General features: G+C 38.9%; 1 protein-coding gene across 1 annotated transcript; it reads left to right on the top strand.

Moving 5' to 3' along the window:
• The first annotated feature begins 12,383 nt into the window (after positions 1 to 12,383).
• LOC139717798 (uncharacterized) lies at positions 12,384 to 64,046 on the top strand. The gene is made up of 8 exons (XM_071629297.1): positions 12,384 to 12,784; positions 24,114 to 24,335; positions 44,516 to 44,744; positions 53,637 to 53,876; positions 57,524 to 57,709; positions 58,605 to 58,687; positions 61,509 to 61,691; positions 63,864 to 64,046. The coding sequence occupies exons 1-8, from the start codon at positions 12,776 to 12,778 to the stop codon at positions 64,044 to 64,046; spliced, it is 1,335 nt and encodes a 444-aa protein (XP_071485398.1). The 5' UTR covers positions 12,384 to 12,775.
• Positions 64,047 to 72,089: the final 8,043 nt, after the last annotated feature.

Raw genomic sequence — 72,089 nt, 5'->3', positions numbered from 1 at the left:
GGTAAAGACTAAAAAGAGGAGTTGGGATCGAGAGCAAAAGATCATGAACTGTAGAGAAAAGCTCTTAATGATTTCAAGAGAATCCTATAGTTTAGGTTGAGTCCTACCTTCAGGTTTCTAACATTTTCTGGTGAGATAATGAGAAATCTCCTTTGAAATGTAAAAGAGCATGCAATTCCAAGAGGATTTCAACGTTTATTTGATAAAGATTAGTTGTGAAATGGCTGAGATATTATCCAGAACAGAGCGATCCTGATAAAAGGTGGAACCCACCTCTATTACGATCCCTTTGTCAGGTGTTTGTTTTACTTCTTTTTTTGGATGTCTCAACCATTCCAAAACCAATTTTTATCAAATAAACTTTGAATTCCTCTTAGAATGGTATACTCTGTACTATTTCTTAATTTGTTTCTAGATATCCTCTCAAAGAGTTAAAAGCCCAATCCTTTTGATACCTCAGCCAGCACAATACCAGCCCTATAAGCATTTGTTTAGCTTCCTTTTTGTGAGATTTATAAAGGTTTTGTTTTGTTTGTTTGTTTGTTCGTTCGTTTGTTTGTTTGTTTCTTTTTGTTTCATTTAGACATTGATATAATTGGCATAAAATTGATTACTTTCAGTACCCAGGGTTAAAGAAAACCATAGCCCACACTATAGACGTTGATTGAGTGAACGAAGCAGTATTTATAGTAGAACACATCAGTGAAAGTTTGAGAAAAATCGGAAGATGGATTAAAAGATTATGGATTTATGAAATTGCAGTAAGTCATCGATAGATATAAGAGGATTACGCCATACTTCATGGTATCATTATAGACACAATGTACAAGAAGTATAAGGAGAACCCAACACTATTTCATTTTTGTTTTCACGAAAAGCACACATTCCATCGACTTGTCATACTGACTTACAGTAAGGGTAATAATATCATTCATCCCGCTTTGCGGAAGAGGTAAGTCAAATGCTCTTTCATTACGCTGGACAAGTAAAAGTATGTCGAATTTTCTTGTATCATACTTTCTTTAGATATTATTGTCAATCACGAGTACTTGGTTGAAGCCCCCCTCCCGGCTGCAGCAGTATAGTTGTGTCCCAGGACTAGGCTCTTTCACCTCACTCCTGTATAGTTTTCTGAATGGGACTTAAAAGCCGTTCCGGTCCCGTGGTTTCTTTCTTAATTTAGCCTTCATTGTTTCCTTTTCGGTCGCATAAGAAAAGGAAATCAATGCAATTGAATTCAATGCACATTTGAGGAGAAATGCATTCGACAAAACGAGACTTAAAGGGATAGTATAGTAATGGTAGAGATGAGGATAGGGCTGTTAACTTTTTGCTAGATATAAAAAAAAAAAACACTTATGAAATGATCCGAGCATTCCGTTCCAAGAGGAACATGAGGAATTCAAAGTATATTAGATGAAAATCGGTCTTGGAATGGCGGAGACATAAAAAAACAAACAAACAAACAAAGAAAAACAAAGCAGTATCCTAATAAAACATGGGTCCCACCTTTTATTAAGACTGCTCTGTTTTGAATACTCCAATGAAAACCAATTTTCATCACTCAAATAAACGTTGAATCACTTTTGGAATTACAAGCTCTTTCATTACCTCGACAAAAAATTTAGAAACCTTAAGTTAAGGGCCCGGGGTATCTCACCGGGCTTGAAACCAGTTCGCGGCTAGTTCGCGACTCCAGATTTTGCTAGTTGCAGAGACGTCCCCGCCACGTCTCCGAGACGTCTCTTGAAAATTACAGAGTCTCCGAGGAGTCGCAAGAAATTTAAACATGTTTTTTTTTTTTTTTGGAGAAATTTTCAAGTCTCAGCGGAGTCTCCGTGACGTCTCGGAGACGTCTCCATGGTTGCGGAGACGTCGCAGAGACTATAGTAACTATATGAAGAGTTCGTTCGCAAAAACCGATAAGTCCATATTTGCCAAATGGAGATATTTGCGATTAAAGGTCAGGAAAAATAAGGAGAATAATAAGAAAATTTTTGCTTCTTTTGACCATAACTTTAAAAATATATCTTTATATGTAGTGACCAATATATCATTTAAAAGGTACTATTTTGTACTATATGACAGAGATTGTACTTCAAATCTTCAAAAATGGACTTATCGGTTTCTGCAAACAAACTCTTCATATCATATCCGCGACTGCTGAGACGTCTCCGCGATGTCTCCGAGACGTCTCCGAGACGTCTCCTACTCTATTTGACGCTGTTCGACCTACTTTAGAGACCACGAGACCCATCTGCGTGTTGACATCATGCCTAGATCAAGTCAGGTGATCCTGCAACGGCTCCATCATATTTGAAACTTTTTGACACCAGCGATTACTCGCCTCAGAGACGTCTCCTAGGTGAGACCGCAAGCCATTTTTATGTTGGAGACGTCTCCGCGACTGCTGCGACTGATACGTTGGAGACGTCGCGGAGACGTCTCCGTTGGTGAGATACGGCCTTTAGGTCTCAACCAAAACCATACAATCCCTTTAAAATAAGCATAGACAGTAATATGGGTTTCGACAGAATGTCTCCAAAATCTGTGTAAAATGGATCATGCGCTCTTGAAGTTTTGATGTATCATAATTATAGCGTCAATAGCTCTGAAAAGAGATCATAAGTCTTTTTGTGTGTGATTTGTGTTTTGTTTTCCTGAATTGAGTTATAAAACAACCCAAATAGAGCCTAAAATCTTGGTCGCACATATTATTGTGTCTAAGTGGATGAGTTCAGCTGTTTTGTCATTAATTTGAGTCGTACTTGATTACAGACTTCAGCCCATACACATATCGGTTGACAGAGGGTATTGTTCGGACTCGTTCACGCATTCGTGTGCTAGTCTCTTTCTTTCCCTGTTTGTTCAGCGCAGAATGTCATCATCTGCCAACTCGGGTCGCGATCGAGGTCGAAAGTTCGAGCTTTGAGTAAATCTTTTCGGAGAAGACGGGATCCGAGAACTGTTCTTCTTTATAAAAATCATGGAAGCTTATAAGTGCCAACCAGATGACGCGATAAGAAGACGAGAAGACAAGTTAGATACCGAGAAGCCGAGTTCTTGGAACTCAGTAAGTCGACTTGTTTAGGTCAAGACGACAAGAAGCCGAGTTGCTGAGTCGATTTGTATTGGACGAGAAGACAAGATGATGAGCTGTCGAAATTCGGCAAGTCGAGTTGCTTTGGACAAAAATACAAGATGACGAGTTCTTGGAGCTCGGCAAGTCGACTTCTTTAGGTCAAGAAGACAAGAAGTCGAGTCGTTGAAACTCGGCACGTTGACTTGTTTTGGACAAGAAGACAAGATGATGAGTTGTCGAAATTCAGCAAGTCGATTTGTTAGGGACGATAAGGCAATATGACGGGTTGTTGGATCTCGGAAAGACGACTTGTTTTCGACATGAAGACAAAATGACGAGTTTTTGGAACTCGGCAAGTCGACTTTTTTGGGGACATGAAGACAGAATGATGAGTTGCCGAACCTTGGCAAGTCGACTTATTTTGGAGAAAAAGACAAGATATCGAGTTGTTGAAACTCAGCAAGCTGAGTTGTTGAAACTCAGCAAGCTGACTTGTTTTAGACAAGAAGACAAGGTGATGAGTTGTTTGAACTCGGTAAGTATTCTTATTTGAGACAAAACGACAAGATGACGAATTGTCGGAACTTGGCAAGTCAGCTTGCTTAGGAAAAGAAGACAAGAAAATGAGTTGTAGGAACGCAGCAGGTCGACTTGCTTGGAATAAGCAGTAAAACCGAAGAGTTGTTGAAACTTGGCAAGTCGACTTGTTTAAGTAAAGCAAACAAGGTGCCGAGATGTTGGAACTCGGTAAGTCGCCTTTTTTTTTTGATCAAGAAGACAAGATATGACGAGTTGTTGAATGAGTTGATTTGTTTGGGACAAGAATTTGACAAGTTGTTGGAACCCGGCAAGTCGACTTGTTTGGGACAAGGAGATAAGATGACGAATTATAGGAACTCGGCAAGTTGACTTGTTTGGGACAAGAAGACAATATTACGAGTTAATAGTACTCGAAAAAGCGACTTGTTTGGGACAAGAATTAAGACAAGTTGACTTGTTTTGGACAAGAAGACAATATTACGAGTTAATAGTACTTGAAAAAGCGACTTGTTTGGGACAAGAATTAAGACAAGTTAATGAAACTCTGTAAGTTGACTTGTTTGGGACAAGATGACGAGTTGTTGGGTTGGGACAAGATGACGAGTTGTTGGGTTGGAACTCGGAAAGTCGATTTGTACAAGTTGGTTTAGGACAGGAGGGCGCCTTGAAAAAATACCACTGGACATTTTCACCGGTTTGGTCGAAAAAACACTGTTCATAACAAAATTAATGCGATCCGTTACAGAGTTTTTATCCATTGAATAAAATTATTACCCATGCCCAATTGTTCAGCACCTCAAACATAAACTTATGTTCCACTCTTCTTGTCTAAAACAAGTCAGCTTGCTGAGTTTCAACAACTCGACATCTTGTCTTTTTGTCCAAAATAAGTCAACTTGCCAAGTTTTGGCAACTCATCATTCTGTCTTCATGTCCCAAAAAAGTCGTCTTGTCGAGTTCCAAAAACTCGTCATCTTGTCTTCATGTCGAAAACAAGTCGACTTTCCGAGATCAAACAACCCGTCATATTGCCTTATCGTCCCCAACAAATCGACTTGCTGAATTTCGACAACTCATCATCTTGTCTTCTTGTCCAAAAGTAGTCAACGTGCCGAGTTTCAACAACTCGGCTTCTTGTCTTCGATGACCTAAACAAGTCGACTTGCCAAGCTCCAAGAACTCGTCATGTATTTTTGTCCAAAGCAAGTCGACTTGCTGAGTTTCGACAGCTCATCATCTCGTCTTCTCGTCCAATACAAATCGACTGAACAACTCGGCTTCTTGTCTTCTTGACCTAAACAGGTCGACTTGCTGAGTTCCAAGAACTCGTCTTCTCGGTATTTAACTTGTCTTCTCGTCTTCTTATCGCGTCATCTGGCTGGCACTTATAAGCTTCCATATAAATTGAGAAAGCGAAAAGGCGAGATCATGCACTACACGTTCCGTCTTCTTTCCTTTTGATTCTGGTCTGAAACGAGTTGTGAAATTTCGTTTCTCGAAATATCGGAACCCGAAAAGATCGGGGTTTTTTTATTTTTATTTTTTTGGCACTTATACAAATCTCTGGGATTCAAGTGGAAGTACTTCAGCGTTATGCTCCATATAGGTGCCACCATTATCATATAATCGAATATTGACGTATTGTGCTGCCTGAATGTAAACGGAAAGAGGAGCCATTATCTTATGGTAACACAAACATCCTGTCACAGAACGAGGCAAGAATTTCCTCACAATCGATGCTCATAACTTGAGTAATGCTGGAGTTCACCGAGAGTTGAATGAAATGTCTTTGACCCTGGTTTGTCTTATGGGATATTGATAGTTCAACAGTTGTCCTCATATTATGACTGGACACCTGCCATTTCAAACCCCAGGCGCAGTATACGCGCACATGCACATGGACATAATTCATGCTCCGGTATACTAAAGGAGAGATGCTAGCAGATCCCCCAGGGGATATGTTATAGGGTGGATATGCGGGGTAATTTACCAGCGGGACAAATAATATCACTCCCGTTGGATTCCACGGGCAACGTACTACGTTTTGTTTAATTCCGGGAAACTTCACGGGGGAACTCTTTCGGAGGAGGAACATGTAGCCGGCTTTTGTTCTATTTTCACGGTGAAATGATTCGCAGTAAGCGATGCTTTGGCAATCTTAATTTACACCCGCGTGTACTGTAGGACACGGTTTACCGTAATCATCAATACGACACCTTTCGAAGCTCGTACTACAGGTAAACACAGAAAAAGGAAAGTGCATGTACTCAAAGAGATAAGGACTTAGGAATCCGAATGAAGGACCCTACTCCACACATTAATCATCGCGACTACGCACAGCCTGATAGACATTCTGAGCAACGACCATGCAGAGATGTTTTTATTATACATTGTACTCAGCAAATGTTAACCTTTGCACGACCTTTTGGCGGGTGAATGCTTTGTAACGAGATATCTACCGGTAGTAGGAGAGGCCTCCATACAAAATTCTATAGCACATAGCACACATGCGTACATACTAAATCTCCATGCGCCAAAGAGTATATCGATCGATATGCAGTTCTGTGAACCATCGCCCAGTGCGCTGACATGTCCTGCGTATAGTTTGTGGCAAATGGCGTCGCAGTATGTGTTCAGTACTGTCTTGAAAGCACATATTGATGCGATGTATAATTTATCTTTTTCCTAGAGGAAACCAGCAATTGAAATCCTGTTTCTAACAAAATCAATGCTTGTGTCGTTGAGATTCACATCAGTATACATTGTTATCAGACTTCAATATTCACCTCTCGGTCACAGGCCCTGTGCCTGGCTGTAGGAAGTGTTTGCACAATGTAGGCTCATCCGAGTTTAATCTGAAAGCAATAAACCCAGTTTTGGATCTGTTTCTTGATTTATTCTAAAAACAGGGCAATAGGCCTACCAGTGACACAGAAAGGTCACTAGGTCAAAGCCTCGAACTTTTCGTTGTGGAGGATCGTATCAAGTTTGTGGATTGTCCTTCATCATTCTAGCTTATCGGGTACAGCCATGTTCAATGTTCAAGTAGGTTCCGTTGACCTGTTTTGATTTTAATTTGTTTACTTAAATCTCAGATGAATACAATTTGCATTAGTGGCTTGGTTGTATATGCATGGAAAGGCATGCAAACATGACAAATAAATCAACAAGGCCGACGGCATACATACATCTAGTGACGTTTGTTGTGTTTGTTTGTTTTGATTTTTTTGTTGTTGTTTTGTGTTTATTGAATTGCTGCTTTACTGCTTGAGAGCAAACATAGCTATCGATCAATTTGGTTTGAAACAAAACAGATTTTTTCTACTCCAGAAATGTTGTAGACGTTGTTTGCGTTTTGTTTTTAATCAAAGTATCATAGGTATATCACTGTGTCTAAATTGTTTATCTTTTTATAAGGCTCACGCATATAATAAGCCAATTTGAAGTTTCAGTTTGTGCATGAGCAGGACAGAATCATTATTTATTTTAATGTATAATCTTTGTATATATCTGTGTTTTAGTCGCCCACTCAGATTTGTTTTAAATAAAGACCTTTTAATCAATCAATCAATCAATCAATCAATCAATCAATCAATCAATCAATCAATCATATTTGTACCAACAAGACATAATTATTTTTATGCACACGGTGGTTTTTAAATTCACTATACCATCTGTTATGCACTGATCCAATTCAATTTAATTCAATCGTTCAATTCAATTTAATTCAACAATTCAATTTAATTCAATTCACTTTAATTCAATAATTCAATTCAATTCAAACTATTGGGCACAAGAAATAAGAAGTACATATAATATGAGCACGATACAAAACAAAAGCAATGCGTGCACATCTGCATGTACAAGTATATACCATGCCAAGCAATGCCACGACCCCTTTGAAGAAACTATAGAGCTTCTTAGTGGGGACCAAAACACGATTTACGAGGGAAATGGCTGATAGATACATATATATGAATATCTATGTTATCCTTATGAATGGTGCTTGCCAGCAGCACACATTCACCTGCCGGTAGGGCTGGTATTTTAGGCAAGATTTACTGAAAAAAAAAAACCTAAACAAAGAAATGGACGCTTTTTCAAGTTGACGGACCATTCCGGTCTAAGAAAGTTCAGTCTTTGTTTGAAATTGAATTCCATAAATATTATTGTAGCATCTGGCAAGCTTATGCATAAATGTTACTTTTAAAACGAGTGCAGTGCCTATAACGAGATGGACCACATGGACATTCATCGCTCGTTAATTTAATTCGTGCACCTGTTTCTATCAGAAACGTCACAAAAACATTTTGAGCATGTTTATTCAAAGGCAGTTGAGTCAGAAAAGGCACCTCAGCTAAATAGGATCGAAATTAGGGAAAAGATTCTTTTGTCAGTGACGATGCACGATATAGTCATTGTCCAAACGTCTGAATGTACTAAATAAGGTGCACATAATCAGGTGGCGGTGGTGATGATGGGATCAAAGAAAGAACTCCGTTCATTATGTCTGTAGGTCCATGCTATAGAATAAACCGAGAAAGAGGCTACGATATATACTGCATATGCACCTAATAGTTGATGGTGCGTATGGAGGTAAACCGAATCGCAATATTCCTATAATACTTCGCAAATATAAATACAATCTGTATGTGAATAAAGGTGTTAGGGGCCTGATGAGCGTGTATGAGAGGAGAGCTTGAAATCCAGATCAGCATAAAGTATTGTGCTTTATAATAAAAACTGCAGTCCTTTTCCATCAGGCCCATGTGCACCTGAGGAACAAACCGTAACATTAACAATTTATTGTGAAAAATTATATAATTCAAACACTATAGTAAGGACTGATAAAAAGGTTGAGAAAAAACAAAATGATGAATAATTTAATTGTATAAAATATAATGATAACAGTATTATAATGATAATAATGATAACAGTAATAAAATAATAACGAAAATAATTGTTATTATTAGTAGTATTATTGTTATTATTATAATTATTATCAGTATCATCATTTCTGTTATTGTCATTATTTTTATTAGTATTATTACAGTAGTAGTTAAAGTAGTAATAGTAACACTAGCAGTAGTTGTATAATTGCTGTCTTTTTATACCAAAAAACAAAACAAAACAACGCTAGTGGTAACGATGATAAGCGATCATTCTTATTGCAGTCGCACTGATAATAATTGAAAAGGCAACTTGATAACCTTCCTAAAGAGGCCTGCTGTAATGTTATACCCTCCAGGAACCCGTACATTTTATTCCTCCCGGGTCAAGAGGCTAAATGTGGGCATCCATATGCAGACGATGGAAAAGAAACATCTTCTCCAAGTTACTGACGGATGCACTATGACATGTATGAATTATACATCCAATAACTCGACACGTTGTTGATGTTGTTTATAGCAATAATTATAATGATGATTGTCAGCGACGGTCACAATGTGCAAAAATGTAAACTGAGGCAATAATGTCTGCGTATACGGTTCGCTATATACAACTCTCCCGCTATCCCATAGTTTTGGTTTTATTAGCAGTTTACAACCAATAATCGTGACATAAAGCTAATTATGTCATCTCTCTCCTCCCCCACCCCCTCCCTCTCTCTCTATGGCTCTCTTATATACAAATTCTTAAAGTGGAAGAAAACTCAACCCGAAATTCGGAATTTGGTAATAATTTGAATATGAAGGTATAGGGTCTTATTATGTTGAATGTTATGCATAAAAGAGAATTCCAGAAGATTTCAGCTTATACAAAAGGTATAGCCTATACATCAACTTGGTGAAAGGATATATCTAGTCCAAATATTTGTTCGTCTGATGAGAAAGAGTAAAGTATTATGAGTTTAAATGTAAAAAAATTGATTGAAATTGGACGAAAAATAAAGAAGTTATGATATTTCGAAGTTTCGTTTATTTTCAGGAAACAATTCATGAACGGTCAATAAAAAATGCAAATGACAAAGTACAAATGACAAGGTGAAATGTCATTCCCTCACAATTTGTCATATAGCTTTATACATAAAATGTTGAAATTTCCAGTTTTTTATTCAAATGCAAATATGCCCGAGGCTCAAATCCTGGTAAACTGATCACTATTCTGGACATTAAAGCCATTCTCATTCTCAACAGACGAAGTTATGATGGGCCAGGAATATACATCACGTTTCACACTTCAATGACAGAAGCATTGAATTTTCGTATTTTTTTTGGAACACGATCAATGGAAAACTGTGAGGGTATATATGGCATTGTTAGCTCACTCATTTGCATATTCCTGTATACATCCACTGTACAAGAGCTATTTCCAGAATTTAGCAAAACTTCAAAATGTTGTGTTAACTTCTTTATTTTTCAACCGATTTCATGATGTTTACTGCTGTACTTGTAAGATTTTCACTCTTTTTTGCCAAACTAATAAAGGCCTATTTGGACTGCATTTTCCCTAAGGGTAAAATGATTCGATGATGACCCATTTTCAGCTGCTTTTCGACAGAGGTAGTACAACAATGCTCTTTTATATACGAAAGTGAAAATATAGTGGTGGTGGTGATGGTGTGTGTGTGTGTGTTGGGGGGGGGGGGGGGGAGGGAGTGGGGCGGGTCTCTATTTCCATATACCGGCATGAAGTCACAAAGTAGACCTTATATTAATAATTTTCTCAACTTTATTTTTGTAACCCATTTGTTTTACGGATTGTCCGATTTTGCTCCAATATTCATTGATGTGCTGTTGCTGCATTTGGCACAGACTCCACATGGGGATATGATTATACGGGTTTCATTTTCCTTAAAGGGGAAAATCCAATCCAAATTCATGTTAGTTTGATAAGAAAGAGTAAAATATTACGAGTTCAACTGTATAATTTCAATCGAAATCGGATGAAAGATAAGGAGATACGAAATTTTGAAATTTTGCTATTTTGGGGGAAACAGTAACTTGAACGGTCAATATGAATATGCAAATGGCAAACTGAGCATGTCATTCCCTCACAACTTGCCAGCCCTTACACGAAATTGTAAAATTTCCATTTTTTCATCAGTCAAACGAAATTATGCTGGAGGCCCAAATCTTCTTATATTTAACTGATCACTATTCTGATTCTCTGAAGCTATTCAATCGGAAATAACATCATGTTTCAGACTTCAATCACAGAAACATTGAATTTTCGATTTTTTTAATACTTAATACGATCAATGGAAAAGTGTTGAGGGTATGACACCGTTATCTCACTCATTTGCATATTCATATCCGCTGTACGAAACTTCAATATGTCATACTTAACTTCCTTATTTTCATCCCATTTCAGTCAAATTTTTACCCTTCAACTCTTAAGATTTTACTCTTTTTTTATCGGACAAACTTACATTTGTACTGGATTTTCTCTTTAAACGTATGAAATGATTGTCCATTTCCCCCCCCCCCCCCCCCCCCCCCCAGCTTCACTGTCACTGCATGACATGTGTTCGATCATCGGGACCCTTCTATTCCTGCATCCACCCAATGAATAGGGTTCCTCTTCTTGAATCTACAAAAGATTGAGAAGCGAAGATTTGAGTTCCATGCGAGTGGAAGGGCTTCCGACGCCATGGCATCGTGTCGCTTCTTTTCATGTGGTATTTATAGTGGAAAAAATATCATTGTTCCTATCCAGGAAACGTGCATGGGAATTCAAGATTATTCCATGCATTTCTCCGTTTCCTTTTGTTCCGAGTTTGATGCAGGGACCGCGAAATCGGGACGGGGGCTTCAGCGGCTCCACACACACACACACACACATACGCACACAAACACACTGACACACATTCACACACACACACACACACATACGCACACAAACACACTGACACACATTCACACACACACACACACACACACACACACACACACACACACATTTTTAGGGGTCACTAGAAAAAAAAAATCTGGAAAAATCACAGTACCCATAAATCATATTTCCAAGGTTCCGTCCAGATTCTTCTGCTATCATAGTCGGGCTGATACTGACCCGCAGCCCAACCCCCACCACACCTTGAAAACGTTCCGCCACCCGGGGGCGGGGCCCTGCGATGAACAGTGCATTCAGTTTTCATTGGCTTTTACTCTACTTTTTTCTTTCTTCAAGCAGAATTGAGCACCTGGCAAAGGTGCATTCATTGTTTAATCGATTTTCTGCAGTGGTCAAAACGATGATACGCAGTTTTCGAAAACCCGCGTGGCTATAATTTGCTCAACATTGTTAATGTGAGAAGAAATTACTAGTGAGTAGGCCTAACTCGTCGTTCAAGATTATAAATACATTGAAGTTTGGTTGGGGGAGCACGTCGCCATGCATTTTCTTTTTCTGTTGTCTTCTCGTTTTTTCTTGTCTGTTCTTTTTTTTCCCCTTCTTTTGATTTAGTTTGGTTTGATTTGGCTTGCTATGTACGTTGCTCTATGAAAAGACCACTCAAGAGGATGACATAACGTTGTTTTGATCGCAGCTAGAGCATTTCCATTGTATTGTTTTCTTTGCGCATGCGTATATTTGCCAGTATCATCAGCTGTTGGAGCTGAGCAGAATGGTACTGAGAATAATGTGCATGCAGAGCGCACATGATCGACCCAATAATTGATACAGCTACCAAATATCCTACACACACTACCTTCGCGGATCGTACGGCACGGCCTGACGGCGCGCGGCGGAACATGGTCGAACGACGATCGTGCGTGTGTATCGTAGTGTTTGGTGCACAAGCAAGATCTAGTTACCACCTCATCCACGTTATACTGCTTATCTTCAGTCTATGTTTCTTTGCAAATGAAGTAGAAAAGGTGCAAATCCAGTGCTTTTCAGAACGTCAGGCGTCATACGGATCTAATGACAATGTTGCAATTCAGTGGCTTTTGTAATAACTGCCCATGATAGGACCTTTATCGTGATTTCAGAGCTCCTCCGCTCCCTGCGATTGCGTAGATAGCTAGGGGCTCGAGCAAGCAGCATCTTTCGGTTCACCTTCTGCTCGATTGCCGTTTTATATGCTGAAGGATCGCACTTTGCACACGTCGCTACGGAGTTTGCACGAGGACCAGAGCTGCAAGAGCCGAGACGCTATTTCCCCCAACGCGCCGGGTGCAAGACTCGGCTCCCGTACAGTCCCTGTGCATTATGACAACGGTAAGCACTCCGCAGCTTTCTGCACGCAGAACGAAATTATGATGAAATGAAAGCGAAAAAGTGCCGTTTGGAAAAATAGTCGGATATTCTTTATTAATTTCAGGGCAAAGTCACATTCGCCATTTTGAGAAGATTTCGTTATCTTGTAAGAATTGTGTGTTTAACCTACATTCTGTAGAAGAAAATATTGAAAGTCTCGAACGATTTTACTTCGTCCTATTTGTACTGGCAGTATAACGTACTATAGCCGCTGGAAACAAACTTGTGAGATTGTATTCAGCTAGTGGACAGGGCAGGGTAAGTGCTATATACACGCCGCTATAATACGCTGCTTCATCGGCTCTCCGTCTTGCAGCGTGTGAAGAAGCCGTGTCCATGTCCAATGATGGCTGGCAAGATTATCAGAACGAACGTTTGAATAAATCGACTCACGTCCACACAACTGTTACAGTCAGTGCATTCTGATCTCCACCAGATTGCATTGCATTGCTATTCCATGTTAACTGGCAAGTTAACATGTCTGTTCATTGTTAACTGGCACTACTGGTAGTATTAATCCAGGTCTGTAACAATAGGGCCTAGGCCCTAACGTATCCAGAATTAACGTGTCGTTAGAGAGAAAGATCCGTCTGTCCAGAGGGCTCTTTTATATTTTGCCATTAACGCTGTCCTCCGTGTACGGAGGGGATCCGTGAAGCCAGACGCAGTCTCCGCGGAACATTCCCTGACGGACAGATACAGACCGATCTTTCGGTCAAGGTCAAACCCAGAATAGGCCTACTAACGTTTAGAATCTACTCGTCATCATGCATGCTTTGCTATTTTCTCTGGAAAATTTGTTCTTCTTCTTCATGTGTACTGTCCAACACCCCCGGCCCCCGGCCCCCTTCTAGTAGGGGCCAACCCAGTTCGGGAAACCCACTCACAAGGGGGGCCCCTCCTTAAAGTAACCCGTCCCCCTTATAAGTAACCCCGTCCCCCTTATAAGTAACCCCCGGGGCACCCCTTATAAGAAGTCTCCACGCTTTTTTGCAATGCAACGCGAAAATGAAAGGACTGCGGCAATTCGCTTGATTATGTCCATAAAGCTTCTCAAGTTTCCTAGTTACTCACGAAATTTGAGCAAAATCGGTTTGAGGCATCATATCTAAAATCATGGATTTAAATGCGATGTCAAACGACCCATGCGAATGCTGACATGCGAGCGATTACTGGCATGAGTGTCGCCAGGCGCGGCGGCGCGGCAATGCTTGAGTGCAGACGTGGCGACTGAGTGACGTACTCAGTCGCCACGTCTGCACTCAAGCATTGCCGCGCCGCCGCGCCTGGCGACACTCACGCCAGTAATCGCTCGCATGTCAGCATTCGCATGGGTCGTTTGACATCGCATTTAAATTCATGATTTTGGATATGATGCCTCAAACCGATTTTGCTCAAATTTCTTGAGTAACTAGGAAACTTGTGAAGCTTTATGGACATAATCAAGCGAATTGCCGCAGTCCTTTCATTTTTGCGTTGCATTGCAAAAAAGCGTGGAGACTCCTTATAAGGGGTGCCCCGGGGGTTACTTATAAGGGGGACGGGGTTACTTATAAGGGGGACGGGTTACTTATAAGGAGGGGCCCCCCTTGTGAGTGGGTTTCCCGAACTGAACCGGGCAGGGGGTGTGCTGGTGTTAAATTGCGCGGAGAGAGAAGTGTGGGGTCTAACTTGCCTTTCTCCTGGATGTATTGTAGGGTTGCTGCTTTAAAGGAGTCCTTGTTTGTGATGTTGGAAACTGTTGATGGGAGTGAGTTCCAGTCTATGACTGTTCCGGGAATAAACAAGTATTTATAGCAGTTTTTGTTTGTGGCGATTGGGATTAAGCTTGTAACATTAGTTGTCATTTAAAACCTCAGAAAACCTCAGCTTAGTCATGCAGGTATCGCTGGTCAGCTGTTTAGAATAAAATATGTTTCCCTTTAAGATAAGCACAGGCACAGGATTGTAGTATCCATCCATGAGGCACGACATGCATGATGTCATTGATGAGACAGAGGTGATTTGTAGAATCAGACAAAAACAAACTTAAATATTTAATTCAATAGACTAAATTGTTACATACATTGTAGGCCTCGGAAGTGTGCGTAGAGTTGATACTTATTACCAATTTGCCCCTCGGTGTAACTTTTAATGTTATTAAGTCCATATTTAAACGTAATGAAGCAACCTTACCCAGTGACCCACAAGGTTTTATCTAGATTTTCTGTTAGCTGTAGGCCTACAGCTGTAGTAGACATGCTGTCTCACCATTTATCATTTCAAGCAAACAGTCTCTATTAAACACTAACACAGTAACAGTAACAACATCCTTAGATCTATACGAGGCACCTCAAGTATTTATGTAACAGATTGATGATGTATAAGACATGTAGAATGTGTTTAGCAGGCCAGTCATTTGCACTGACACAATTTGGTGGATGCTTCTTGTGTTGCAAATTGTAAAAAAAAAATGTTTGTTTATTGTTGAGGACTGGTCTACGAGGGAACGTACAATGTAGACCCTACAGACCACAGCAGGATCTGAAGGGTTTTCCATTGTACTGGCTCTTAATATTATAAAGTACCACGGTAAGTTAAATTCATCTTGGGACTCTATAGGTAACCTATACGCACTTGTGTTGAATACTATTTAACCCATATCGGGCCAATGCACCTGTGTAAATTAAGTAAACAAACACCCAAGTGGCCCAGCACCGTTCGTGCACACACGCTGACAAACAGACAACTCTCCAAACGATCACTCTTCATTAGCAAGCAATGAAAAAAACATAGACAAGTTCATTTGAAAGAGGAAAACAATCTCTTTAATATGGTATGTATAACATGCTGCCATTTACTGCATAGTACAGTCATAGTACTCGGCGGAAGTGAATGACGTCGTTCATGTCATTTCATTCACTATGGGATATTCCGTATGTGGCCGTGGCCCCTGCGGCGTTTGGACGAACTATGGAATGTCCCGTAGATGGCCTGATATGGGTTAATGTTTGCGTCAACCTCTCCAGAAAAGCATGAATTTCAAACTGAGAAGTTTGTTTGAATATATACAGTGTATGCCATGATTTTCTTGACAGCAAAATCAATGATATTGAAATAAATACTTGGATAATGGCTATGCCTATAGGTTTGTCATTTAAGTTCTTTCAAAGTAGAGTATGCCTTCAACATAAATACTGTGTCAGAGTCTGTGTTGGCCTTATTCGCAGCATTTCCACCAAGTCAATGGCAGTACGAGATAAACTGCACAATGTTTACATTAAACAGTCCGACCTCTTGCGTCCAGACATGTCAGGACTAGCGCTTATGCGGATAAAGCCCCCGTTCCACTATCACGATTTGGACCCCGATCTGTCCCGATCTAGCAGATCGGAAGAGAGCGGCAAAAGCGTACGGGGATCGGAAGCATCGTAGCAGCAGCGTGTGGAGGTCGGGGTTGGAGCGGGCAGTTTTTCAGATCGGGAAGAAATTTTGAACCGGTTCAAAATTTCTTCCCGATCTCCCCGATCAAAATTGACATATTTTTAATCGTATGGCAAGCGGGGAGAGCGTAGTGACAGCGTAAACGCAGCGGGGAGAGCGTAATGACGGCGTAAACGCAGCGGGATGAGCGTAACAAGGTCTTTCTGAGCGTAGTAACATCGGCACAAGAACGGGAAGTAATTTTAGCTTTAATTTTCGAAGAAGAAGAAGAGATGAAGAAAAAGAAGAGAAGAAAGCAGCGAAGCAGCTACCGAAAAGGCGAAGAAAGAGAGACTGCACGTGATGCTGAAAGAGGAGGAAGAGGACATAGCAGAATTTTGAAGAATATGAAATCATCTACAACTGGAGGAAGGCGGACTATAAAAGCAAGGACATCAAGAAAAATCCTTTGAAAAATCAGCACGTCTTTGTTTATACAATGCATTGCTGCAAAAGAACCGTGAGTTGAGGAGGCTCTTCAAGTTCAAGTTCAAGTTGATTTATTTCACTTCCAACAAACAAATAATAAGAAATACAAAGAAATGCTCATATACACAGACGTCATGAAATCAGTACCACAATGCAATGAACAGAATAACATTGTAAAAGAGATACAGGCAAATTATCAACAGAGATACAAATAACAGTTACGTCACTGTGGTAAATGCATACAAAATATTGCTGGAAATGGAGGGGTCTGCTAAAAAGCAGAGCTTGTAGTATTAGAATGCAGTCCCCTCATAGAGAAAAATATATAATTGCAAAAAAACAACAACAACAAATTTCCCTAAGCGGCAGCAAAAAAAAAAAAAAAAGGACAGACAGAGTTATACACACATACATGCACACATACGGACGCACATTAACAAACACATGGCGGCTCTCTTGTAAGGAAAAAATTGATTAGAGGATAGAAAGATATACAGTAGTAGTGAAGAAGGTAGTAAGTCCGAGGTGGACAAGGGGGGGGGGGGGGGAGGGGAGAGGAGAGGGAAATGGTGGGTCATAACCAGGGCACTGGAGGCACAGAAGCACGGGCTCGCTGATGAAGAAAGAGTAGTGAGAATAACGAAGCAACAACAACTTTGAAAATCAAAAGTAAAAAAAGAAGAATGAATCTTCGAGGTCCACAGTATATTTCTTCGGTTCTGCATGCTAATAAGTTGACTGACTGCTGACCCACAGTCGAATCGGGGTACATCGGGGCACATCGGGCACTTTTCAGCTCTCTGAACCGGGTAACAGCGTGATAAGATCGTATAGATCGTTCAGAGCGTAGATATACAGTGTGCATTGATCGAATAACATCGGCAACATCGCACTAACAGCGTAGCTACATCGTTCTAAAGCGTACCGGCAGCGGCAGAGATCGCAATGTGTAATTCCCGATCATCGTAGTAAGAGCGTAGCAAGCACTTGGTAGTCGTAACTGCAGCGTACTTAGAGCGTTCTAACATTGTACTGTGTCCAGATCGGCTCAGGTTTTACCCGATCCTTCCCGACCTGAGAAAATTGTCAAATCGTAGCGAGAACGGCATAGTGGAACGGGGGCTTAAGGGATTTTGCTAATGTGGGAGACTCAGTTGTTCAATACAATGAACGTGGACACAGTAGGCCTACGTACAAATGTAGAGGATCTGCCTACTCAATGAATGATCGCCTGTACTGCCATGCCCTGATTTAATGAAAAGTTGGGGGTAGTGAATGTCTGAATGCATACATGTATTTAGGTGAAAATTTGTTGTGAATGTATGTTAAAAATTTACAGATCAGCCGTTGCGATCTTAACAAATTTTAATTTGTAGAGGGAGACAAAATGAAGAAACTCGCATCTGAACCTTCAGCCCTCTGAATAAGATCTTTCATATTTTGATGATGTTGGGGATGAATATTATGTGAGTTTGTGTAGGAATTTTGTGTGAGTTTGAAATCCCCCTTTTCCCTGTAAGTATTAGATTAAAAAAAAAAAAGGCAATAGAGTGTCCAGATAAAGAGAGATCTGGATAAAGGATGGCCGGATAAGAGAGGTTACACTGTATGACTTTTGCCCCTTTGCTTTACCAAATTTTTCGTCGCTGCTTTAACTTTTGCTCTAACCATATCAAGGAGATAGTTTTCATGTACGTCCACCTCCCTGATCATCATATTTCTGTGAGCACCAGTGTATGATGTATTGATCAATAGGTGAGGTATCGAACGAAAGTACAATGTTTAGCATCCCCCTGCTTATCCTTTTTAGGTCTCCTGCTTCTTTCTTCTCATTTTAGGAGGCATTGGGAACTCTAAAAAAAAAGATAATCTCTTTCCAAAGATTATGTTGCTGTTTTTTGTTTTTTTTTTAGCAAAAGATGGCATTTCATAATATTTGGAAAGATCGCGTTTTGTATCCTTTAACTCATTCATTTTTCCATTTCTTGAACCCATTTTAGTATTAAAAAAAAAGAAAAAGAAGAAGAGCTGGGGGCCATCTTTAAATTATACACGTGGGCCTACATTATGTAGTTTGACTGGCTGTTTATAAAAAAAATGTCAGTTTTTGTTAAAGTTTGTATTTTTTTTTTCTTTTCTTGCCTTTTAATAGCAGTGTTTACATTGTACAAAACGTAGTTATCTCTTGTTTGTGCAAAAATGATAACCCTGGTGCCATATTGTTAACGAGTTGGATTAGAAATAGAATGTGATGCACTGCGCCGTTTCAAGTGTTATATGCTCTGCGATGTTATCACTATGAGGAGCACGGGGCCAGGAAGTGTAGATGGCGTGAATTTGCTGATGGCTGCCCAACCAAGTGAGGATGCCCCATCAGACCCAGCACAGAACATGGAATTTTTATATTATGTACAGAATTGCCCACTGCAAAACTTAATTTATCATTGTAAAAGTCTGTGTTTATCCTCTAAAGGAAAGGTCAGTGGCCTTATCAAACATTTTTATTGATCTACCAAATATTGTCAGTAAACTGGCCTTTTACCAGTGGCAGTCTGTCCTCTGCTGGAAGTACATACAGAAGAACTCAGAATATGTACTCAAAGGTATTCCATCTAAGAATTCAAGAAATGCTCAAACATTACTTTGGATCAAAACGAAAAAATCCCTCTAGTAGAAAGTTATATCCGTGAAAACATAACTGAAGAAGGTGAATTTGTTTATGATTTCATTAAATACGTCGAAGTGACATGGATTGTTCGTTTGTTTGTTGTTGTTTTTTTGTCAATCTGTTACTCTTGCAGGACTTTTCATATAAATTCTGTGTGGTCCACATAACATGTGTTACACTCTAGATATCTAAAGAGAGAATTTTGACCCTCTGCCCTTAACGTAATTCGCATCAGAAGAGAAAAAATATTGTTCGCCATCCAGCTGGTATCGGATATTTGCATTCTGTGAATGTATGTTGGCTACAATGACTGGTATGTACAGTATCATACACGTAAGTGTTGCTCATTGTACATGCTCATACATAGAAGTATGATGTCTTCGAGATTCATCCACTTACTTGTAGATTTATTTCCCGCCTGTGTTTTACAGATTCATATACAGCTGCAGTATGATGAGATCAATTTCTGTGTGGTCCACACAACATATGGTATACAGTACTTTATTGACCCTGCTTTTGCCATCGAAAAAAAGAAATAAATAAATTGCTGATTCCTATTTGCCATCTGGTATCAATTTTTTGTTAATATTTAGCCTACTTCTATCATGGTGCATTGAATGTACCTATTCCTTCCATTTATCCCAGATTAGTGAAATCTGGTAGACTCAGGTGAGTTTTTATACAGTAGACATGTACAGTGTGTCTTCTTGTCAGTAGACTGGCCTTGAGCATTTTGTGAGTAAACCAGACATTTTTTTTTTTTTTTTTTTAAAGGACAAGTTCACCTTCATAAACATAAGGATTGAGAGAATGTAGCAATATTAGTAGAACACATCAGTGAAAGTTTGAGGAAAATCAGACAATCCGTTCAAAAGTTATGAATTTTTGAAGTTTTTGTGCAGTAACCCCTGGATGAGAAGACTACTGCAGTGTATGTATAACTTAGATGTCACATGCGTACAACAATATAAGGAAAATATAAAGAGAATTTCACAAAATTCCATCTTTTGAAAAAAGTACACATTCCCCTGACTCGTTACCAACAAATGTTATTGGTAATATTATTCCCCCCGCCTTTAAAAAGAGGCAAGTCAAGTGCTCTTTTATTATGCGAAAAAAGTAAAAATATGTTGAATTTTCTTTTACATTTTCTTTATACTGTTGTACGCAGGTATGACTCACAAGCTGTAGTAGTCTCCTCATCCAGCGGTTCCAACACAAAAATTTTAAAAATTCATAACTTTTGCATCGATTGTCGAATTTTCCTCAAACTTTCACTGATGTGTTCTACTGTTATTGTTGCATTCTCTCAACCCTTATGTTTATGAAGGTGAACTTGTCCTTTAAAGATGAGGAAGAGGGGGAGATCCTCTAAAGCATACTGGACTACTGACACACTGGATGAGACTGTCTCAAGGACTTGAGATCCAGACCAAAGCTCAGGAGGACTTTGGACTTGTTTAACAGTCCAATTTGTGATACACTGTACTAGCTCTGTAGCTTCATTAAATCTGCTTTTATTACCATGTCTAGATTTATCTGTTTTAGATAACTATCTTTACATTTGCAGTTGGCATCTTAATTAGGACTTGAGACAATGTATCATTAAAACGAGGGCATTAATGGTGGAAGATTTTAAGAAGAGTTGGGTAACCAGGGCAACAAATGAAGATTAAAGACCTGGTAGCATGTGGATTTATGGGTGGCCTGGTTCGTTCACTGTCTGCCAGCGTACATTCAAGAATCTGTAGCACTGGTCAGCGAATATAAAGTGCATTACAGGTAAGTGCACCCTTGTCGGGAATGGACGATTCCAGAACTTTGAGATTCTTGGCAATGTGTACTTTAGAGGTCAGTATTAAACAAAACCGTAGACAATTCATCGCAGGGGTCCTGGAATGCACACAGTGTGCATTGTACAAAGTACACTTTTAGGCCTATTACATCTGAGCTGGACCAGTCTTCCAGTCCATGAATCCCACACTACCAGGGCTTGGGGAGATGGTGCAATTTTGGTTGAAGTTGGATTCATATTCTAACTTTTTTATGAGATAATCAAGAAACTACAAATGAAGTATTAAAGGGCATGATATACAATTCTAGGAGGAATTAAAAGTTTATTTGATGAAAATCAGTTTTGAAATGGCTGAGATATATCCCAAAGCAGAGTAAAACAAAGCAATCCTAATAAAAGATGGGTCCCACATTTTGTCAGGACCACTGTGTTTTTTGATACCTCAGCCATTTGAAACCAATTTTCATCAAATAAACTCTGTTGTAAAATTCCTCTTAGAATTGTATGCTCTTTCACATTTCAAGAGGTTTCTCATTACATTTGTATCTCACAAAGAGTTGGTTAAAACTATGCAATCCCTTTAAATTGAGCTACAAGTTCAGGTTATCTGTGGCAGGTACTTGGTAAATCATGAGTGGGGGTATTCCTGGCAAGAATTATGTGACAGCAATAGAAAAAATATTTTTTCGAGTGATTTACATGCAGTGTGTGATGGGTAGGGCCTATAAAGCTCATAGTGGAAAGCCATACACATGTATCTTGAAAACAGGCTGTGCATACTTTTGTGATTTATTCACGAAATGACAGATTTTTGGGGGAAACAGTCCCTCACCCTTTTGATTTTATTACCCACCTTTATGGCTCTATCAGCTCTATTTAAGATCTCGATGAAATTTTGGCGAACTGTCCCTCGAGGTACAATGTGGTTCACTCCCAGGTACACTGATGAGAAAGGGGAAGAAATCCCTGCAGAGAAATGTATCGTACATTGTACACTTGTTGTGCATCACAGATTCCAGTGGTAAATCAGTCACCATTTTTAAATTACTGCGCACAGGGCTTGAAGTACACTTTGAGGCCAATGGCCATGCTGCCCCTCCAGAATCCCAAGAGGACACAACCACTATTGGCTGTGACTATTTTCTGGTAAAAATAACTGAGAAAACCTTTGAGTTTGTACAAAAAACAGTCTGAGTCAGTTTCCTTGCCTTTTCATTTGAACTGTTTTTTTTTTTTTTGTATTTTTCTTCCGAAATGTGGTGTAAAATATTACAATGAAAATTCCCCTACTGTTTTCATCAAGTAGGGCCTAGGCCTATATGTTAAGGTTTATATCAAATATGTACAGTATCACTTCCAGTTTGTTGCCAGCCCTCCCCCCCCCCCAAAAAAAAGGGGGGGGGGGGGAGAGACCACTCATAAATATCGAGTACTTCACTTTTAGCCTTGATGCCCCCCTCCCACACACACACACACACATTTGCAACTACATGTAGCCGTAACACCCCCTCAAAAAAAAAGAGAGAAAAGATGAATAGTAATGATATGAAAACATAAACTGAGAATCAAGGCCATAGTGGCCATGATTCAAAGCAAATTAAATTGCATTTCTGCAGTGTATGAAATCTATGAAATGTGGTCCCATTTGTTGATAAAAGTATGCAAATGAATGATGGTGGACATGTACATATGTACATTGTACGTGTGTACAGGGTATAATATGATGCATTTGCTTGATGTGTATAGATTTATGGTTCATTGTTGCTTATGATAATTTGTATTCGACAGGATGTCAGTTGCCAATTCCCCTCATTCTTTGTCACGTAGTGATGCGCAGAGCCCTCTTCTGTTGAACCCATCAATTCTTGAGATGATTTTATGGTAAAACTGATCATGTGGTTATGATTAGATTGGCAACTTTGAATTTCATATTTGACTAGTATGATGATTTTATAGTTGGAATGATTAAAATAGAATTGGTTGAATTATAATGTGTACAAAATCAAATTAAAGAAAGAAAGTCACTTCTAAGAATTCCTGTAGTGATATTCATCTTTTACAAGTATAGATATCAGTTTTGTAGGTCCTAAATGAATCTTTTTACAAAATGGAAGAGGCTTTTAAAAGTATTAAAGCACATGCTGCACCACTTTTAATTGTTTGAGCAACAAGAAAATGAGAAGAGAAGTAAGCTGCTATAGTTCGACACCTTTGATGAAACGCTTTTTACGAGTATTAGAATTCAATTATAATACAAAGGTAATAATAATTGTGATTTGTAGACTGATGTATAGAAGACACAGCATCAAACACAAAACTGATTCTATCATTTTCCCCAGTTTACTCAACTCATGTAGGCCCTTAATCCATCTGCCCTCTTCCCACTTCCAATACATGTAGGGTCTACATGTAGGTGCCTCCTTCATTCCAGCCATGCTGCCACTCTTCAGCACACACAGGCACTCAATCTAACCACGCTACTTGTTTCGGGCCCTACTGTATTCCCCCGTTTGAAAAAGAAAGAGAGAGAGAAAAAAAAAGATGTACAGTGTTCTGGTATCTGGGCTGAGCGAAGCAGCGGTGCCCAGTTACTGTAGGCCTATTCAGAGTTGGACATGACTGCTATGTCTGGGGTCAAAGGCAGGTCATACCCTGGACCTTGTTTTTATCATGTGTGCAGCATGCCCTCCTCTTGTCTGGTTTCCAGACCATTTGCCAAGTTTTGTCCCGTCCTTAAAATGCACCCTTTTGTCGCTGCCCACGACCAAGTTGTCACTTTCGTCTGCAAGACCATCCATCTCCACGTGCTGTCGCTTTCGTCGTTAAAGGGCGGCGATGTTCTGGGAGGCAAATAAGTGTAGGAAGATGGTCAGGAAGCCAGACTAGCTGTCCTCTTGGTTACCACTCACTGATGTCATGCTCTATCTCCTCAACAGCATTTCTCCAAGCTGAAGAACAGGGACGGAGCCATGGCCTCCAAGAAGTCTGTGCTCTCCACAAAGAGCTGTCGGCTCATCACCATGATGGGGCTGACAGCCTCATTCTTCCTCGTGGAACTCGTCGTTGGCTACGTCACGCACTCTCTGGCCCTGGTGGCCGATTCGTTCCACATGCTTTCCGACATCATCTCCCTCATTGTGGGATTCGTCGCTGTCAGGGTAAGTGCCAACTTTGAAAGTCACACATCTGAAGTTTTGAGTGCATTACCCGAAAGGGATGAGGGACAGAAATGAAGAAGAGGGAGGGAAAAGTGAAGAAATGAGGGGGGGGGGGGGGGATGGGGGAAGGAAAGGGGTAGGGGAACATACAATAGTAGGACATTGACCATACAATGAATATACATGATACTTTTGTTGATCCTTTCTCATAAATTTAAAAAGAGAAAGAACTTTCTACAAAAAAGAAAAAAACTTTCAAGAAAAATTTCATTAATTTTGTTGAAAGCCTTTTACGGGTGAGTATAAATATTACACAAGCAATTTGTGTTGTAACAAAGTCCTTGGACTTTTCTTTGTGAAAAAAAAAATTGTTTTTCTAGCCTAACAATGAAGTATGCAAAGAGATTTTAACTAATTTTGGTACTTGAAGTTTTTTGTTGTTGTTGTAATGAGAATTTCGTCATAAAACAACCCTGTTTGTTATAATGATAGTGACTGTAGTCACTAGGTTTTTGCTTGATGGCTGCTGTACTTTGAAATCAGATGGGCTATGCATTTTCAAGTAGGTCTACATGAACATAATTGTTTTCTTATGATATAGAATTTTCATGGATTCCCCTAGTTTGCATCCAATCCTGTGTTCTTGTGCATTTGTGCAAATGCTTGCCCTGAAATACTAGTGATAAAAGGACAGCATGGATTTCATACCTGCCCGACAGGTATCCAAATGCACTTGTACACGTATGTGATTGAAATACATTTGTAGTTGTGCTCTAACTTATTACACATTCAGAATAACTGTATTAATAAGCAAAACTGAGGCTGAACTTGGTAGCAGCCGGCCAGCTGAGAAACAAGACTTGCTACTATTACACCTTACATGTAGATGTGAAAATATGTTTGCAGCATGAAAATAGAATGTTGTGGTGTGATATAGACATGCAAAAAACACAGATGTTCAGGTATGCACAAGGAGAGGGAATGATACCATTATCAAACATGTGTTTTAACCCCGATAAAAGAATCCTGGCCCTTCTTTGCCCCCTGAATTCCTAAGTAGGAAACTGTTACATCACCTATGACCTTCTTTCCTCGATAATCTATTCAGTTCTAAAGTTCATGGAGAAAAAAAAAATTTATCTTTGACAAGTCTATCAGCTACTGAAATGCCAGGATGTCTACAAGATGATAGAAGAAGTGGCTGTGAGACAAGATGAAATTCTTTCAAAGATGTCATAACCCCTCCCCCACCCCCTTCTCAGTTAATGGTATAGCATAGGATGCATACATGCCTACATAACAATACAAGCTATTAGTATGAGGGTACATGCCTGGGTATGTCTATTGTGCACCCTTTTTTTAATCCCAAGCCACGCTCAGACACATCACATCACAGTGGGCAGCAAGCAGTCAAATAGACAATAGAAATTAGAATGTGCCGAGCTGTGAATGTGAGCTGAAGAGGTTAATAAAATAGGGCCTCTGTTCGCTCTATTCTCTGGCTTGCACTCTCAACAGGAAAGGGGGCAAGGCAGGGTGGGGGTGGGGGGGCGTGAGGTAAACCTTTTGGCGGTGATCCATTGTCACTCCAGAGTTCTCGCTGTAGAAAAGTGCAGGCATAAGTAAACAGTCTAATACCAGGCCAAGTGACATGAATTTCACTCGGCGTTTGTCCATCATGGTGACATGACATTTGTTCCTGCAGCAATTGCTGGGGTCTTACAATATCTTCTCCAAGGACTGAAGGGTTAGGGTTGTGATGGGAGGATTAGGATTACGGTTGGGAGAATATTTTTGTGGACCTGTAGCTCTTGTGTCAGGGTTTAGAGTGCAGATATTTCATGGGAGCAATTGTCAAAGGAGTAAATATCATGGAACCATCCATCATATTCATGGCTTAAATACAATTGTATATCAAACCTCGGACATACAGTGTACAAATGTCCTCTACTCATTATTTGGTCTCATTTTGCAATGTTTCTGGTTTAAGATTTGTAGTATGAGTCTCCCTCAAAGGATGGCCAAAAAGCATCATCTACTGTATACGTTATCACTATTTCCGCATACAGATGTTTTCACGAATGACAAGGCCATAGGCATTTTTGCGAGATGTTGTTTTTGCGAATCGGTGCCGACGCCTATTAAAGTTAATGCACTATTAACAGGGCGCATGGAGACATTTTTGCGTGTTGTTAAATATATGCGATCCAACTGTGATTCGCGAAATTCGCGAAAATTAAACCCTCGTGAAAATAACAGCTTATACAAGTTTCATGGTACACTGTAATCATGAAAGTTGTTGAGAATAGTATTCTATGAATTCTAGAACAAAACCTACAAGTTTGCTTCAGTATAATGATTAGGCAAGCATTTTTTGATGTTCAAATTTCCTTTTGGGCAATTCCGCGGTTAGTAACGTTACATTTAAAGAAATTTAGATATTTATTTTTACTACTAAATCACCATTTATTCATTTCAAGTCAAAATCATGTTAAACCATGTTCATCCTTCCCAGGTCTATGATATAGAAAAGAATGAGCACAATCCAATGAAATATTAGAATTGCTATGGCAACTAAAAGGGCTGGTTAGTAACGTTACGAAAAAAGGACATGACAAAAAAATCAGTGTCTTGTAACAAAAAGTGTGCAAAATTTCAAGTTACTTGAAACAAAGTGTTGCATTAATTTCAATTATAGCATCATGACAAATGTTCACGCAAATATTTTTAGCAGTTCGACCGATAATTTATTAGCTAGACCCCCAAATGCATGGTTAGTAACGTTACGGTTAGTAACGTTACATTTGTCCGGAGTAATTCCGCAGGTCATTTCACCCTTTTGTAATTGAAAAAATTTAACATGACTTCTGGAGTATTTAAATGTATTCATCTTTTACCTTTTAGCAAAAAATTGAGGAAAAAATCTAAAAGCAACCCACTGTAATTTGCATTTAAGTGAATTTCAGCATCCCCAGTCCCACATGTTCATTTTAAATGATGGTTTTAGATCTCGCAAAATCAATAAATACGATAAATAAAACCTACTGAATTTGAAAGACCTTAGTGATTGGTGAACATCCATGGCATTAGTTGATACCTAAATTAAAGAGTAAGATAAAGAGGCACATTTCTTTTATCCATGTCATGTCCATCTAACTGCGGAATTGCCCTTTTTGGTTTTAGACTGCGACAAAAGAGAGAAGAAGTGTCACCAAGTGTCACTTTCATGTAATGCCCAAAGCTCCAGTGGTCAATTATGTACGATTGACACGTAGAGTTGTCTAGTTTAGCATCTTGTGGAGACTAAAAAAAAACCAAACACACCAGATACTGTATTTTATAAGCTGTTACTTTCGTGTGTGACAGGTATTTTCACAAATGAGGCGGTCACAGACATTTTCATGAGATGTTGTTTTCACGTATTGACTCCGAGGCAATCGTAAAAGCACTATACACCTACTGTAGCGTATGACAACCTTTTCGTGTGTTGTTAATTTCGTGTCTCAACAGTGATTCGGGAAATTCATGAAAATTAGACCCTCGCGAAAATGTCCGCTTTTATACAGGAGATTGTTAACAGCAGCCATGCAACTGTGATATTACTCAGTGATAAACCTTTTTGTGTGTTTTTGCTAATCACACACACTTTTTTTAAATGAGGGGGTAGAAAGTATTGAAAGATACCCTGTATTTCTGTGGAAAAAGATATATTCAATGACACCAAATTACTGTACCTGGCTTTTTTAAATTTGTTTTTTGTATTTTTATCTGAGACGTACAGCGTATGACCTGTGCACTATCTCACTTCCCGGGAATCTTACCATACAGTGTACATGTACTTTGTAGACTACACACAGCAATCTGAAGGCCCTACTAGTGATTGCACACATGTACAGGATGGATAAAGTAGGTCTCGTGATGGAAATGTTCCTGGTCAAGCCATGATAAGTGATGATGTGATCTGCACACATGACCCATACAGGTGTGTACATATGTATCTTTGCCAAGAAAGGAACAAGGTTCTGCAAAACTCTTTGTTTGTGCCACATGTTTTGAAAAGAGTAGATCAAGAAAAAAAAAGTGATTGGAACAAAGAGATTTGAAGGTTGAAGTTCTTTTACGAAATGTACAAGTGCAATACACAAAGTTTTGCATTACATAGAGTACACGCTGACTGTGACTGTGTGGCTTCTCAATCGTTTCTCACAGAAAATGGTTGCCATTTCGTTGTTTAAATTCAAGAATCTGTGTGAACCACATCTGCTGATGTTCGAGGTGTTGTACAAAACAAATAGTATGGTCTTAACTCGTGCAATGGAACAGATTTCGCACTCGGTGAAAGATGAGGCACACTATTCAACTCGGCTTCTTCTCATTGAATAGAGAGTAATAGAGTGCCTCTATCTTTCACCTCATGCGAAATCTTGTACCATCGCATTCATGACCATTCACTATTTGTATGCAGGTAAACTACAATATGACCTTTCAAGAATGGAAGCCCTTCCAGTATTCCACCATGGCATCTTTCACTACTAATCCTACAACATTCTTTTTCATCTGTAAATGTTAAAAAAAAAAATAAAGAAAAAAAAAATAAAAAAGCACCGGAGCCTCAAACTGGTGTGTATCATTGTACATAAAGTGTAGGTACATGTACGTGTATGTACAGTCTGCACAGAACTGCCTTCAAATGATGACCACCTGTTGAAACAAATTTAAGCAAGATTCTTCTGTGAGAAAGGAAGCTTTATATGTGCAGTACACTGTATGTATCAACTATCATGTTATAATACAGTGGGTAAGCCCTACAATGTACAATGTACAAACGTATGTCTGGAGTGACCAGCCACCATTGATTTTCTTTCTCTTGAATCCTTTATTCTCCAGTCAATACATGTATTGAGGCACCCCCACCCCTCCAGGCATAAGAAAGGAAGCAAGAAAAAAGGTTGAGCCATGCCTTGATAATCAGTGGTTTGGGTAATGCTTCATCAATAATTTTCCCCCATGAAAACTATGGACTAGGATCTACTTATAAACATGCACTTATGTGTTACAGAAGTCATATTGGCCTACCATAAACATTTCAATTATTTTTGGCAGGTGACCAAAAAAAAAAAGAGTAATGTAACCCTGAATGTAGTTCAAATTCATTCAATCCAACAGTCAAGTGTTTCAACAATGAATATCAATCCACAATGGAATGTATGCAACTTAGATATTAGGAGTCTTGCTGCCATTTTATTTGGGGGATGTGATGCGTATTGGTAATCACATTAGCATCAGTTGATTTCATTTCTGGTTGACATAAAACCTACATTGTACATACTACTGAAACATAATGTTCAATGTCGCACTGGTTTTAATATGTACAGCCAGTGGTGAAATCAAGGAGACACACAAGATCTAGTCACTTGTATGTGTACAAGTTTATCCCTTCAAACCCATGTTTGATGCTGCCACTAAAATTTGAATTCTTTCCTTGCTTTCACACGTACAGAGAGTGCTTAATTCAAAACGCAATTTAGTCATGATAGTAATGGCGCATCGCTCCTGAAAATCAAGCATTCTTGCCATGTGAATGCGAAGTGGAAAGACAGAGGGTGATTTGAATCACAATTCCAATCTGTGTTTCAAATGATAACGGTCCAAAGGTGTTTTTCAATCACGCCTCGTTGGAATGAAGCACTGAAATAACCGTGTGAACGTACATGACCTCCTATTGTGTTTCGGGGACGGAGCTTATGATGAACTTTCAACCACTTTGACAGGAAGACCACGCTCCTTGAATGCCTGCTACTTTGATGTCTCAAGAGTGATAGATGGGAACTTGGAAAGAGGCCAAACCTCCCTTCAACAATAGAGAATCTGTGCAACCTTCCTCTGTCGTGTGAACGAACGATGATTGAAATCTTGATTGCAATCGTATTTATATTTCACCATTCAAATTAAGCATGCAAATCAAGAAAGCAAGATGCCAAACTGGATCTGCCTCACACGTGTATTATAGAAGACATTGATTCGTGCCCCATTGCCCAATGAGCAGCCATCCTCTTGAAGAAAGATACATGTATGCCTTTATTTATTTTCACCATCTCTACTTTTAAAAGACCTTCCAGCAGAACATTAACAACGATAGAGACACAGGGATGCATGAATGCAAAATGCATACAAATTGATGAACTGAAAATAGAAATTACACTGTGTGTACCCGACTGGACATATAACAGTCTGGACACTATCAGCTGACAGTATACTCGTTCATAAAGAGCTACACTCAAAGATTATACCACAGCAGCTTTTAATATTTGTCAGAATTGATTGGAAAAGTGATTTTCTTTTTTAAGTTCTGCTTTACAGGCAGGTAAGGTATCAAATACTTCTAAAACACACAGCCAAGACTTACACTGTTGCACATTTCTGGACAGGATTGACTTTCATCAGCAACCTGGGAATTTGATTTCGCTTTATAATAAACAACTGAATTTAAGTATAAAAGTGACAATCTAAAATCAATGTTCAATCTTCAAAATGAATTGCTCGTGAACATAGACGAGTCGACAGTATCAAACCCCCATCATCTTATAAGGTGCTCACAGTATGCACCTGTAGGTAGGACTCTCTTAACATCAGATGGATCCAACTGACAGCTGATTGACAGGCACTTGGAACTCCAGTTCTTGAACCTCTTGGGTACAATCTGGCTTGAAAGTCTACACACTGGTCAGACAGGAGCAGAATGTTCTATCAACTGTACATTGGAGCCCAAGGGCTTCTACTATCAAAAGAGAAACAATGTCCAACAGTCCCTAAAATGTTACAGGACTGACAATGCACCCTATATTAACACCCTGAGGCTAGAACGCAGTTTAATACTGTCTATTACAAAAGTCACCGTCTGGTTTATTGGTTTATTTTCGAAGCACATTGTGAGTGCATTATCTCTACTCCTATCAATAGGGGTCACACTTAACTTTTTTTTTCTAGCCAGGCGGACTACTTAGAATCAATTTTGACACTGAAGCAATATTTTGGCTAGCCAGACAAACTAGTTTCAGAATTTTTCAATTGTGAGCTAGTCCGACGTGATTTTTGGTGGCCAATGGCCAGCAGACTATTGCCAATTTCGAACCCTGAATAAGCTTCCTCCTATAGGCAAACATGATGAATGGCGACTTTTCATCAATTAAGTAGTTTCAGATGAAATTTCTCTCAAAGGGACTGATGCTATGGAATAAGTTGCACTTTTTAACAAGGAATAAATCTAGTGAATAACACGAAGATCTCAAATATCAAAAGTCATTTAAAACAAATGTTTACAACAGAGAATGAAATAGTTTAAAGAGAGCTCTGTTCCATGTTGTCGACTGATGATATCTATACTTGAAAGTATCCAACATACATGTACAATGTACATTAGGTTTAAAGTTTTTTTTCTCCAGTACAAAATTTTTGCGGCCATTTTGCGCAAGAAGATACTCATGAAAAAAACAAATGCTTCCAAATATATTTTTGCATATGATGAGAAATAGAAAGTACAAAGCATAATTCTGTCTGTTTGATTCAGCAAAATAAAAATTGCACAAAATTACAGTTGTAACCTCACCCGAGTACGAAAAGTTACTCATACCAAAATTTCAATTACATGAAATACAAAGTGTAGCGTAGGCCTATAGGGGCCTATTGTACAACAAACAGTGCATTGCAATGCTTTGCCTGGAAAAGGGTGGCTCATGTCAGCAAACAAAATTACTCATGATTGTACAGTTTGTCCATACTACTGTTTTTTAGGACACCTGCTTCTTGTATAACCCTGCAATATGGCCACTGATTTCCAAGCAATCCCATGACTTCATTTGAGCAGGGGTCCCCATACAATCAGCATGATGTACATGTGTCGATATCCTGACCAATACAATGTTTACCTATCTAGAGTACTACCATGGTATACACTGTATAGGCCCTACAGATGTAACTGGAACCAGAAAAGCTGGCAAGTGTATATTGTACAATATGTGTGCAGAAACCTGCCATGGTTGTAGGTGGTGTTATTGAAATCCAGTCAATTTTAATATCAGGTGAGGGGCTTGGGAATGCTAGCAGACATTTAATCTTTTTCAAAAATGCATAAAGTTTACACTTGCTATGGCAGGGAATAATTTCCCTAGTAGCAATTGCATCTATAGCAATTTGTTAAACGCATTTTGGTATGACTGCTATACAAAATATGTGCGTAGTAATTTCATTATACAATCATGTACATAGACTAAAATCGCTAAATATTGAGAAGGAAAATTATTCCCTGTATGATGTCACCTGCCTGCAGCAATAAAACTCAGAATTTCTACAGAAGATTGTTCCAGGTGACAGACTACGTATGCGAAATCGATCGGTTGAAGTTATTTACAAAAATGAGTGACAAAAGTATGCGCTTCAAAGTTCGCTTGTGATTGTTGATTGCATGCAGCAAATGTTTGTTTATTGTGACATTAGAGCCGTGTAATGGAACAAAAATTGTGAGTCAATCGTGAGTTTAACATGGGAGTCAATGGAAATTGGTGACATCAGCCATGCACTATCCATTTTTCCCCAAACAGAATTGCATGGCTGACAGCTGCAGCGTGCGATGAAAATTTTAACTAAATGTCACATGATTGGCAATCGACCAATCGGATAGCACTCTGCATTCTTTTTAGGTGTTGTATAATGCAAAAGGTTATAATGTACTATAAATGTACAGCAAATCAGCATTCAATTCTAGACATCAGATTATTGTAAGAAAGGAAGTTACATAATACATAGACTCAAGTCTGTCCTGGAGCACTCATTTTGTAGGCCTACTTCCTCATCTTATCATGTACTAGTAACTGCTAACTCTGTTTTGAGATTTTTAAAGAGATATTAGTGCTGTTATGGTGACTCAGATAACAACTATGGTGTCAACATCATTGTGCAAACATTGTTTTACTTCAAAGATATCAAACTACTCTAGATATATTTTATTAGTAACTTCTATCAAAAATGACCGCCATATTTTATTTTGCAGAGCTCCTCTATAAAAGCTGTGGCATACAAGTACATTTATATGTGGGTCAATCCATGTCAAATCATCCAGTGCTTGTCACCCGACCCCCTCCGATTTTCTTTAAAATCGCACCAAATGTTCCCCAAAGTGTCTGACGGAAAATCCCAAAATATTTTGCCCCAAGGTCAATTGGTTGCTAAGATACAGCTTCACATAGCAACCGGTGCGCATTCAGAAAAATTAGTTAAAAGAAAATTAGCCATTTTTGATTGATTGTGGTGGCATGGATATTTATGCAAAAGCTTTCATTTTCAGGAAATTGAGAGAACTTTATATTCTTTGCAAGAAAAACTGACTGTGACGCGAAATTGACTTTTCGTTAACGTGCACGAGGTCATCGAAAATGGTGTTAAATGTTAATTTCCAAAATTTTGATGCATATTTAGAGGCTAATATCTTCCACATTTCATCACCTTAGGTTCTAATATATTATGCTGTTGAAGGCTTTGACTTGCTCAGTAATTTTGAAAAAAATCAGCGCATTCATGCCCACCGTTTTTACGGAGAGCGCCCTCAAAGTTGACAAAAATGAAAAATGTGCCAAATTCAAGGTCACGGATCACCCTTCGTCCCACCTAGGAATGGCACCAATTTTTGTGTATTGATAGACATTTACCTATATTATCTTGGGTTACCAAAGAAATTTTGCTCCCGAAATGTTCAATGGCAAATTTACCCTACCGAAAATGGTCGTAAATGGCCAAATTCCCATGTAATATCACATATTGGGTTTAGAGGACATTTCAAATGTCCAGACTTTCAAGATAAAAAGGCCTAGCCCTGTGATATTTGCAGTAGGGATAGTCTGTTATACATATTTTAGTAATATACACCACTAAACACTTTCATTACATAATAATGACCTTGAAATTTAATCCAAATTTTGATAAAAACAATAAATTGCTCCATTTTCCTCATTGTATTGCATACAATATTATGTAATATGTGTTTTGTAACACTTTTCACAGAGCAATATTTCAAGAATTATGAAAGCTGACAGCCTACCACATGAAGGTTCTAAAGTATTTGTGCTCTTCTTTCAGATTTTGTGTCAATTTGATCATGAATGTTATACCCTTGACCTTGAAGTGCTTCTAAAAATAGCTGTAAATTTGTTAACTACAAACCTACACACATGACAGGTATATTATGGCATGCTATACTTGTGATTCTTTCACAAACACAAAAGCTTTTTATGTTGTAAATGTATATACTGGAATTAATCTATACATGCTTGCAAGATATGTTACAATTAATTACTTTGTTCTGACAATGACCCTCAATTTCAATCAAAAAAGGGGACAGCAATATTTTGTGATTTTGTGTGCATTTCCTATGGAAAACAGTGCTTTGTGGTAAAACTCATAAAAACTTGACCATTTTTACTATCTATCACTTTGATTGATTAATTCTATTGTAGTTATGTTAGAAAAGTGGGCTGTGACAATTTCTAATAAAAAAAAACAACATGGTTATGATGTAGAAAATAGAAAAACAAAGAAATACATAAGAAATTCCAAAAACAAGAAAATACATAAGAATTGAAATGATTTTGGAAGTTTTCATAAGGTACAGAACAAATCCCCCGAAAAAGAAGACTCTCAGTCCTTTTAATGTGCGTTTCACAGGCTAGAATAAGAGTCTTATTATGTTGGCCGCAATGTCCATAATTATCAACTATTATTACGTACTTAAATACAGGTCGTTATGGAGAGGAATAGGCATTTCTCATGATTTTGAAGGTCATAAATCGAGGGTCATTATCAGAACAAAGTAATTGATTGTAACATAATTTGCAAGCATGTATAGATTAATTCCAGTATATACATTTACACCATAAAAAGCTTTTGTGTTTGTGAAAGAATCACAAGTATAGCATGCCATAATACACCTGTCATGTGTGTAGGTTTGTAGTTAACAAATTTACAGCTATTTTTAGAAGCACTTCAAGGTCAAGGGTATAACATTCATGATCAAATTGACACAAAATCTGAAAGAAGAGCACAAATACTTTAGAACCTTCATGTGGTAGGCTGTCAGCTTTCATAACTCTTGAAATATTGCTCTGTGAAAAATGTTACAAAACACGTATTACATAATATTGTATGCAGTGCAATGAGGAAAATGGAGCAATTTATTGTTTTTATCAAAATTTGGATTAAATTTCAAGGTCATTATTATGTAATGAAAGTGGTTTGTGGTGTATATTACTAAAATATGTATAACAGACTATCCCTACTGCAAATATCACAGGGCTAGGCCTTTTTATCTTGAAAGCCTGGACATTTGAAATGTCCTCTAAACCCAATATGTGATATTACATGGAATTTTGGCCATTTACGACCATTTTCGGTAGGGTAAATTTGCCATTGAACATTTCGGGAGCAAAATTTCTTTGGTAACCCAAGATAATATAGGTAAATGTCTATCAATACACAAAAATTGGTGCCATTCCTAGGTGGGACGAAGGGTGATCCGTGACCTTGAATTTGGCACATTTTTCATTTTTGTCAACTTTGAGGGCGCTCTCCGTAAAAACGGTGGGCATGAATGCGCCGATTTTTTTCAAAATTACTGAGCAAGTCAAAGCCTTCAACAGCATAATATATTAGAACCTAAGGTGATGAAATGTGGAAGATATTAGCCCCTAAATATGCATCAAAATTTTGGAAATTAACATTTAACACCATTTTCGGTGACCTCGTGCACGTTAACGAAAAGTCAATTTTGCGTCACAGTCAGTTTTTCTTGCAAAGACTATAAAGTTCTCTCAATTTCCTGAAAATGAACACTTTTGCATAAATATCCATGCCACCACAATCAATCAAAAATGCCTAATTTTCTTTTAACTAATTTTTCTGAATGCGCAACGGTTGCTATGTGAGGCTGTATCTTAGCAACCAATTGACCTTGGGGCAAAATATTTTGGGATTTTCCGTCAGACACTTTGGGGAACATTTGGTGCGATTTTAAAGAAAATCGGAGGGGGTCGGGTGACAACTTTTCTGAAAATTGGATGATTTGACGTGGATTGACCCATGTACACATGCTGGTGTTTCATGGGTGATTTTTTTCCCATCCCGGTGTTAAAAGGTCCTGTTTACCTTTGGGAGCAGTGATTCAAAAAATGTTCAAGATATCACATTTGATGCATATATACAAAGATATGTGTAGGCATGTTGTATCACAACATCTTACCATATTAAATTTTTGCAATAAAGCATAAAATATTGGGAGATATCAGTATTTTCCTCGATAAAGCATAACTGTAGGCGGTTAAGTCTGGAAACATTGGAATAGTAACTATTGTTTACATTTTATGTGCAATACTTAACATTGATTGTATTAAATCAAATTTTAATAGTGGTTATTGCTATCCATAACTCACATTTTAAAACTATTTTAAAGCATTAATGCAAGGTTTTTGTTTCATCTGCAAATGGTAATTCTGCCTTTGTGCGCCTTACTTCCCTCCCTCTCTCGGATCTGTGATTCGTATGACTGTACTGCGGAGTACCAGGAAAATGAGGCTTCTGAGGCCAATCCTATAACTTCCTCCTGGAAATCATTTTTACAGACAGAATTTGTTGAGATTAAGAACAGATTTGGGAGATCTCTGCACTCAGTTCAGTCGGCAAAGGATTTCTACTTTTCAAAAGTCAATTATCCCATGGAAACTGTAATATCTAGGCTAACTTCAGTGCTCCTTCATAGTTAAAGTGTAGCAATACTCAGAATATTTTGTTAGCTATATTTGTAGCATATACCCGAGATATGCCCTCTGCAAAATATCAGAATTTTTTTGTGCTCCTTTTTTTTAATGCGTCTTGAACAGTGTCATATTGTGCATGTGTGCGTGCGATAAGCTATACAGATACAGCTGTATGTGTAATCTCGATATCGTTCATTAAAACATAATTTGTATCTACAAATGTATAGCTAGAACATGCACAGGCCAGTACTGACACTTGCAGAGCAGAACTTAAACGCTTGGAGCACAAGTGCCAAATTGTTATGAAGGTATGATCTTAGTTATCAAATTCAACGACTTTCAGGGGCTATCACAGGTGAATTTGGCTGCTTTTTTTTTTTTGTATTCTAGCTGTACACAAATTTGATTTCCAAGGTATCATTGGTAATACTTTATTAATCTGTGTGTGGTAATCTGACTGGTATGTACATGTATAGTGTCTTTACCTATGGAGAACAGCATTTCATGTGGAGTATTTAATTAACATGTGTTGAATGTGATGCATGCTGCTGTGAAAGATCCCCCAAATCTTGAAAATAAACACAATGAGACTTTAGTACAACATGGGTGTGTTAAGTGTAGGTCAGGAATGCCTCAAATCTATAATCTTGTATACATGTGGCTAGATTTGCTTTAGATTGTTTTACAATGTATGCATGTGAAACTTCATAAAGGAGGGAGAAACAACATCTAGAAAAACCGTCCTGAGCACTAACACGATTACCTCGGAAAATGTGATTACGCCTTACGGTGTGTGCTGCATGAAATCAAAGTGAATGTTTGAGAAAGCAGTTAAATGAGATGTCAGTCACTTCCATTAGTTTGGATTACCATGTACTGAAGTGAAAACTAATGAAAGTCCTACAATCAGGATTACTCATACATGTAGCTCCATACTGTTTATAGTTCGTTGGATGTGCCGTGCAGTGTGCATTCAGTATGCAGACATGTTGTGTAAATTTGACTTGTAACTCAAGGGGAAAACCTGAGACCGAGAGCCTCTTTTAGATTTTGAAAGGCACATGTCTCAACTACAATGTATTCGAGTCTGACAATTATTGAATAGTGCATCGAGAACCAGCTATGTGTTGAAAGAACTCTTCGAAGTTGACTTTTACTGGTACAATTAAGGTACATGTAATGTTTTGTACCTCTTCAAATGCCACATGTGCATGTCAAGTCGTAATCAAAGCATCATCATCGCTGCATTTGTGTTTCCCATTTTGAAGGACACACGTTGCCTACTGTGAAGTTGATTTGGATTTAATAGACTCGGTGAAGAGCAACGTACGCAGAAACTGCCATTTCAAATTATGCATGCGATAATGTGAAATTTTTCCTCTGTATTTCCGGCAATAATGTGAACTCATTTACCGCAACGAAATTGCATTGATCAGCATGTGGTCGTGAAGTTCCTATCAAAAGAATTTTAAATGCTTTCTTAAAATTCTTCTCCTACTCTGTACCTGGAAAAGGAAAAGTGCTATGCAGAATTAATATGACCAACTCAGGTCTTTCCTCCCGCCCAGTCTAGGAAAATATTCTTTAGAGTAAAACTTGTAATGATTTGATGCATGATGATGTATTATTAAAAGTGATAAAGAAAGTGGGGAAGCGAGAAAGAAGAGAGTGCAAACAATACAAAAAGGGGGCAAAGGGCGCAGTCCCTCGGAAACCAATTACCAAAGTGCTAGTAGCAATTTCTTTTCATAGAGCACTTGTAAGTACAATTAGGCACAGCGTAGCACTTACGGGTGCAGAAATTGTGCGTTCGGTTCTGTGATTTAATATTCGCCATGCAGTTCTGTACGTGCTCGGTTTGTGTACTGAAGAAAGTGTTCCTTTCCTGCTTTTGTTATTTCAAACCTGAATGCTTCCTCTATAAATTGAGTACATTCTCTGATACTACAGCATTAAAGGGATGGTGTAGTTTTGGTTAAGAAGGGATATCAGATTTCCAGCTTTTTTTTTGTGAGATAGTAAGAAACCAGTTATGAAATATAAAAGAGCATGTGATTCTAAGAGGAATTCAGAGTTTATATGGTCAGGCAAGAGTTTCTTCAATTTGTCTACCTCTACAAATAAATTTTTTAAGATTACAGCTGCTGATCTGTTAATTAACAAACATGTCAGAAAAAAAGGACTCGAACCTGTCATCTGCTGCTTTCTAAAGAAACTCACACCTGAACTTTAACCCCTCTAAATAATATCTTGCTTTCAAAGTTCTGTTCATTTGAATTTGCTTGCTGGATTCAGCTTTATAAAACGACTCAATTATTTTGGTTTCCCCATTGAAGAGCCTCCTTCTGGATTTATTGAGGAGTGGGGGAGAACAATTTTTGCTATTTTTCATGGCCAAGCTACTGTAAATCACATTGATGACATTTTGCTCCAGGGTCGTTAATTCATGCTGGTGTGGAGGAAAAAAAGGCTCCAGGTCTCACAATCGATGGTTTTTAAAATCACATGAGATAAGTTTATTGTTATTGACTGTTTAACTTTATTACATTTAGGCCTACATATTGTACATGTACAAAGTTGCCTGAATAATACTTTGCAGGTGGGTCATATTGATGGTGATAGGCCGCGTTCATGCGGATTTCGTAGCCAGAATCACAAACGTGAATCATGATTCAAAACGGCGTTTCAAATCACGGTCTCAGCGGAAGAGCGTTCATGCGGGCTTTCGCAATGCTGATTCTGGCTCTGCTCATCCTTTGCCATTGCGCAGCGCACTGCGCAGTTTCTGCAACTCGAGCCAGACCTCCTTATGCCAACTGATCAGTCAGTTATTATAGGCCTTTACGTTTTAATTTCAGTGAATACTTTCCAATACTAAGGTGTGGCATTCAGGCTCTGCCCAGAGAAGGGAATAATCCTAATTCTTCGTCTCTCCAATCGTTTCCCTAGGTAGACACAGCGCTGCAGCCATTACTTTTATCATCTCAATCGGAGAGTTATTACATGTATTATTATATTAAACAGCTAACGTTAGATACTAGCATAGAATCGATGTATGGCGTTGATGTAAACAAATAAGTGCAAGTATGGTACCGAAACACACGATTCATAAGACGTACACAAGCGCGCGAACAGAGCAAGAAGCTGTGGGATACCCCTCGAGACACGCATGCGCGCAACGCACAATGACGTCATAGAATCATGATTGAAATCACGGTTGCGTTCATGCGGTTTCTGCGATCTTGATTCTGGCAGAATCATGATTCAAAACGCCCTATTTTCCGCGTTTCAGATCGGCGTTTTGAAACGCGTTTAAATGGAAAAATCGCATGAACGCAACGCAACTAAACACGTTTAGCGACTAAACGTGTTTAGAAACGCAATTCTAGTTTCGCATGAACGCAGCCATAGTCTACCGACATCCTCAAAAACCTTTTCCCCATGCTAATTAAATCTTTCTGCTTCTGCTGGAAGCACCTTACAAAAGATTTACTTTTTATTGTCACTTCCAGACAGAAGAATACAAAAGGCCCTGATTTTGATTTTGAGTGATTGTTGGATAGAGAGATGCATATGCTATGTAAACACACCAGTATCACCATAGTTGCTCAGATTTGGAACCTTTCCGACTTTGATGTGTGAAAATGTTGGCAGCCCTTCAAATTAACCTGAAGAAATCAGATCAAGGATTATGTGAGCACTGCTCACCAAAGGTCTTTTGCTTTGGAGCATGCTGATACTAGTTTGGGCCTATGATCTTCTCGTGGAATTTACTGGCAATGGGCATTATCAGTCTTATGCAAGATGTGACACAAGGCCCGTTCACACACAAGGGAAAAAGTGAGATTTAAAAATCAATTTTCTTTACAATCGCGATCAAAATTTCACAATTTTTTCCTGTGTGGACAGAAAAATCTCACTAATTTTCGTGATCCTATTCGCGATCCAACTCGCACTATTAGTGCGATTTTTCAAAAAAATCACGATTATTTTGCCAAGTGTCGTGTGTGTGAGCGCGATCGAGATTCGGAAATTGGTATTTTTAATCCCATCGTTCGTAGCGGGTGAACATCAACATTATTGGGACTGTGGGGTCAGTCTTCAGTCATGCAAGATTCGTGCATGCGCAATTTGGCCACTGATCGTTCTTTCCTTGCTGCGAAGTGTGATTTTCCCCTGTGTATGAACGGTCAAAAAAAAAAAAAAATCGAAATTTGGATCGCGATTGTAATTTCGATTTTCGTTGTGTGTGAACGGGCCTATTGTATCAAAAAGTAAAAGTTGAAAGGGGGGAGGGAGGTTAACTATCTGGCTTTAGGATCAGTATTTACAAGGACTTTCTGATTGTGTTGACAATGATGGTGCCATTCTCGTACCAGAGCGGTCTCAAATGGCTGCAGTCCACTTGTTACAGTGTACATCTGTGGTGTTATCACCCATTTCAGTTCTTGTGCATGCCCTTCACGACGTACTGTTATGACATCATGGCTCTGTCCCATCATGCGGGGCTGGCTATTCGTGCACCATGTTTGAAATTTTGTAAGCTTCTACAGGTAATGTTCAATTAGAAATGAACAAGTTACCATTGATTTCTGTCAAAAAGAAAAGAAAAGAAAAGAAAATGCAGCTACAGGGAAGGAAATACTGTAAACGTGGAAATTTTCGCGGTACATTAATTTTCGCGGATTTCGCGCTACGTTCGGCTAGCGCGAATTCAAAAACGCGCGAACATATCTTCGCAATTTTCTATGCACATTTTGAACGGCCTGGTGCGCTTCGTCGATGATAGTGCTACGTAGTACAGACATGTTTACCCATATAGCAGTATCATCGCACGCACCGCATGCACCGAGCCCACGGCCGATTGATGTGCTACATCCCCGCGACTACAGTACTAGTCCTACAGAACATGTATCGAGTAAAATACATGTACTACGTAGTTGAGCGCTTATACTCGCACTCGCGCCGCTCGCTACGTCGCTTATCGTACGCTGGCATCGCTGGATGAAAACAGCGACTGTGTATTAACCCGCTGCCGAGCGCGAATTTAAGAACCCGCGAATATGTTTTCGAGCCGCTCAGCGCGAAAAATTAATCGCGCGAAAATATTGACGTTTACAGTAGACCAGTTTATGAGCAGTGAGCACTATTGGTGTCTTCCTGTACCGATTTAAATATTTTGCTAAATATTGTAGCTGATCTGTTTACATTTAGCCGTTGCTATGTATGGTACAATGTAGGCCGATATCAGGCAAGCTGCTAAGGTGCGAGGCACAGCTGTTACTAAGGATTCTGTTGAAAATATACTTTTCTACAGTTTCTGTATGGCTGTGCACAGTATATAATCTAGGGCCTATAATCTCTATTTGGTAATATTGTTTTTATCGTGGCCTATGTAATGAAGCCTCACGGGACTTCGAGGGGTATCCACCCCTCCCTTGTAGCTGACAGCTATGTGAGTGCAAATGAGAACTTAATGTCTGTAAAGGTGATCCCCCTCATCCCTTTGAAATGATAGGTACACTTTGTAGATGCCTCTTCATGTTTCGATTCATTCCTTTGATGACTTAAATTCATTTTGTTGGAGTCAAGTACATTGTAGTGTCATGTTCAGTCCTTTTACATTGTCAGCATAATGCAAAATTAAACGGGACTGCTTTCAGAAGAGATCATTTGCTGCAAAAAAAAAAAAGATGCATTAATATTTGGGGGTGCAGTTTCCTTTTAGTGATGCGGTGAATGCATACAAGTTTCTCTAATCCATGGAAGCATAACTGTTTGTGCTTGCATTTATTTGTTTTCTCACAACTGTGATATTCAGTTGTGTAACACGAGCAGTGTGATTCCCCAACTTTTGTTGAGAAATATTGGTATGTGATCATGCAGAGCCTCTTTGCCAAGATATTTTCAGTCAGTCATGCACTGCTGTATATAGATCACGTCTGTTGATTTGTCAGAACTCTGAAGGGGGAAAAAAAGTTTTCCTTTGTGCATTTGCAGTTGCGTGGAAGCGGTGAACTGGTTCAAGTGCCACAAAAGAGTTTCTGTGAATATGAAAAAAAAAAGATGGGAAAGTTTGCCTTGTTTTTCAATGAATGCACATAACTGTACCATGTGTCAGAGGATTGCTGCACAGAAATAAACAGCTTTGGCCAGCCATTGCGAAATCTGCTCAGTTTGACATGTGAAAAACATTCTCTCTAAATATTTTTAAAGATGATGTCACAGATAAAAGGTCATTAGAATATGATGACCTGTGTCAAGCCTTCCACGAAGGTCATCATTTCTGACAATTTTCTGAGAGGACAATACAGATTAAAGTCTTTGATTGAATATAAATGACAACCATGTCAATCAATGGGAATAGTCAAAATGTTTGTCTTGTGGCTGCCCTAATTTGCCAATACAAAGGGCGGGCGGCACAGCTGCAGTGGTCGCTGATGTATTGCCAGATGATTCAGAATGTTTAGCATACAAATAATAGAGCCATCTTAGGGATGACCAGTACTACGTAATGTGTTTTTATTAAAATTGGCAGGCCCTGTACATTGGCACCACAAGATGATAGGTGTGTCCAATCTGAGGCTACACACTTTCAATAGTGCTTTCTGTTGCTGGTTTTCTTTTAAATGTGCATGTCAAGGAACTGTTTGGTACCAAGTCATGCATATGTATACTCGCATTTTTGATACACATGTACACACATTACATTTTAATCCCAACATGTACAAGGTACAGTGGTACATGTCTGCGCTTACAATGTATAATTCTGTGCACATGGGCTAATATTTACAGTACCTGTTTTGTTAGCATTATCATCTGACTGTTGTTGCGTGATTGTACAGTTTGAAGGGAGTGTATTTATTGATGAGATAAAGGTTGGATTGTAATGTTTACCTTGCCTTTCGGCATTGTCTTTCATGTTTCGAGTGCATGGCTACAATTATTGTACATAACATGTCCAACTAAAATCTCTCGTTTTTACTGTGTTGAAAAGACTGATGTATTTGTGATATTGTACTGAGCTCTTCCCACATCTGCTTGTGCCATCCCTTCTTGAGAAACTTTAGTTTGCAGTCAAAACTTGACATTGAATACTTGAGCGGAAAGCCATTTTTGTCTGGACTATGAAAATAAATGAAACTTGGAATGGATCCAGAATACGGTATGTGCCTACTTTGGCACTGCATAATAATGTTCTTGTTGAATACAAAATTTGTATTGTAATTTGTAAGTGTCATTGACCAATTATTTTCAGGATCCTTCCTTTTATACCCTCATAATTGTCATTCTAACAAGTTAGTTTGACTATAGGAAGGTTAAATTGCTCCTGGCTTACATTTTTTTTTTTCACTGTTCTATGACCTGTATTTCTATGTGCAGTATTCCAAGCGAGACACACCAAAGAACACGTACGGCTGGCAACGTGCTGAAGTTGTGGGTGCCTTGGTAAACGCAGTCTTTCTCTTCGCTCTGTGCTTTACAATCCTGGTGGATGCAGTCGAACGCCTCGTCGAACGCGAGAACATCACAAACCCAACCCTCGTTCTCATCGTTGGAGGCGTTGGGCTCGGAGTCAACCTTATAGGCATACTTCTCTTCAGCTCCCACGGTAAGTAGATTACAGGGGAAAAAGTTATGTAATACACACGTACCTGTATCAGGGCCCGACTGGCGACAGTGACTGCCCATGTGTGAAAGCTTGAAAAACGTGGTGATTAGGCGACTTAAAACTCATTGTAGTAACTTGTTTGTCACAAGACGGTATAAGGAGGTTACCTTGACTTGCTGTGTTTAGGCGTGTTTTGAAAACTCACCAAAATATCTTTGCTCAGAAGGGAGAAGGCAAGGTATGACTGACCCAAGGTACCTTGTTCAGGATGAGGGAGGTGCCTTGTTCTAGTAGGAAAGAAAGTGACTTCTTACACATGTTACTCACCTATACACCTTGCTTCTGAGGGTGAAATAGTGACAAAACAATTTGATGGTCTTGGCTATAGTGTGTTCATTTCCTCATTTCACCAGAAGCGTAGCCAAAATTTGGAAATGTTGGGAGTAATGTTTAGGGTTATAAAGGGATTTTTTTTTTGGCGGTGTGATCATGAGTTTGTAAATTGTGATTTGATATTGTGAAATATACAAGGATTTTTACATAGTTTGTATTTTTATGCAAGAGATTACAAAAGTACAGTTATGAATATTTTATGATAATCAGTGGCACATAAATCTGTAACGCTGGATGCGTCTGGAAGGGATATAGGTTAGGGTGGTCCGCGGACTTCAGTTATTTAGTTAACTTGCCCAATGCCTGGCAGCCCTGTCAGTTGCATTTAGTGTTTAGGTGTTTATGTGTTATTGTATTGATTGATTGTTTTGAGCTTTGTAATTGATTATGTATTGCATGTTTTCTGCCAAATAAAATAATGATAATAATAATAACAGTGTTTTGGACAGCCCAGCCACGATGCATGAAGGAGTTGCAGTACATACGAAAGATGTACATTGTAACACACCTCACAACATAAAACCAAATGTCAGCAAACTTGGCCGACTGCGATGATGTTTCTTCACCCTGTTAGTTTCTTGTGTTTGTTTTTGTTTTGTGTTTGTTTGTTGTTTTTTTGCAAAAATTCACACAGTAAAATTTAACAGGTCATCATATCCACAAGGGTTAATGGAAATGCATTCCTCTTGAGCTAAATTCAACTTCTATAAAGCGTCGTGTTAGATTTCTAGTCATCTTGCATTCATAGTTAAAAATTGGCTTACAGCAGCAAGGTACATTAGCATGTAAAGTTGCTTGCATCCATTTTTATGGCTCACGTTCTGTTATACCAACAAGTTTTATCATCACAAACCTAGAGCAGAGATTGTCGTAATCACTTCAGATACGGAATCATAAGATAGCATACATGCACAATATAAATTTATAAACATGCAATATGTACAAACTGGGTATTTGTAAAATACTTTATCTCATCTGTGTTCAACCATTATCTGTTTTGCTGAATCGTAGCAAAGCTTTGGAGTACAAAGGAAATTTGTATGACCCTCCTGATGACAAGGATGTATTCTCTAAAGCTTAGCACTAATAGCAGATGACCTTAAATGCTTTACTTTTGTAGGACATGAAAAATGAGTTCTTGTTTGTTTTTTGGTTTGTTTGGGAAAGACAGTTTGTTGCCACTGTTTCAGTTCCGTGTATGATTCCCATGCACACATATGTTTTGGTTTGTTTCATGTTTTTAAACATATTTTGGCAATAAACGAGTTCCAAGTGTTTGCTCATGTGCCATTCCACTACGTACTATGTGCGCATTCATAGTGATGATGACGTAGACTTCATACGTGAGTGCTCGTTCATTAGCCCTGCACCTGACGCACTCGATAAACAGAGAAGAAGATTAAAAGTTTGTTGTATAGATCTACCTTGAAATATTATAATAAGATGGATAAAGAACAGTTTAAAATGTGCATTTCTCTAGTTTGCCCAAGCAAAGATTGTGAGTTGGGATGGGGTAGTATCAAAAGAAGAGTGGTTAAACCCCCCCCCCCCCCTAAAAAAAAAAAAAAAATCTTGCTCGTGTTTGTGTGCATGTTGTGGTGCAGTTCTTGTTGACAATCAGTTTTCAAGTCAACTCGAATGAATTGGGTTAACATGAAATAAAAGTAGTTGTGAGTTTTGTATGAGAAGGTCAAACATGCAGTATTACACAAGCAAAATTTATGGAATGATTACACTTCACATGCTTCACGGAGCGTGTACATCAATCTTAATCATAAAGTGATGATGTCATTGATTTTATTAAGTTCTCACCGACCTGCAGACAAACCTTCCCAGATTTTCTCTCTGTTCTGACATAGAATCAAAAGGATAAATTGTACAGTTTACATTCTCTTCCAACTGCTAATAATTCATTTTACATTGACAGTGACGCTTTTAAAAGTGATAAAATGTTGTAGTCTCTTAATTATTGACCATTGTGCTTCATTTTTGAATAAAAATTATTGGGATAATCTTGCACAGTAATTACTCATCACATGAGCTCATCAACTTATAATCGCCGCTATCTTTTTGCATTAATTGTGTTTATCACCATGAATTAGAGCAGTCCTATGGCAGTATCGAGCTTTTTAGCATGCTCTTCTTTCCAAAGTTGAATTCAAGTACCCGTGATTATGAGGATTACACCCCTGCCACACCCCCTTCATTGACAGCTTTAACTTTAATAATGTGTCCAGTGATGGATACAGTATTGAAAGATACATTGCAAATGTATGTGCTAATTCATGGTGTTGTATGGCTCAGTCAAGGCAAGAATGAATATCTTTATATTTTGATCACATGGTGTTGCACATTTTATCCAGGTTTGAGGGTCGTTTGTATGAAGGATTAGTATCTTGATAAAGGAAGTCATTAATGTTCTTGACAAATTTGCAATCTGTCCGTCCTACAAGCTTTATACAGTACAATGTAGGTCAGATTTACAGAAGAAGAATTACAAGTTAAAATGAGTGCAGGTTAAGGTCAGGTACGGAAATCAGGAAATACGCTAAAATTGCTCAAGCACGTAAAGAGAAAAACAGTGTTTGATACAAATGTTGGACAGAGATGGCTTGTGCATGTTGAAATTTGCATCACAATTACCTTTTATGTTTAATACATGATTTCTCCAGATGCTGAAACTATTAAACCTTGTTGATTTGTTTGTGCAGACCCACAGCATCGAAAGCTGCAAATTTGCATAAGACTGAAAGGATTCTGGACAGTTCTTTGTTTCTCAGGAACCTATATCCTCGCAAGCTAAACTTTCTGTTTGTATTGTACTTCCTGCTATGAAGTTCCCAGTGGTAGAATGCAGTGTGTGAAACACTATGCATTAGCATACAAAGAAAAAAAAAGGTGTACATTGTATATCGGAAAAAACAAGTTGACCAGCAGGAAGGAGAAGGGACACATACAATCAAAGACTAATGCTTAATGAAATAGACAACACACGCACGCAAGTACACACCCACCCACACCCACACAGACACAGACACAGACACGCACAGACACAAACACGCACACACAAATATTCCAAGTTTCAGATTTTGAAGAATTAGTTAACTTTGATAAATCATTTTTCTAGGTTGCCAGTTTTTCTGGCAAAAGCCTGAAGTCAGACCCAGGTAGTATCAAAGTTCAGGCTCTTTTGTATACTTTAAAGTTGTCTTTTTTTTCTGTGTAGGTATGTATTTCAGGTCCTCTCATTCTTACTGGCATCCCTTTATGTTTATTATTCTTCAAATGATGTGCCCGTACCTATATCCAGGGCAGTAGCTCTATGAAATGCGTGAAGCCATTCATGATTAATCATAAATAGCAAAGGTTCTGCCACCCGGTGAGGTGATTACTATGCCCTGTTTACTCTGAGCTGGGCTGACTCGTCCTTCCGTAGTCAATCATTCGGAAGAAGAAATATCAAATGTCGCAAGGTTGTTAAAGGGATGGTATAGTATTGCTTGAGGTAAGGCATCAGCTTTTAACATTTTGCGAGATATTCAGAAACCACTCTATGAAATTTTAACGAGCATACAATTCTAAAGGGAATGAAAAGTTTATTTGATGAAAACTGGTTTTTGAAATGAGTGAGATATCTAAAAACAATGTAAAACAAAGAGATTGTCATAAAAGTTGTGGCATGTCGCATTTTATTGGGATTATTATTATTATTTTTTTTTTTTTTGGGGGGGATATCTCAGCCGTTTAAACCAGTTTTCAATAAAATGTAAATCCCTAAGAATTACATGTTCTTTCATATTTCATGAGAGATTTCTCATCATCTCACACACACACACACACACACACACACACACACACACACAAAGTTGGAAACCTGCAGCACCATCTACTGTAAAACAAGGAATGTTCGCGTGCATTTTAATTTCGCGAATTTCGCGAGCGCGAAGATTCGCGAAATTAAAATGCATGCGAAAGATCTTGTCTGCACTATATTATGCATTGAATGCCAGTGGCAGTTCGCAAAAATTTCATGCCGCAAAAAAGGCCATCGGCTCCAAGTTGAGAAAAATTCATGCCGCGAATATATATCTTGTTTTACAGTATGCTGTAAACTCAAAGTGTACTGCGCACATTGTGCACACCTGAGTGCAAAGGCTGAAGACTGGGTCCATCAATTAACTGTATGCCTCATGTACAGTTACACTATACGGTACATTCCTGGCCACTGTGATAGACTGTAAAGAAAAGCTGTGCAAGTGGAGATAGCGTGCAACTACCTGCTAGCTCCGTTAATTTTCTTGTCTTCTGGCAAATTGGTGTACAGTTACATACACAATGTGTTGTCAAGGAGTTATTATGATACATTACACTTCTATGGTAGTGTCAAGTGCCATGTCTGTCCAACCTCAGTTTGTGCACTGTTGACTATGGCACAGTTGTCTAGTGATTAGTATGTCTCTTACATCGCACAGTATCTTATTAACTTGTCAGTTGTACTGTATTACAGCATCTTGTAATCAGTCATTCTGAAGTTACATGCAGTTGTCTTGTCAGGTCAAGCAGCCATATGGAATATAACAGCTGGAACAATAAGCCTGAAGAGTTGGGGTGTCATACTGAATTTCAACATTCCTTTTGCGATCTGGATCATGTGAACCTGAACCGTGGGAAAACACACAATTGCAGTCGCCAAATTCAACTCAAAATGTTATGAAATAATATGTGCTTGTGTTTTTAAACACTTGGCAAGAGAGGATCACAACTCATGGCTCAATGACTTCAAAAAGCATTTTGATTGTGGAAGAATACACAAATTATTATTATTATTATTATTTGGAGGGGGGAGGGGAAGGGAGAAATCTTCAATTGGGTGAGGCTGGTATGTGCAGATACTGTGCAATGTAGGTCTACAATGTAGGCCCTACATCTGTCTCATTAGCAGAAGATACAAAAACCCAACATTAATGCTTTAAAATAGTTCTAAAATGTAAGTTAGGATTAGAAACAACCACTGTAAAAATTTGAATCCATATTTGATATTAAGTAGTATGTTAAATACACAAAATGTGAACAATGGTTATGATAAAATGCTTCCAGACTAAACCATTTACAGTTATGGTTTAATGAGAAAAATATATATATTTCTGTATATTTTGGGCTTTATTGCGAATATTTTATGTGGTAGAATGTTTGGTAACACAACAGCCCTACACATACAGTATATATGCATCAAATGTAATATCTTGAAAAATGTTTATATCACTGTTCCCAAAGGTAAACAGGACCTTTAACCTATCTGTGATTTACCATCTTCTTTTATGTGGCCACCTAATGTACACTTGTAAATATCACTTGAGAGAAATAAATATATCAAGGAGCTGCCTATGGCTGCAAACTGACAAATGCAGCGAGGGGATACAGAATTTGTGTCCAATACACATTGTAGTCTCGTAGTCACTCAACAGCTGAAAAAGGAGAAACTATACACATGCACACACACACACACACACACACACACACACACACACACACACTCAAAATATATCAATTTACTCTAAGGGATAGCACAGTTCTAGTTGAAATGGGGCTTCAGATTTCCAGGTTTTTTAGCTCACCTGAGGGCTCGGTCACACTGCCCAAAAGTCGCGTAAACGCATGAATCTCGCAAGAAATTTGGTTTTGCGCGCTTGTTCGTCAAGAATTTTCGCTATTTACGCGATGAAAATCACTGATTAACTGTGCAAGAACTACGGAAAGATCATGCAAAAATCACTAAGAAACCATGCATTTTCAACGCATAGGCACGCAAAGGCCCCAAATAGGGTGAGTACGTGGTTGTGCTCGACAACTGAAGTCCACGGTAAACCACGTGTAATCTGCGCATTATCGCTAATGAACTGCTATGAATCGCACATTATTTGCACATGAACGCAATAGCGACAACATTTTCCCGAACGATTACTGATATTTCATGCATATTTCGCGTATTGCCTGCGTAAGAACGACGCAAACTAAGCAAAAATTACGTAAAATAGTGAAATACTGCGTAAACTTTTATGTGAAGCCGAGTTTTGAGCTGCTCAAAACCTTGCCAAGGCCCGGTTACACTGCCCAAAAGTCGCGTAAACGCATGAACCTAGTTAAAAAAAAATTGAGCCTTATGCGATACAATAATGCGCAGTTTGCGCATTTCATGAGTTTGTCTAACGGGAAACCTTCGTAGTTGTCAGGCGATGTGCGCCGGATCAGCGCTTTATGCGATTCCGAGTTTTACTTATGAAATACTTATGAATCACTGATGTATCACGAACAACTCAAGTATGATTGGCGCTATATTAAAACGCCCATTTTATCATATCCCGTCAGGCCAATTCCTGCTGCCGAGGGGTGCATATCAAACCCGTGTTTTGCGTGATCTTTCTGTAGTTCTTGCGCAATTCATTGGTGATTTTCATCGCGTAAATCAGCAAAAATGGTCTAATTCTCGACGGACAAGCACGCAAAACCAAATTTCTTACGTGATTCATGCGTTTACGCGACTTTTGGGCAGTGTGACCGAGCCCTGAGCTGAAGGCTCAAGTGAGCTATTGCGATCGCTCTCTGTCCTGCGTCGTCCGTTGTGTGTCGTGCGTAAACTTTTTACATTTTCATCTTCTTCTTGAGAACTCATGACCGATTTTCACCAACTTGGCAGGTAACTTTCCTAGGGGATAGGATCTCAGTTTGTTCAAATAGGCACCACGCCCCACCTGGGGACCCCAGTGGGGTCCAAACCCCTAAAATTAAGGCAGCTAAAAAATCTTCTTTTCTAGAACCAGTGGTGATAAGCTATTGATGCTGTACTGTGACTTACAACGTAGTACACTGATGACTGTACTTAAGTACATTAAGTTTGTTCATGGTGGAATGGAATCAGGGGTTGGATGGAAAGAGTCCTAATGGGGCCTAGATTTTACATTTTCATCTTCTTGAAAAAAACCCCATGATGAATTTTCACCAAACTTAGCAGGTAGCATCCCTAGGGGCTAGAATCTCAATTCCATGAAATGGACACTATGCCCCACCTTGGTGGCCCCAGGGGGCCCACTCCAACCTCCAGTATAGGAATCTTTTCTCTTTTCTCTAGAACTAGAAGTGAGTGAGCTATTAGTTGATGCAATGATTCACTATATTGATGACTTTTGTTTCAAGTTTGTTCATGGAAGAATCAGGATTTGGATTCCCCCGACCTGGAGTGAAGGGGGGGGGGGGGGGGGGCGAGGGGGATCCAAATGCAAACTCATGTCCAGACTTGTTACTTCGGTCAGTCATAAAATTTGATCAAGACGAGTGAAATACTTTCTGCAGTCTATCATATATGACTCTCAGAAATTCGGACAAAGCGAAACAAAAACAAAGCGAAGCAAAAGCAAATACAATGTTACATAAAACTTGTAGTTATTCGAAAGGGAAAAGACTCTTTGTTGCCGATCAATGAGACATATATATACTGATATGTCTTTTTGATCATATTGGCCCTTCTTTGTGAAGGTTGCGTTCATAAATTTCCTTTATTAAACCTACATTGTAACAATCTCTTGATGGGGTTTGCATAACTAAACAAACATTGCACTTGTTGTTAATTGCTAACTACATGGTCTGTGCCCAGGGCCTGATATTGCTAAAGCCATGTCAGTGGGTTTATACATTATGGCCACGCTGTTTGTTTTCATCAAGGGTAGAGAGGATAGGGCAGTGATCAATTGCCGATTAAATACTTCTCAAGTTCTTGCCCGGGGCAATGACACACTGATTCCTTCTTTATGATTCAGTTATGCAGATAATGTCTGCATTACCAGGTTGTAAAATAAGAGAAGGACCAGAATAATCCGTGTTACAGTATTTCAAATCGGCCAATATCCACATCATGACCAGACCGGGGAGTTCATGAACACTATTCCAATATCGTTGCTGGGGCGAGAAGACCTCATATTGTAGATCTACAAAATGTCAAATGTTCACGAGAGCCAAAAAACATGGTGACCAAAGCACTGTAGCGAATGGGATAGCCTTTCCTTTGACATGCTGTGGTGACTTCATTTTTGGAATAGGACAGTTGGGATTTGGCAAGGACATCACGTAACTCATTATCTGACCATTAATTCAAAAAATTTATAACGACCAAAATTTCAGATACAAGGTCTTCTCACCCCAGTGACCGATATAATGCACATTATTTCCAAGGTGTGGTCAAAAGGTCACACCACACCCCTCCCTCCTCCCTTCCCCCAATGCAGAAGCATGGCTTCATGAGAGGGATATGTTGTGCAGTTACCATGACAACTATCCATCTTATCTAGATGGGCACTCATTAAAAAAAAGACCAAACAGGAATAGTACAGATTGTTTCAGAGTTTGTTCAAGTGTCCTCATTATTCATACTGTCACCTGTGCAGATAATTTGGAGATGCATTTGTGGAAGAGGTACAAGGGTTAAATTCTTTGTTTTTTCCCGTACAGGCATGAGCCATGGACACAGCCATGGAGGGAGTAGCCACGGACACGGCCACGGCCACGGCCACGGGCACAGGGGCAGTGAAGTTCGCGTGGCCCTCAATGAACCAGAAGAGAATGACGAGACTGTTCGGGCAAACGGCGTCGGCGACAGAGGTCCCGAGGAAGGGACGCCGGACGTTGAGACTGGGCTGAACACGAGACACTCTACCAAGAAGAAAGGGGAGAAATCGCCCAGACAAACTGGTTGGTTATGATGATGTTCATTTATAGTATCTCTGTTAAAAGTAGAGATAGTATGTGTGCTTATTTGATGTATTTCAAGGTGGTTTAAAACACGCACTATCAGCCTCAAGGCTGTTTTTCAGTGAGTCTGTATTTCAGTTGGCAGCTTGAATAAAACGACGCAATATGATACAGTAAGAAAATAACATCCATTTCATTTTATTTTATTTTCATCAAAAGTATAAAACAACACAATGTGATACAGTAAGGAAAATAACATTCATTTCATTTTATTGTATTTTCATCAAAAGTGTGAAGAACAATATGACATTTGCATATAATAATATATATGTATTCAAGTAGAATTAGTGCATCTATTTTCTATGTTAAAACAAAGCATAGCATACTGTAACTGAATTATGTGGAAGAAAAGTTTTTGAAAATGGAGGGAGCTGCTGAAAGCCACAGCTTGTAGAATGCAGTTCCCTCATGAGCAGTAATTGATAGTAATGGGCAAATGAAACGATAAGGCATATTTTCTTGAATAAACAGGAGACGCATAAAACAAATCGTTATATGCACAAAGCCACGCACACACAGACAGAAACAAAGCAGCTGTCTTGCATACACATTGAAAGAATAAACAGAAGATCAAAGTCAACTGGAAAAAAGGGACAAGAGGAAGAGAATAGGGAAAGGGTCAGAGGGGTCAGAGGTCAAGGGTCAAGGGTCAAAGCACACAAGACCGGGCTTACCGAGATATCCACTGTATTAAAAAAAATGTGTTGTATTAAATGAGTGACGCAAAATAATTAACACTGAAACAATGACATAGATGTACGGCTACCAAAAAATGCAAATCCCCAGTGATGTAGGAATTTTAAAGAAATTTCTTAAATTTAAAAGTAAAAGATTTAAGTCTTGTAGCATCTGTTATGTGATTATCAAGTAAATTCCAGAGTTTAAGGCTGGCGAAAGAGAACGGATTTTCTAAAAATCATCCTAGATAATGGCAAATGAAATTCATTAGATTGTCTGATAAAATATGAATGTACAGTTTTGTTTTTAATAAACTTAGAGTTAAACACAAGAGAGCAGGAATAATTTGTTAGTTTGTACATAAACTGTCGCGAATCTAAACAATTCCAGTCATTGATTTTTAAAAATTTATTATATTATTTTCTTAGAATAAAACATTTGTACTCATTTCCATGATTCATACAAACAATATGAAGAGCTTTGTTTTACAGTAATAATATTCTTTCTTAATATGACGAATATGTGTTACCCCAGGTGAGTATGCCATAATTCAAATAGGGTGAAATCAAAGATTAGTATAGCATTAATAAAATTTTTGTAGGAAAACAAAACTTTGTTAATTATGTTGCACCTATATTTCTGGAGATAGTGTGACAAATTCAATCAATACAGGGTGCTACATATAAACTTATATTTATCACTTGCCCAGTCGGGCAAGCAGATTTTCAAATTTGCTGCAAAACACTTGCCCAAAGATAAATTTTACTTGCCCAAAAAGAAAGTCCAAATTATAAGGAAATGATAATATAGAAAATCATGTGTAAGTCCAGGGCTTGATAAAACACAATCATTTGAATAAAACACCACACACTGATTCACACACCTACATGTAGACACAATGGAGTTATACTCGGTCTGATCAAGTGTTGCCATTGCATTACATTAGGACTTCTTCATGCACAATATAAGTGTTGGAAAGTTGCTGAAATGAAATATGAAGAGTGTTACATACAGCCATTATCTTTGGGCTTCTGTATGGTTGACATTATGGCCTATGGGTTTGTTGGGGGGAATATCAAAAAGTGGGGAAAAAAAGTGGAAAAAAAAAGTGGCTTCAAATCTTTTTGCTTGCCCAATTTGGGCAAGCATTTGTTCTCATTGTTCGAAAACACTTGCCCGAATTTGATATTCACTTGCCCCGGGCAATTGGGCAAGTACTTATGTAGCACCCTGCAATATGTATTCTACCCACACACTTAAATGTAACCCTTATCATTAATTCCTCACATCAAACTAAACCTAAAACCCTATAGATCGCAACCCTAACCCTAACCCTAAGTCCATGGTGAGAATAAGAACGGAGCAGTTGTCGAAGGAGCAAATTTCTAGTGTCACTGTAGTGTCAATGTCAAATGCTGTTGATATTATGAACTTGTGTTTATTATTTTTTTTGGGGGGGGGGGTAGGAGAAGGCAGCCGAAACTTATAAATTCACTTCATCGCACAAACTTGTACAGTTTTCATGTCCATTGCTGTGTAGCATAAGATTAGTGTTTCAAATATGACAAACAGGCGGAATTGCTGATTTCTTGAATAGCTAGCTATGCCCGATGTACACGTTGTATGTTAATGTGAATTATATGTCATCTCATACAAGTGACAGATCTATATATATTTGTCCTTCTACACCACCCTGTGTGTTGGTATATGGCTTTGTGGCAAATGACAGTTGTGTCAATAGCGAATCGTCCTCTGGCGTCAAGAGAGCAAACAGCTCTAAAAATATATGCAGGTAATACTGCTCATTCCAAAGGGTCCATTGATCGCTAATCCCTAGAATGACCTTTGCCCTTTGGAGTAGACAATGGTGTTGGAGTTCTGAATTTGACCTTACAGCCTGCCCCATTGTGTTTGGTCGTTGTAGCTAAGTTTTCTTGTAGGGAATAAAAAACAATTGCACCAGTAACAATACACTTTACAAGAGATGACATTGCACGTACCAAGGTCTTTGCTCTGATACCTCCTCTTCTGTAAACATAAATTTTTTGATTGTAGATAAGGACATGTCAACATGTTAAGTTAGTGAGACAGATACACACACAAACAGCACACCCACAAATACACACGCACACAGAGTGGCATATGCGCATTAATGTTCATACAGTGTGTGGGTCTGAAAAGGTCAGGGGATACCCGGGGTATAACCTGCTATCTCAAAGTGTTAAATGATTTGTTTTAATAGTAGAGGGTAAATGAATTGGTATTGGTATGGGACCCTGCTATTTGTACTTTGAATGGGCTCATCAGAAATATATAGAGTGGAGATCTTTATCACAACTCTTTATATTGATGTGTGAAAGCTGTGGAATTTTAGGGGGATATTTGAAAGTGTGGTATATCTGCTTTTTCCTATTTTTTGCATAGGGAATCAGTTGGTAGTCCATTAATACATTGTACATATGTAGGTGTTCCGAGGAGCTTCATCTAGAACTTGAACTAACCATTGGAACTCCCTGCCCCATGCTTTATCATGGAGATCCCATCCAGAAACACTGCTTTCTTTCATGCGTAGCTCCCACAGATATGCCATCTAAATGGTGAACATTCACTTTCCTTGACACCTTGGCAAAGAATATAAAAGCCTCTGTGAATTAGATATCCCGACATAATGGTTAGATGCATGTATAAATAAACCAGTAACTTCTCCCTGATACTGTAGTTCTCTAGAATTCTTGTGATTTTTCGAATGTGGGAGAGTTGGCATCTGTTGTTGAGTGGTGTGATTTTGTTCCAAATAGAAGCTGACTTTAATGGAGAAGGAAAATTATCTTCCATGTTTATGATCTCGATAACCTTGATTTCATTCCTACTTCGTATTGCCTTGTTTATGTTTCCAAATGGCATCGCAGGTTCTGCTTCTCAGCTGAACATGAGGGGCGTGTTCCTCCACATTCTCGGGGACGCCCTGGGCTCGGTGGTAGTCATCATCAGCGCCCTGGTCGTCATGTTTGCCAAGGGCAACTGGATCTACGCCGTCGACCCCATCCTCAGCATCCTTATTGTCATCATCATCAGCACTACGACGTGGCCACTCTGTGAGTGTCAAGGTCTAGGAGTAATCAGGGAAATTTCTACAACCCCCACCCCCCCCCCCCCCTTTGCTGTTTGGATATAAACTTCCATAGGCATGGTCTGAGTGGCAAAAAATCGAGAAGTTTAACATCTTTTGTCGTGCGGCAGCCAAACTGGCGGCCAAATTTGGATCTAAAAGCTTGGGTCATTAGTACGCGCGTGCAAGAAAGAAGAAAGAGTGCACCGCCTGATGGCTAGTTATTGCAATGTAACAATGCATATCTGTACATGACAATGGCCTCGCGCTTCAGAGACACCGCCCGCACACAGATAGAGAAGTTTGTCGGGGGTGAGGGAAAAATTTCGCGAGAAGTTATGCGAGAAGTTTTTTCGGAAGTTTGCAGTCACACTGGCAAAACTTCAAAATTTTAAAGATCGTTCTCGATCTTTTGCCAGTCTGACCGCACTTTATTTGGCTTTTCCAAGGGTACCAACAGGCTAAAGCTGACTTTTATGAATCTCTCTTTACTTTGAAAACACATACCAATGAAAGATACATAGCAATGCTATGACACTTGTGTAGTGTAAGGCAAGAAATGATTTCTTGCATTCACAGATTATGTGGAGACTTGAATTCTGTTCTTTACTTTTGTCTGTTTTTTTTTTTTGTATCAATAGTCCGCATACATGTACCTTATTGTTTATCTCTTCCAAAATAATTGTTTTTCTCATCGGTTTATTGATCTTTTTGAGATATGGTTAAACACTCCTTGATTATTAACTGTAGTTGATGAATGATTATTCAAATTTCTGCCTCAATGACAGCCATGGCAGCTCTGCACGATAGTGTCATACATTATATATTTATAATCTGATACTTGATCATGTCATTGAATTACTATCTTCCAATTCCTACAGTGAAACAGTCCAGCATGATCCTTCTCCAGTCCATCCCTACGGGTATAGATATTGAAGCCATTGACAAAAAGCTCAGGAATCAGGTAGGTGTCGTATGGAACCAGAATTTGCATATTCATCTTTTATTCTATTATTTTATTTATTTTTTGCTTTGCTTTGCTCTGCTCTACGGATTAGATGCTATAGTTACACTTTGATTCAATTTCATTGGAAAGGTTGGCAGCAAACAAACAGGATGGTTAAAATTCCATGAAGATTAAGCATAAAATTTGAATATTAACATAATTTTTTAAGTTTCAAGTTTTGTCTAGTTTGGCAATGCTGGTTGCAATCACTGAAGAGTTTGATTAATGATGTGGCATCTACCATGCCACCCCATACAAGCCTGTTTTTAAAGTCTTCCCAAACTCCAGTGATTTTATATTGAAGGACGTGATTTCTTCTGTTTTGTTTTGTTTCTAAAGATAAAGAGTTTGTGTCAAGAGTTGTGCATGGATTAGGAGACTTAAGAGATGATCACAGTCTTTCTTATCTGGCTTACAGAAGTGATTACAACTGTCGTCATTGTAAGAAAAATGTGTACCACAAAATTTGATTTTTTGCTTGTAGATACTTTTTATAGATGCATTTATGCTTATGCTGAAAAATACAGTACAGCAGAGTGTAGGGAAAATTGCATAGCAGAGCTACATATATAGCTATGATGCTTTCAATGTACTGTGACATGATGCGATTACTGATAGGTTTGATTGATTGGTTGTGTGTTTGAGCAAAATATGCCACATTGGGAGGGGGGGGGGGGGGGATAGGGGAAGGGCTCTTAGGCCCTGAGAAAAAGGGGTCAAGGATCAATGCCCCGCTACCATCGGTGCTATCATTGTCAGGACTACCCCAGTTTAATCACACTGCTATCAAGTGTTACCTATCCACTTGACTATCACTTGAATGAAGCTCAACCCCTTAACACAGTGCAGCTGCAAAACATCAAGCATTTAAAGGCATATCAGTGTCCCATTTATATCAAGGGTGTCGTCCGGTCGTCCCGAGACGGAAAACTCTTAAGTTTGTGTGGGAAATGTTGTATTTGACATTGTGACAGTGAAGTGAGTATAATGTGGTGTGGTCTACCCAATAACCTAAGATTCGCCCTTGCCTCTATTTGCTTTGCTTGTCAAGCACTTGGCCACAGGAAAAAGGTATTACCTGTTGCTTGAAACTTGAGTTTTGTAAACTGTAAAGGCCATGCACTTTGCCAGTTTTGTTACTTGCTTCAGTTATGTATGATGTGGCAACTGCGGAGTTGTAGATCTGAAAGAACTTCCTAGCACCCTGCTCTGTTAATGAGGAAATCCAGTCCAAATAAAAGTTAGTTTGATAAAAAAAAAGAGTAATATTTTAGGAGTTCGACAATAAAAAATTGACTGAAATCGGATGAAAAATAAGGAAATTATGACATTTTGAAGTTTTGATGGTTTATCAAAAACAGTTCTTGTACAGTAGGTATGAATATGCAAATGAATAAGCTAACCATGTCATACCCTCACAATTTGCCATTGATCTTGTCCCAGAAAATGATGAAAATTCAATGTTTCTGACATTGAAGTCTGAAACATGATGTTATTCCTGGTTGAATAACGTCAGAATAATGATCAGTTTATAGATATATGAGGATTTGAGCCTTGGACATAATTGCGTTTGAATGAAAAAATGGAAATGTCAAAATTTTATTGACAAACTATATACTTGTATATGGTAAGTTGTGATGGAATTAAATGCTTACTTTGCCACTTGCATATTCATATAGACTGTTCAAGAACTGTTCCCCTCCCCCAAAAAAATAAAATAGCGAAAATTTGAAATGTCATAACTTCCTTATTTTTCATCCGATTTCGATCAAATTTATACCATTGAACTCATGACATTTTACTCTTTCTTATCAGACTAACTTAGATTTGGACTGGATTTCCCCTTTAAAAGTGAAGGGTTGTGAGTGCTTTGAGTGCCCAACAGCATAAGAGATTTCATAGCATTGGACACACTGTTCAAAGTCCTTAAAGGGAGCGTATAGTTTTGGTTGAGACCTTATTTCAGGTTTCTAGCTTTTTTTGGTGTAATGAGAAACCTCGTATGAAATATGAAAGAGCATGTAATTCCATGAGGAATTCAACGTTTATTCGATGAAAATTGGTTTTGAATTGGCTGAGATATCCAAAATAGAGCGATTCTAATAAAGTGTAGGACCCACACCTTTTGACAACCGCTTTGTTTTACTTTGTTTTTGGATGTGTCAGTCATTCCAAACCCGATTTTCATCAAATAAACGTTGAATTCCTCTTAGAATGGTATGCTCTGCACTATTTCATAAGTGTTTTCTTGGTATCTCATAAAAAGTTAAAAGCCCAATTCTCATCTCCACCAATACTGTACCATCCCTTTAACATAGACATGGTTATGTATAATGATTTTACTCTCATTTGATACAAATTATTCAAAATAAGAAGGTGGACCTAAAGTTCTGATTCTTCTCCTTGTTCATGTTCCAGACCCATGTCTGGATCACGTCCTATATTTGAGATAAAAGGGGAAGAGTAAGGGAATAGTGTTGTGTCATTTTCAGATAGTCTACCTCCCTTGACTTTTGGATCCTTTTGTTTTAGCGGGTCACATACTATATTTTGACTCTTCCTTAGGTTGCTTTATCAGTAGATTGTTGTTCCATTTAAGTGCTATAGTCGTTATTGCTTGCTGCTCTCTTTTCTTCATGAGCTCAGGGTTGTCTGCATGGTGCAACTTGAGTTTTTCGACCAAAAGGAAAGGAAATAGTTCGTAGATGAATAAATGACAAGTGATTACAATGTATTTTGCCGTCTCAATTTTCTGCCATGTTGCTACTGGGGACAACAGTGCGGCGACATAGACAACATCCATGAGTTTCATGTGTGGCAGCTGACGGGCGACAAGTTGATCGCAACCCTGCACGTCAGCGTGTCGTCCCTGGAGCAGTACGGTGGGGTCATCGAGCAGGCGACGAGAATCCTGCACAGCGAAGGGATCCACTCAACGACGATACAGCCGGAATTCACGTGTGTGAGTATTTCTCTAACAGGGACTGTACAATACTGGATAAGGTGAGGATTCAGGTTTATAACATCTTTGTGGTGAGATAATGAGAAATCTCTCATGAAATATGAAAGAGCATGTAATTTCAAGAAGGATTCTCTGTTTATTTGATGAAAATTAGCCTTGAAATGGCTGAGATATCCAAAAAGTGATCCAAATAAAATGGACAGGTCACAACTTTTATTTGGATCTCTTTGTTTTACGTTGTTTTTAGATATCTCAGTCATTTCAAAACCAATTTTCATCAAATTGATTTTGATTCCCCTTAGAGTTGTATGCTCTTTAACATTTCATAGAGTGCTTTCTAACTATTTCGCAAAACGTTACAAGCTGAATTCTCACCTCAACCAGTACTGTACAGTCCCTTTAAAGCGCACTGGACAAACGATATAGGTCACCTATAGTTTCCTGCTCTGGAATATATATCTCCCACTAAAGACACCAGGTGGGGAAAAAAAGATTAGTTTCCTGACATGAGATCCGTGAAAAGTTTGTTTTCTTTCATGCTCTTTTCTTGTGTCTCAGTATGTGTGTGTGTGCTTGTGCATTACATGCAAGTGTTTGATCAGAGGCAGAAAAGTGGAATTCCAATGCATTACTTTATCACATTATGTTATGCAGTGGAAAATGAGCATTTCAAATGCAAACAGTACAGCCAGAATTCCTCGATGTGAATATCGCTTTCAAAGCCCAAAAGAAGGTTTTGGTTGTATTTAGTCTGTAAAAAGAAATTGTGTTGGTTTTATTTGTGTGTGTGTGTGAAAATGTGTGTTTCTTTTTATCAGGCAGTGTATGGGTATAATTGGACTTGGTTGTAAAGCTCGATTCATTCAGGGCCCCATTTATAGAACGTTGATATGATAGCAACTCTTGCTGGGATGGCAGTTGTCATAGTAACGACGAGAATCCAGCTTCCTGATTGGCTGTTGCTATTGGAAGTTGCCATTCCAGCAAGAGTTGCTATCCTAACATCTTTTATGAAATGGATCCCAGATGTGCAATGAGATTTTGCTGTGTGGTGGAAAATGAACAAATTTATTTCAATGGATGCAACAGTTTCTCTTGCACAGCCTTCGAGAAGGTTTTGGTCTCCAGTGTCTGCACTTTTTATTGTTTTATTAATATGCATATAATGATTTAAAGCAGTAAGTTTAGATATAACGTACCAACATATTGGGAAGTCTGATTGAGAAGCGAAATATGGCTAATATCACAAAACCTTTGCTGAATCACTTTACAGTCAATGATACAGCCTGCAGAAAACTGCTTGAGAGCCTGCAAAAAAATTTGATCTTGTCGGTTTCCCTTTCGATGAAAGTTATCTGCCCTTTTGCTTTCGCCTCTTTGTTCTAGTTTAAGCTGTGAATGTAAGTTCTCATTTATTTCTTGATTGTACACAAGTGCAAAATTTAGAAAACATCACTCCTATTTGCCCAAGAGCAAGATACCAAAGCAGTCTACTTGAAATCTATACAAATGTAAGTGTCTAGGTCAAGATACTTGACTGCTTACAGCTAGTGTTTATTAAAGGACATGTTCACCTTCATAGACATGTGGGTTTAATGAATGCAGTAATATTAGTAGAACACATCAGTGAGAGTTAGAGAAAAATCGGACAGTAGGCCTACATTCAAAAGTTATGAATTTTTAAAGTTTCTGCTCAGTCACGACTGGATGAGAAGACTACCACAGCTTGTGATGTCACATGTGTACAACGACGTAAAGAAAGATTAAAGAAAATTCAACATATTTTTACTTTTCTCGCGAAGCAAAAGAACACTCAACTTCGCTCTATCAGAAGGCAGGGGGAATAATATTACCCTTAACATACGTTAGTAACAAGATGAAGAAATGTGCACTTGAAAAGGAAAGTTTTGTCAAATTCTCTTTTTACTTTCTTTATATCATTGTACGCAAGTGACATCATACACTGTGGTAGTCTTCTCATCCAGCAGTGACTGCGCAGATACTTTGAAAATTCATAACTTTTGAACAGATTGTCTGATTTTCCCCAAACTTTCACTGATGTGTTCTACTAATATTGTTGCCTGCACTTAATCCACATGGCTATGACAATGGGCTTGTTCTTGAATTTCTTCACTCGTGTCTAACTGCCCCCACCTCCCTTTCTGCCGGCAGCTCAAGCTGAAGAACGAGGCGAACTGTCCGATCCCGTGTCCGATCGACTCGTGCTCCGACCAGAACAAGTGCTGCAGGAGCAATCGGCGGCAAATAGGCAGCAGCAGAAGCGCCACCTCCCTGGGTCAGCTGCAGATGGAAACAAATAATGTTGAGGTTGGTGTGGTGAATCTGTGCTCTTAATTTACTGACCACTGACCTTCTCTCAGTGACCCCCTACCCACCCCTCTCTTCCAAACTCTTTCTTCCGGACTGAACTAACGGACGACTCCCAACCCATTACCAACCAACCCCAGAGCAGATCAAATCTAGACATCTAATTTCAGCAGGGCTACCAGGCACCATTTCGTAAGAGATGTTGGGATAGCAACTCTTGCTGGAATGGCAAATTTCAATAGCAACAGCCAATCAGGAAGCTGGATTCTTGTCGTTACCATGACAATTGCCATTCCAGCAAGGGTTCCTATTGCATCAACTTTTTATGAAATGGGGCCCAGAACTTTTCGTGCAGTAACCAATTTTTAATAAATTTTTTATATTATTTTTCTTTCTTTTTTTCGACAGTTTGAAATTAGCCGTCTGCTTTTGAAGCTGAAATTTCTCTCTTTTTCTCACAGACAATGACACACACAAATGCGAATTTGAAAACAGTTGGTAGATCCTGAACTCTGCTGTGGAATAGCTAGCATTTATTTGCAACAATAGATGAGAATAGTATGTTGTCATTCTTTCCTTTTCAGCCTCTCATCTTTTTGAAACAAACACACAAGTATAAGGAGTACATGCACTAAGACTATGTTTGACCCACATATCTTGATACCTTAGTAATGATATTAGGCTTGCTAGTGATTTTTTTTTCCACAGTGACTTTAAAAACCGTATGTGTAACGGCTCGGCTCGCAACCCACAAAAAGTCACACATTTTGATTTTCTGTAGTGGACCAAATACATGTATGTCATTTGGGTTGACCGACTCAAGTACTGTGAGTTTGTCTACTGTGGAGATAAATCTTTTCTCTTCTTACTGTCAAAATTTGGTGGCAAGAAATAAAACTAACCCCAAATCAAGATATGAGGAGGTCTTCTGGAGTATGTTTGTCAGGCAGGGGCTGCTTTCACAGAGAAATATTGTATTTTCATTGATAGTTCTACGTACACGACACGCCTGAGTGATCATAATTCATAAATTCTATTTTCTCCCTTTCTTATGAAAATGCACCTCTGAATTCTCTTCCGTTTCAATCACTGGGTTCAGATGGTCCAAATTTAAGTGGTATATCATTTTAAGGCTAAGAACTCACTTTTTAAAAACTATGTAGAAAAGAGGAGATCCGTTTTGGCCTTCTTTTTTGGGGTTTTTGAGCTGGGCGGTCACATATTCACATGTAGAATAGTAGGGGACTTTACCAACATCACAACGGATTTCTGGTCTGGACTACATGTATGCTTTGTGGCAATACAGATGTATGGATAGGTATGCTAAATACAGATTTGTTAAGAGAATAACATAGTTTACTACAGTGTATAGTCAGAGTGATTAAGTTTGTAATCTTTTCTTTTTTTGGGGGGGGGGGGGGGGTGGGGAGAGAAACCCACAAGGTAGAGGATGGAGAATTCAAAATGTGGAATTACATTATTTTTTATTTATTTTGTATGGCCTCGTTTGTTAGCCAGGGGAGCAGGAGGGCATGTATATTAGCATGGTAAGAGTTACATTAGAGATAAAATTATATCCAGCTACAGTACCGTATCAGTGTGAGCTTGCTTGCATACTAAGTGTCCAAATAATCCATTTCGTTTGCTCCTCCCATTTTACTCAAGCAACTTAAATACCTGTATCCATCTAGCGCAGGACAATCCTGAACTGTATTAACAAACATAATCAAAAAGCTAATTACCGTTGAGAGACCCACTCCCACATTCAGTCAAACCTGCCGTAGTGGCCGCCTGTCTATAGCAGCCACCTGCCATATACAGCCCCTTAAAAAAAGAACAAACAAAACAAAACAAAACAAAAAAATTACCCCAGAGGGGAATGCCATGGTAAAGACCATGTCTATAGCAGCCACTTTTTTTTTTGGGTCCCTTGGGTGGCTGCTATAGACAGATTTTAATATTTTTCAAACTCTTAGGCAGCTCATACCCTTGTGACCTTTCCATTGCTTTACGTTTGACCTCTTCACGAGAGTATGGAGACAAAATCTTTCTTGTTGAAGTGCAGTTGAAGAGTTCTTTTCCATAGATCTACTTTTGATGGTTTGGTGAAGAAAAAAAAAGTCTGGATTTTATTTACAGTGTTTTAAGTGTTTTCATGCAAAGACGTGATGTCCCATAACAGTGCCCCATTATGGGATAAAGAAAATGTGCCTTGGAAAAATCCATGTGTCTACTTTGATTTCTAAACATTCTTTTTTTTTTCTGAAAAGCTATTCAGGTAGGAAAGGCAGCTAGCCTAGCCTTACTCGGGGGTCAAAGTTCGTTCAAGCATGCACATTGCTTTCTGATTGAATCTTGCTGGATACCTTTTGGAACAAAAGTGAAATGGATTAAGCACTTTTTGGGGCAAAGCCCATTTTTCATGCCTAATTTTGCCAGTGTATCACAAGAATTGTAGTACTTTGAAGAGTTTACTGTATGGGACTACTAAGAATTGATACATAATTATCAAAAAGTCCAATTAGATAAAAAAGGGATTTAAAATCATTTGGAAAAGAGCTATTCAATATTACATCATCAGTGTGATCCATACCATAATGTCTGAAATCATATAAGTGCAATAATATTGTATTCTTTTCCTGTGAAGAAATTAACTTCGTGCTTTTCCTTCAGATCTTTGGTATGCACTACACCACTTTTATGTATAAATAAGAAAGAAAAGTATGTGTTCCACATACATACAGACTCATTTTTTATCCCTCAGAATGCTATTGTCTAAGTTTTATGCGATGTAATTCATAAGCTCACAGTAATTCATCCACTCACATTCTCAGCGTGCTGCGACTGCTATATGTGCGTAAACTGGAATTCTCATCAATTTTTCCCCCCTATCTTGTTTTGTTTTCCATTTCATATATTCTTCTCCCACGCGCTCCGTCCCAGACTGTACCTTTGAGGCAATCAAATCTATCCGAAGGTCAGGTCTCTTTTTAGCATCGTTACCGCCACCAGGTTCTGTGTGTAGACTAGTCTTCTATGTGTCTGTGTATTTATGTAAATACCACTACGTGTCCACACCGGGCGTTGGGTAGATTTGCCGAATGTCTACCTCCTTCGAAACCAAGCATTGGCATCAGATGCTTTGCGTGGGGCGATAGTTGTGTTCCCAGCAGATCGGAAGCGGAGCATGAATAATGCTATGGTTGTGTTCGCACCCACGATCTAACTATGCTATGATGTCGAAGTCGCATTCCCACGTGATCAAAATGGAAGAATCCTCAGCGATGAAAGTTGCATTCTCACGTGATCAGATGTGAGGATTATATTGCAGTCAGTCCTAGCCTTTGAATGCTGGAATGTTCTCATGAAAGTGTATGCTGGTGTGTGTATCATATGCATAGTATGACGAAGAGGAAGAATTTTCAGTGGTTAGTTTAATTGATTGCCAGAACAGTGCAAATACACTATAAAGTCAAAGCAGTGAGAAGCACAACAGAACTAAACTTGCACTCAACTGACCAGATGTCTGTACAAAGTCTAGCATCAAAGCTGCTGAAGCGCAAGAAAATTTGAGTTCTGAATAGACCCGTGCCCTCAAGAACGAAGCAGGTGCCTCAGTTACTGGAACTTGACCTCAAACCTGTCCTGTGACAGAATTTTAGTTGTGGCCCAGGAAAAGGCCTTAGAGTGTTCAGAAAGCCATGAGTAAAAAATGAGAGATGCTGCTAAGATTTCAGTGTGAAGCTGTTCGGGCAATCAAGAAAATTGAGAAGTAGATTGTTGGATCAGAGATCAACGGTAGTATACTAAGAGAATATGCTTGGTACTTATCAAATGCACACAATGTATGCTGCAAATTGATTTAAGAACTAACTTGTAGCTAGTTAAGCTGTAAGCTAACTAGTAGCAGAGAGATGTGAAAGCATGTACCAGTGGCAAGTTTAGCTGTAAGTGAAGTAGGAGCAGATTACACTGTAGCTAACTCATAGAAAAGAAGTCTGGAAGCTTGCATCTAGTGGCTCATTAACCTGAAAGCCTCTCTGAAAAGTGTACTAATCGCAGAGACCTTTACAGGAGAATGAAAGTGGATTGAGTGAACGCAGTAGAACACATCAGTGAAGTTTGGGAAAATTTGGACAATTTGTTCGAAACTTACAAGTTATGTAAAGTTTTCGTGTAGACATTTCTGAGTGACAAGACTAGAGATTTTTGATGGATACAATGTATGGATTATATTGATTTCCATGTAAGACATCACCAACCTTTGTTGTGATTCTGATCCATTGATGGTGGAATGAATAGTTTTTAAGATTCATAACTTCTTCATGGATTATCCCATATCCTTACTCTTTGTTGATGTGTTCTAGGATTAATTTTTTCTGAATCCACTCAATCCATATTCAATTTGGGTTGCATTTTTCTTTAGGCTGCATTCACATAGAAGTATTCGGTATTCGGTATTCGCTATTCGCTATTCGCTATTCGCTATTCGCTATTCGAGTACACCATCACCCGCACCGTCAACTCACCATCCCATGCAGTGAGGATTTCTTCCTCCTACATCCCAGCAAATCTTATTAACAATTTCTAAAATGCATCAGAATGTCAGTCTACATGCTTATTTTTGCTAAAGGGCAAATCCAGACCAAAAGTGTCATTATTTCATAAACGAGAGACGGTATACGCTGCAAGAAAATCGAACAAGCTCGATTCCCACTTTGCTATACTATTCGCAGCTATTCGGTACTTTCGAATAGTGCCCTCTTATGTGAACCGGTGTGAGGAAATCCTATCGTTCGATTCAAGCTATTCGCGTGCCCTCGAAAAACGAGCCCGAATACCCGAATAGTATACTTCTATATGAACGCAGCCTTACGGATGACAACCACAAGGAGTTGGGTGGTTTGAGGTTGCTACTGATTCTAGTGAGCTCTGATCTCCACTCTTAACTCTCAGCATCTTAGATAGTACTGCACTGACATACTGTGCCTTTATGCTAGAGGGCCTCAACTCCCAATGAATAATTTTGAAAATTTAGCGCTGGCTGACGATGGCATTGCGTTCAGAAGTTGTCAAATATCAGCATAGGCAGAGACCTGTGATTTGAACATTTCAATTGAATAATTGCAGTAATCTTCCTTCAAAACCTCGATCAAACTTTGTTGTTTTTTTGGAAAGAATATAAAGAGACAGTGGAGTTACAACCTTCTTTCATTCAGGTGTGCATGTCATTTGTCCTCCTGGCAGGAAATTCACAATGAGAGTTTTAATCTAGTTAATAGTTTAATCATGACTGTGTAATATGTTGTATAATCCAATGGAAAATCAATTCAGGCATATACAAGGTCTGAAAGAAAGATATCATTCAAAGGGATGAAGATTCAGGTGTGAGTTTCTTCAATTTGTCTCCCTCTAAAAAATTAATTTTGTTAAAAGATCGCAACTGCTGATCTGTAAATTGACAAAGATGTCAGAAAAATGTTTGTTAATATACAGATCAGCAGTTGCGATCTTAACAAATTTAATTTGTAGAGGGAGACAAATTGAAGAAACTCACACCTGATGCACAAGGTCTTGTAATGAGCTTCTCTCAATGCATGAACTGAATTTAAACCATGGATTAGATTTAAAGTACCTCTGTTGATTTTGGACCTCTGTGACTGCAAGCTATGGAAATTTTGCATGTTTTAAAATGCTGTGAGTGTGTGTGTGTGTGTACGTGTGCGTGTGTCATTTTGTTATTTTGTGTCCGTACAAGTACTAGCTGCAGTACTGCACAGTACTTTTTTTTTTATAATCAGTACATCTGAGCCAGCTGTGTGCTTCATCCATGTATATCAGAAGCCTCCTTTAATTTTATCTTTTGTAAATTTATCGGTAACAGTAGTTAGAGTGCAACGATGCAGTACTTCTAGTTTTCATCTATTGCCCTTTTCAAGCCCCCTTGATGTTAGTATGTACACCGCATTTCTCACTCATCTACTCATGCATTTCACACATGAATTGTTTGTTGCCTATTGTCAGTTTACTGTCCATGCATTTCCACACCATGGCATTGGTCCTGTACAATCAGTGTTTATAGTAATGTGGCCCTCCCCACGACTTCTGTGATTGGTTAGTTTGCAAGGAGGCAAGCTCTTCACTTTTTTCTTTCTGTGGAGGGATGATCGGTGAAATAACTCAGATCGCATGCATCTGATTGTAATCTTCGGAAGTGGGGTACACGTTACCGTAAAGAGAGAGAGAAAAAAAACCCTTCAAACAAGCTTCAACCTTGAACATACTGACTGCTTGGGCTGCCTTTAACTCTCATTATTGTCTAGGCTGTTTCCTAATGTGCTAGTTCTGTGGTGTGGAGAGTGTGAACTGCAAGAATTGAGGTTGTTGTGTGCTGTGTCTATTCCCAGTCACCTAAAGTAGTTTTTCCCATTCCCCTTAATTGGGTCCGCTGCATCTTTGCTCTTTCCCCCCTTTTTTTTTCTGTTTTCCTGAGTCTATTCTGCTCACAATTCTATCTGTCCTCAGTTGAGTGCCAAAGGGGCTTTAATGCTATACTAAAATGCCTTCTAGAGCCTTTAACTTCCTTCTGCTTCTGAAGTGTACATGTTGCATGTGATTTGCCATTTCATCTTGTGTCACATTATAATTATGGATGAACACGGATCTTTCTACCTCAGGGGCTATGGTACTACTACTTTCAAACATCCACTGTGTGCTCCATATATTACCTATTCGTTCTCGCATGAACACTTCAATATTTAAAGACTTTTAGGGGGTGGTTAATACGGGTGGTGTCAATTTTGTTGCAAACTGGCCATGCCTTGACCAGAGCCAGGTGAAGACGATTTATAATTTTATTTATTTTTTTGTCTGTACTTCCCCCATTGCCTTGGTAACCAACCCACTCTATGTCCTACTCCGACTGTGCTGCATGCGAGACATTTCTCCATCTACCCTCGTCACTGGACCTTTTGACGTAGCAAGAGTCAAACCTCTGGACTATGCATGTTCTTTACTGTTTAATCATGGCTCAGAGAGGGCCCATTGTGCATGTATTATGTTCTCAGATTTTCATTTTGATGTGATAATGGTCACTTATTATCCATGCATGGTCGTCTGGGGAGGGGGGTTTCCATGTCATGCCGTGATACAAGTGTCTGTAGTAGAAATTCTGCATGCACTTTACATCGTCAAAATATAATGATTGTGCTTTATGGAAGTTTCTCTGTATTTTGTAATGAAGCAACAGCAAGGAAAAAAAATTGAAACAAAGAAAAAAAAAAAGGAAAGACTTTTGCTGTAGAACTATATTGCAAGAAGAATAACAGAAACAGCAACCTCTCGAATACTTGAAAAAGAAGATCCTTCAACGACAGTATCTATAGACACTGACCACAAGAATCTAAAATCTCAGTTTCCATGGTTGAATATCTTGCATGCTGGGATTCAGTAAGTGTTTTGGAGACCGTTGTGAATGCAAATGGTGTTTGATTGCATGCTGAAAAAACAAAAAACAAAACATGGTGTCATTTATCGCAATACAGTCACAAGTAACAGTGAGGCGGGGTTTGGAGTTAAATTCACAGCTCGATATCACATCCACCTTGTATGCCACCGGTAGCACCATGCCCGTAGTCATGGGTGTGTCACCACTCTTAGAAGAGGATTTTAGCCAGTAGGCAATATGAAGAGCATGTTATGAGTGATGTCAGACCAGTGAGAATGAGTGCATGGTTTGTGTTTGTATTGGTCATTATGAGATGTGTTGTGTGAAGGTTAGCTAATATTCCATCTGATAATGTGTTTCCTTCTTGTCTCATGTTTTGTCATTTATCTTCGCCCGACCACTCAACAATCTGGGGGGCAACCATTACTACCCTGCCTCTTCCGTCTCGACATTTCATGCTGCTCACGGTGTCTATAATGCTCATGGTGACCTATATGACCTCTGACCTCATGTGATTGAATGTATCCACTCTTTGTCTCTTGTGCTTTCGCTACCATCGTCGACACATGCCATGTTCCACTAAACGTACTGTTGCCGTGGGTAACGGCACTCATTTCGCTTCT

This window comes from Diadema antillarum, unplaced genomic scaffold (genome assembly GCF_040938485.1).
Source record: "Diadema antillarum isolate AM-2024a unplaced genomic scaffold, OU_Dant_1.0 scf00000082, whole genome shotgun sequence".
Lineage (NCBI taxonomy): Eukaryota > Metazoa > Echinodermata > Echinoidea > Diadematoida > Diadematidae > Diadema > Diadema antillarum.
Note: the sequence above shows the minus strand (reverse complement) of the source record. Positions and strands in the feature narration are given on the sequence as shown.

What these genes read in the sequence shown, in the direction of transcription:
- LOC139717798 (XM_071629297.1), top strand. An exon ending in ACAAAAAGCTCAGGAATCAG is followed by an intron (nt 58,688 to 61,508) that starts GTAGGTGTCGTA and finishes TGGGGACAACAG; the next exon opens with TGCGGCGACATAGACAACAT. An exon ending in TACAGCCGGAATTCACGTGT is followed by an intron (nt 61,692 to 63,863) that starts GTGAGTATTTCT and finishes TTCTGCCGGCAG; the next exon opens with CTCAAGCTGAAGAACGAGGC.